The 71,163-nt window shown below is 52.8% G+C and overlaps 1 protein-coding gene across 1 annotated transcript; it reads left to right on the forward strand.

The window, feature by feature from the left end:
* The first annotated feature begins 25,490 nt into the window (after window positions 1-25,490).
* LOC146757653 (uncharacterized) lies at window positions 25,491-29,322 on the forward strand. Its single transcript, XM_085520708.1, has 8 exons — window positions 25,491-25,541; window positions 26,481-26,711; window positions 26,918-27,003; window positions 27,499-27,620; window positions 28,089-28,200; window positions 28,500-28,654; window positions 28,727-28,913; window positions 29,025-29,322. The coding sequence occupies exons 1-8, from the start codon at window positions 25,491-25,493 to the stop codon at window positions 29,098-29,100; spliced, it is 1,020 nt and encodes a 339-aa protein (XP_085376834.1). The 3' UTR covers window positions 29,101-29,322.
* The last annotated feature ends 41,841 nt before the right edge of the window (window positions 29,323-71,163 follow it).

Genomic DNA, 71,163 nt, shown 5'->3' on the forward strand with positions numbered 1-71,163 from the left:
CCACCTCCTGCCCAACAAGTGCCACCTCTCGTCCCACAAGGACCACCTCCTGTCCCACAAGTGCCACCTCCTGCCCCACAAGTGCCACCTCCTGCCCAACAAGTGCCACCACCCTCCCCAAAATGCCAACTCCCGCCCCACAAGAGCCACGTCCAGCCCCACAACTTCCACCTCCTGCCCCAAAAGTGTCAACTCCTGCCCCATAAGTTCCATATCCCGCCCCACAAGTGCCACTACCTGCCCCACTAGTGCCATCTCCATTTCCACAGGTGCCACCTCCCACCCCACAACTTCCACGTAACGCCCCATAAGTTCCACCTCCTGCCCAACAAGTGCCACCTCTCGTCCCACAAGGACCACCTCCTGCCCCACAAGTTCCACCTCTTGCCCCACAAGTGCCAAATACTTCCCCACAACTTCCACCTTCTGTCGCACTAGTGCCAACTCCAATTCCACAAGTGCCACCTCCCACACCACAAGTGCCACCACCTGACCCACAAGTGCCAACTCCTGCCCCACAAGTGCCATTTCTTGCCCCACAAGTGCCACCTCCTGCCCCACAAGTGCCATTTCCTGCCCTACAACTTCCACCTCCTGCCCCACAAGAGCCAGTTCCAGCCCCACAAAGGCCAATTCCTGCCCCACAACTTCAACAACCCGCCATACAAGTGCCACCTCCTGCCCAACGTGTGCCACATCCTGCCCCACAAGTTCCAAATCCTGCCCCACAAGTGCAACCTCCTGCCCCACAAGTGCAACCTCCCACCCCACAAGTGCCAAATCCTGCCACGCAACGTCCACCTCCTGCTCCACAACTGCCACCTCGAACGGCACAATTGCCACCTCCTTCCCCATATCAACCACCTCCCATCCAACAAGTGCCACCTCCTGCCGCACAAGTGCCATATCATAACATTATGTGCAGTGTGGATCATTAGAAGCTTCATACTCCAGTTCCATGGAATAACAACGTTCCAAATACTCATCTCTCAGAAGAAAACTACATATCCCAGAGGACTTCGCGGCCAAAGTTAGTCATGGGAGGAGGACATATGTATAATCTCCTCCCAGGCTGGAGCTCTCTTTTTTGGGCTGGGGACCCTACAGGGCAGCTGCCCCCTGTCATTCGCAAAGGTAAATCTAGGTAACCTGTGACAGATTTTGGTGGAGATGGCAGGCATAAGCTGCTGCTTTTTAGCTTTTAGAACAAATCTCTCTTTGCTCTCAGAGAGCTTCGTTAGGGATGTGATATCTTTTCATAGCTGCTCACTGAGAACGTGACCTTGAAAGTCCAGGCAAACTGTCAAAATTCAGGGGTAGCTGTAAACTCTGAGCATTGTTATCTTGCTTTTGTAAAGAAAACAAAGGGATTTCTTTCTCTCCCAGAGCACAGCTAGCTAGCTCTGACTTTTACAGTGCCTGCCAGCTACTGCCAGCTATGAGTCTGCTCTTTATTTTAGGAGCACTGCATAGGGGATTCAAAGCCATCATGTTCTTTGAAACTTACTGGCCCTTCTTAATTTATTGATTTCTTGTTATAGAATATATGCATTATACAACCAAGTAAGGGCCTGGTACTTCTACGCAATGTGGTATGATGTGAATTTTGACACTTGCATCCCAGATGAAATAGTTAATTTTAGAATGACTAATTTCACAATTGCTAATTTCACAGCAGCTAGTTTTACAAACACCACGATGTTCAATCCGGTTTCCAGGCTGCCTTATCAGATTGCCGCACAGTTTTTGAAAACCGAGTTAGTGTTCATCCTTGTGTTCATACTCATGTTCATGTTATCAGTATCAATATATATGAATGTACTCCTCTCCATTCGTTCTATGCGGAAGTCCCCTCCAAAACCAGAAAATGCTGACTGGCAGGGAATATGGAAAGGTTTAGGAAAAATCTTAGAAGCGTGGGGACCCGCAGTGTCATGGGATTTCACTCTTGAACACCTGAGGGACCCTGAGAAATTATTTGAGTCAGAGATCTAAGGAGGTAAACCACACTTGGGGTTTGGCTTATGCTTACCGTGCTCTATATACTACTACCCTGGAGAGGGAGAGTTTCCGATCTGAGGTTCAAGCCTCAAAGAAAAAATAAATCCCCAAGTCAACTCTGATCAGTCACAGGAGGCACCAGTAACAATATCAGTTGCCCCTGTGGAAGGAAGAAATGGAAACAGGTGTCCTTGTGTCTAGGATGAGAAGAAGGAGAAGCAGAGGAGGAGGCAGCAGAAGATCCAGGTAGGGGGTCTGGATTGGCACTGAGAAATGCAAAAAAAAAAAACAAAAAAAAAAACAAAAAAAAAAAACTAAGAGGCATGAAGAAGAGAGTGATGAGGAGGAAATCTCTATTACCATTCATCAATCTCTGAAGATGGATGAATTCCAAGGCTCAAGAAAGGAGTTTACATGGCATCAAAATGAAGGTCTCTTGCCTGATTGATTTGCTGCTGGGACAACGGGGCCAACAGCCTGTCTCTAGCTGGTAATGAATCTCACCAACTAGGAAGCATTGCCAGAGACCCAGCTATCGACAGAGAGATTAGCAGATGTTTGGATGGAGCTAGCACCCTCTGGACTGTTAACAGCCGTGAGGGAAATGTAACCCTTCAAGGATGCTTTGAAGCCTCAGACTATTAAGTGGGATACCATCGAAAAAGGTATCCAGTACCTGAGGGAAATGACCGTGGTGGAAATGTTGTATGACCCTGATCCACAAGACCGTGATCCTGAGAGAGTGAGGACCAAGCCTAGCATGTGGCAGAAACTCACAAGTACAGCACCAGAAAGATATGCACACACACTGGCAACGACATTTGGAAGATCTGAGGAACAAGAGAGAAGACCCCGAGTTTTTGAACTGATTATGACGCTTCAAAACTATGAAGAGCAGCTCCCCCCAGTACGCACCGCAGTTTCTGCCATCTCACGAGTAGAAGACTGATAGATGAAATGCACAAGAAACTATTTCCATCGACTAATTGTGATGGTCGAGTAGTAGTATCAGAAACGACTGATGAAGGTCAGTCTCCATACGGGTCACCAGGTCTAGTGAAGGACCTGATCAAAATATTCCAATCCTACTCTTCACCTGTATCATCAAAAGTTTCAGCTATTAGACACACGTGCTTTCCAGCTCAAGCAAGGAACAACAGTAAGATTGCACAGCGTGTTTCCATGTGGTGCTACCTACGGGACCACAGAGAAGACATGAGGAAGTGGCACGACCAGCCTACTCCTGTACTACGAGCACGGGTGAGAGAACTACAAAACAGACCAACCACCAGTGGAGTTGCTCCATTCATCACAGGTAACCCATAGAGGGGCCCTGCCCTCAGTCTTGGCGGGGAGAGGGATAATAAGAGTTTATTGGACTGTGTGGATTAAATGGTCTGGCCCAACAGAACCACAGAACCACTGCTGGATACCGGTGCAAAGTGCACTCTAATGCCCTCGAATCACAAAGGGACAGAATCAATCAAACAGAATCAATGGAGTGACTGGGGGCTCTCAAGAATTGACTGTGTTGGAGGCCGAAATAAGCCTCACTGGTAAAGACTGGCAAAAACATCCTATTGTGACTGGCCCAGTGGCTCCGTGTGTCCACAAGTGCCACCTCCTGCCCCACAATGACCACCTCCTGCCCCACATCATCCACCCCCTGCGCCACAAGTGCCAATTCCTGCCCTACAAGTGCCAGCTCATTCCCCTGAAGTGCCAGCTCCTGGCCCACAAGTGTCACTGACCGCCCAACTTCCTCCTCCTGACACATAAGTGCAACCTCCTGCCCCACAAGTGCCACCTCCCGCCCTACAACTTCCACCTCCCGCTCCACAACTTCCACCTCCTGCCCCACAAGTGCCACCTCCCGCCCTACAACTTCCATCTCCTGGCTCACAAGTTCCACCTCCTGGCTCAAAAGAGCCACCTCCCGCCCCACAACTTCCACGTAACGTCCCGTAAGTTCCACCTCCTGCCCAACAAGTGCCACCTCTCGTCCCACAAGGACCACCTCCTGCCCCACAAGTGCCACCTCCTGCCCAACAAGTGCCACCACCCTCCCCAAAATGCCAACTCCCGCCCCACAAGTGCCACGTCCAGCCCCACAACTTCCACCTCCTGCCCCAAAAGTGTCAACTCCTGCCCCATAAGTTCCATATCCCGCCCCACAAGTGCCACTACCTGCCCCACTAGTGCCATCTCCATTTCCACAGGTGCCACCTCCCGCCCCACAACTTCCACGTAACGCCCCATAAGTTCCACCTCCTGCCCAACAAGTGCCACCTCTCGTCCCACAAGGACCACCTCCTGCCCCACAAGTGCCACCTCTTGCCCAACAAGTGCCAAATACTTCCCCACAACTTCCACCTTCTGCCGCACTAGTGCCAACTCCAATTCCACAAGTGCCACCTCCCACACCACAAGTGCCACCACCTGACCCACAAGTGCCACCTCCTGCCCCACAAGTGCCATTTCCTGCCCTACAACTTCCACCTCCTGCCCCACAAGAGCCAGTTCCAGCCCCACAAATGCCACCTCCTGCCCCACAACTTCAACATCCCGCCACACAAGTGCCACCTCCTGCCCAACGTGTGCCACATCCTGCCCCACAAGTGCCAACTCCTGCCCCACATCGTCCACCTCCCACCCAACAAGTGCCACCTCCTGCCCCACAAGTGCCAAATCCTGCCCTACATGTGCCAGCTCATGCCCCACAAGTGCCAGCTCCTGTCCCACATCATCCACCTTCTGCCCCACAAGTGCCACCTCCTGCCCCACAACGACCACCTCCTGCCCCACAACGACCACCTCCTGCACCACAAGTGCCAATTCATGCCCTACACGTGCCAGCTCACTCCCCTGAAGTGCCAGCTCCTGCCACACAAGTGCCACCTCCTGTCCCACATGTGCTAACTCCTGCCCCACAAGTGCCATTTTCAGCCCCACAACTTCTACCTCACGGCCCACAAGAGCCAGTTCCAGCCCCACAAATGCCACCTCCCGCCCCACAACTTCAACATCCCGCCACACAAGTGCCACCTCCTGCCCCACAAGTGCCAAATCCTGTTCTGCAACTTCCAACTCCTGCTCCACAAGTGCCACCTCCTGCCCCACATCATCTACCTCCCACCCCACAAGTGCCACCTCCTGCCTCACAACTTCCAACTCCCACCACAACAATTTCCACCTCCTGTCTTACAAGTTCCACTTCCGCCCCACAAGTGCCACCTCCAGCCCCATAAGTGCCTAATCATGCCCCACAACATCCACCTGTGCCCTACAAATTTCCGGCTCCACATCATCCAACTCCAGCCCCACAAGCGCCACCTCCTGCACAAAAAGATCCACCTCAAGCCCCACAGGTGCCACCTCCCGCCCCACAACTTCCACCTCCCGCCCCACAACTTCCACCTCCCGCCCCACAATTGCCACCTCCTGCCCCATAAGTGCCACCTCCCGCCCAACAATTGTGGCCACATGACAAACAAGTTCCACTTCCGCCCCACAAGTGCCACCTCCTGCCCAACAAGTGCCATTTCTTACCCCACAGGTTCCAAATCCTACCCCACTGGTGCCATTTCCTGCCCCACAAGTGCCATTTCCCCCCCCACATGTGCCAACTCCTGCCTTACAAGTTTCACCTACCACCCCACAAATTCCACCTCCCACCCCACAAGTTCCACCTCCTGCCCCAAAAGTGCCAATTCCTGCTTCACAAGTGCCAGCTCATGCTTCACAAATGCCAGCTCATGCCCCACATCATCAACTTCCTGCCCCACAAGTGCCACCTCTAACCCCACAAAGACAGCGTCCTGCCCCACATCATCCACCTCCTGCCCCACAAGTGCCAATTCCTGCCCCACAAGTGCCAGCTCATGCCCCACAAGTGCCAGCTCATGCCCCACAAGTGCCACCTCCTGCCCCACAAGTGCCACCTCCTGCCCCACAAGTGACAATACCTGTTCCACAAGTGCCACCTCCCGCCCCACAACTTCAACATCCCGCCACACAAGTGCCAACTCCTGGCAACGTGTGCCACATCCTGCCCCACAAGTGCCAGCTCCTGCCCCACATGTTCCAGCTACCACCCCACAAATTCCACCTCATGCCCCACAAGTGCCAACTCCCAACCCACAAATGCCAAATCCTGCAATGCATCTTCCACCTCCTGCTCCACAAGTGCCACCTCCTGCCCCACATCGTCCACCTCCCACCCAACAAGTGCCACCACCTGCCCCACAAGTGCCAATTCCTGCCCCACATGTGCCAGCTCATGCTTCACAAGTGCCAGCTCCTGCACTACATCATCCACTTCCTGCTCACAAGTGCCACCTCCTGACCGACAAAGACATCCTCCTGCCCCATAAGTGCCAATTTCTGCCCCACAAGTGCCAGCTCATTCCCCTGAAGTGCCACATTTGTCCACACCACAGCCTCCTCCCCCCCAAATAATCCACCTCCTGCCCCACAAGTGTCACTGACTGACCAGCTTCCTCCTCCTGACCCACAAGTGCAACCTCCTGCCCCACAAGAGCCACTTCCTGCCCCACAAGTACCTCTTCCCTCCCAACAAGTTCCAATTTCCGCCCAACAAGTACCACCTCCTTCTGCACAAGTTCCACCTCCTGCCCTAAAAGCTCCATTTCCTGCCCCACAATTGCCACCTCCTGCCCTACAACTTCCACCTCCTGGCCCACAAGTGCCACCTCCCGCCCTACAACTGCCAAACCCTGCCCCAAAACTTCCACCTCCTGCCCAACAATTTCCAACTCGTGCCCCACAATTGCCACCTCCTGCCACACAAATGCCACCTTCTGCCTCAAAATGCCACCTCCTGCCCAACAACTCCAACCTCCCGCCCCACAAGTACCACCTCCTGCTCAACAAGTTCCACCTCCTGCCCCATAAGTTCCACCTTACGCCCCACAAGTGCCATCTCCTGCCCCAAAAGCTCAATTTCCTGCCCAATGTATTCCTATGGGTACCTATGGGTTTCAATGTGGTCCCTATGTGCCTCTATGGGGTCTCTTATGGGTCTCAGCGAGGTCCCTATGTGTCTCTATGGGTCTATCTGTCCCCCACTGAAATCCATGGGGTCACTCTGTGTCCCAATGTCCACACTATGGATTGCTATGTACCTCTATGGGGTCTCTATGTGGTCTCTTATGGGTATTTCTGGGCCCAAATGTCTTCCTATAGGTATCTATGGGTTTCAATGTGGTCCCTATGTGCCTCTATGGGTCTCACTGTCCCCCACCTTAATCCATGGGGTCTCTATGTGTCCCAATGTCCCCCTATGGGTCCCAGTGTCTCCCTATGGGTCACTTTGTGTCCCTATGTGTCCCAATGTCCCCCCTATGGGTTGCTATGTGCCTCTATGGGTTCTCTATGGGGCTCTATGGGGTGCCTATGGAGCTCTATGGGGTTCTATGGGGCGTTCTGAGGTTTCTATGGGGTGTCTATGGAACGCTATGGTGTGTCTATGTGGCAAAATGAGATTCTATGGGTGGCTATGGGAGATCTATGGGGCACAATGGGTTACCTATGGGGCTCTATGGCGCGGCTATATATCCTTATGTGGTGTCTATGTGGCACTATGTTGTGCTATGGGGTGCTGTGAGGCACTATGGGGTGCTATGGGGCTCTATGGAGCAGTATAGGGTGTCTATGGGTCCCTATGGGATGCAATGGGGCGTTGTGGGGCACAAGGGAGTGTCTATGAGGCTCCATGGGCTGCTATGGGGCACTGTGGAGTAGCTATGGGATGATTTGGGGTCTCTTTGTGCCCTTATGGGGCGCTATGGGTCACTATGTGGTGTCTATGGGGCTCTATGGGGTGGCTATGCGGTGCTGTAGGGTGGCTATGGGGTGCTTTGGGGTATCCTTGGGTTCCTATGGGGCGCTATGGGTGACTATGGGGTGCTATGGTTTGCTATGGGGCTCTATGCGGAAGAATGGGGTCTCTATGTGGCGCTATGAGGTCCCTATGGGGCTCTATGGGGAGTCTATGGGGTGTCTTTGGGGATCTATGGGTTGTCTGTGGGGCTCTATGGGGTCTGCATGGGGTCTGTATGGGGTTCAGTGGGTCTCTATGGGGCTCTATGGGGTGTCTACAGGCACTATGGGGCGATATGGGGTGTCTATGTGGTTCAATTGGGCTCTATGGTGTGGCTGTAGGGCCTTATGTGGTGTCTATGGGGCACTGTGGGCTGCTATGGGGAACTATGGGGTGTCTATGGGGCTCTATGGAGCAGTATGCTGTGTCTATGGGTCCCTATGGGGTGCAATGGGGTGCTTTGGGGCACAATGGAGTGTCTATGAGGCTCCATGGGCTGCTATGGGGCACTATGGAGTAGCTGTGGGGTGCTATGGGGTCTCTTTGGGCCCCTATGGGTCACTATGGGGTGTCTATGGGGCTCTATGGGGTATCTTTGTGTTCCTATGGGGCGCTATGGGTGACTATGGGGTCGCTATGGGTTTCTTTGAGGCACTATGGGTCTCAATGGGGTCTCTATGGGTCTCAATTTATCCTTATGGCTCCCAATGACTGTCTATGGGTCTCTATGTGTCCCTATGGGTCCCAGTGTCTCTCTATGGGTCCCAATGTCTTCCTCTGGATCTCTATGGGTCCCTATGGGTCCCAGTGTCTCTCTATGTCCCCCTGTCTAGGTGGTAACTATACAGATGGTAACAAAGATGGTAACAAATGTACAGAGGTTCTAAGCGAGAGAGAAACTCACCAGTGGTGATGCCTTCGCTGAGGAAGCTGGGGCGGTCTTCACTGCAGAGCGATGTCCAAGAGATGCTGCCTCACAGAATCACAGAATTCTCAAGGTTGGAAAAGGGCTGCCAGCTTTTGTAGGAGAATAGCATGGGAGACAGTTGTGAAGGCTTTGCTGAAGTCCAAGTAGAGCACATCAACAGCCTTTCTTTCTTTCCTTCATCCATCAGATGGGTCACAGGATCGTAGAAGGAGATCAGATTGGTCAAGCAGGAGCTGCCCTTCACGAACCCATGCTGGCTAGGTCTGATCTCCTGCTCATCCCACACCTGCCGCATCTGTCATCTCCCTCAAGACAATTCGTTCCCTTCCCTTCCCTGGCACCGAGGTCAGGCTAACAGGCCTGGAGTTGCCCGGATCCTCCTGACAACCTTGCTTGGAAATGGGAGTCACGTTGGCAAGCCTCCAGTCTTCTGGGACCTCACCCGGTAACAGGGAGCTCGGAAAGATAATGGAAAGCGGCTCGAGTGAGGGTCAGCCCTTAAATGAGGTCTCAGAGGAGGTGGAGTCGAGCTCCAGCCCTCCCGGGAGCACAGCTCCATTACTCTCACCTGTGCTCCCGCAGCTGACCCCACACTTGCCTCAGCTGATTAATCAGAGGTTCAGGCTGTGATTACCAATCTCCCATACAGCCCCTATGGGTCCCAATGTTTCCCTATGGGTCTCTAGCTGTCCCTATAGGTCTCTATGGGGTTATTATGCCTCTAAATGGGTCCCTATGTGTCTCTATGTTTCTCTATGGGGTCCCTATGTGTCCCAATGTCCCCCTATGGATCTCTATGTATAAATATGGGTCCCAGTGACTCCCTTTGGGTCACTAATGAGTCACTATGTGTCCCAACATCTCCCCTGTGGGTTGCTATGTGCCTCTGTGGGGTCTCTTATGGCTATCTCTGGACCCAAATGTATTCCTATGGGTACCTATGGGTTTCAATGTGGTCCCTATGTGCCTCTATGGGGTCTCATATGGGTCTCAGCAGTGTCCCTATGTGTTTCTATGGGTCTCACTGTCCCCCACTGTAATCCATGGGATCCCTATGTGTCCCAATGTTCCCCTATGGGTCACTATGTGTCCCTATGTGTCCCAATGTCCCCCCTATGGGTTGCTATGTGCCACTATGGGGTCTCTATGGGGTCTCATGGATATCTCTGGGCCCAAATGTCTTCCTATGTGTATCTATGGTTTCAATGCAGTCCCTATGTGACTCTATGGGGTCTCTTATGGGTCTCAGCGAGGTCCCTATGTGTCTCTATGGGTCTCACTGTCCCACACTGAAATCCATGGGGTCCCTATGTGTCCCAATGTCCCCCTATTGGTCCCAGTGTCAGCCTATGGGTCACAATGTGTCCCTATGTGTCCCAATGTCCCTCCTATGTGTTGCTAAGTGTCTCCATGGGGTCTCTTATGAGTATCTCTGGGCCAAAATATCTACCTATTGGTATCCATAGGTTACATTACGTCCCTATGTGCCTCTTTGGGGTCTCTTAAGGGTTATAGCGGAGTCCCTATGTGTCTCTATGGGTCTCACTGTCCCCCACTATGTTCCATGGGGTCCCTATGTGTCCCAATATACCCCTATGGGTCCCAGTGTCTCCCTATGGGTCACTATGTGTTCCTAAGTGCCGAATGTCCCCCCTATGTGTCCCAATGGCTTCCTTTGGGGTCTCTATGGGGACTCTTATTGGTATCTCTGGGCCCAAATGTCTTCCTATGGGTATCTATGGGTTTCAATGAGGTCCCTATGTGCCTCTATGGGGTCTCTTATGGGTATCAGTGGAGCCCCTATGTGTGTCTACGGGTCTCACTGTTCCCCACTGTAATCCATGGGGTCCCTCTGTGTCCCAAAGTCCACACTATGGGTTGCTATGTACCTCTATGGGGTCTCTATGTGGTCTCTTATGGGTATCTCTGGGCCCAAATGTCTTCCTATGGTTATCTATGGGTTTCAATGTGGTCCCTATGTGCCTCTATGGGTCTCACTGTCCCCCACTGTAATCCATGGGGTCTCTATGTGTCCCAATGTCCCCCTATGGATCCCAGTGTCTCCCTATGGGTCACTATGTGTCCCTATGTGTCCCAATATCCCCCCTATGGGTAGCTATGTGCCTCTATGGGGTCTCTTATTTGTACCTATGGGCTTAAATGTCCTCCTATGGGTATCTATGGGTTTCAATGTGGTCCCTATGTGCCTCTATGGGGTCTCTTATGGGTCTCAGCAGAGTCTCTATGTGTCTCTATGGGTATCACTGTCCCCCACTGTAATCCATGGTGTCCCTATGTGTCCCAGTGTCACCCTATGGGTCCCAGTGTCTCCCTATGGGTCACTATGTGTCCCTATGTGTCCCAATGTCCCCCCTATGGGTTGCTATGTGCCTCTATGGGTTCTCTATGGGGCTCTATGGGGTGCCTATGGAGCTCTATGGGGTTCTATGGGGCGTTCTGAGGTTTCTATGGGGTGTCTATGGAACGCTATGGTGTGTCTATGTGGCAAAATGAGATTCTATGGGTGGCTATGGGAGCTCTATGGGGCAAAATGGGTTGCCTACGGGGCTCTATGGGATGTCTATGGGGTTCTATGGCACGGCTATATGTCCTTATGTGGTGTCTATGTGGCACTATGTTGTGCTATGGGGTGCTGTGAGGCACTATGGGGTGCTATGGGGCTCTATGGAGCAGTATAGGGTGTCTATGGGTCCCTATGGGGTGCAATGGGGCGCTGTGGGGCACAAGGGAGTGTCTATGAGGCTCCAACGGCTGCTATGGGGCACTGTGGAGTAGCTATGGGATGATTTGGGGTCTCTTTGTGCCCCTATGGGGCGCTATGTGTCACTATGTGGTGTCTACGGGGCTCTATGGGGTGGCTATGCGGTGCTGTAGGGTGGCTATGGGGTGCTTTGGGGTATCCTTGGGTTCCTATGGGGCGCTATGGGTGACTATGGGGTGCTATGGTTTGCTATGGGGCTCTATGCGGAAGAATGGGGTCTCTATGTGGCGCTATGAGGTCCCTATGGGGCTCTATGGGGAGTCTCTGGGGTGTCTTTGGGGATCTATGGGTTGTCTGTGGGGCTCTATGGGGTCTGCATGGGGTCTGTATGGGGTTCAGTGGGTCTCTATGGGGCTCTATGGGGTGTCTACAGGCACTATGGGGCGATATGGGATGTCTATGTGGTTCAATTGGGCTCTATGTTGTGGCTGTAGGGCCTTATGTGGTGTCTATGGGGCACTGTGAACTGCTATGGGGTGCTGTGGGGAACTATGGGGTGTCTATGGGGCTCTATGGAGCAGCATGCTGTGTCTATGGGTCCCTATGGGGTGCAATGGGGTGCTGTGGGGCACAATGGAGTGTCTATGAGGCTCCATGGGCTGCTATGGGGCACTATGGAGTAGCTATGGGGTGCTATGGGGTCTGTTTGGGCACCTATGGGTCACTATGGGGTGTCTATGGGGCTCTATGGGGTATCTTTGTGTTCCTATGGGGCGCTATGGGTGACTATGGGGTCGCTATGGGTTTCTTTGAGGCACTATGGGTCTCAATGGGGTCTCTATGGGTCTCAATTTATCCTTATGGCTCCCAATGACTGTCTATGGGTCTCTATGTGTCCCTATGGGTCCCAGTGTCTCTCTATGTGTCCCTATGGGTCCCAGTGTCTCTCTATGGGTCCCAATGTCTTCCTCTGGATCTCTATGGGTTCCTATGGGTCCCAGTGTCTCTCTATGTCCCCCTGTCTAGGTGGTAACTATACAGATGGTAACAAAGATGGTAACAAATGTACAGAGGTTCTAAGCGAGAGAGAAACTCACCAGTGGTGATGCCTTCGCTGAGGAAGCTGGGGCGGTCTTCACTGCAGAGCGATGTCCAAGAGATGCTGCCTCACAGAATCACAGAATTCTCAAGGTTGGAAAAGGGCTGCCAGCTTTTGTAGGAGAATAGCATGGGAGACAGTTGTGAAGGCTTTGCTGAAGTCCAAGTAGAGCACATCAACAGCCTTTCTTTCTTTCCTTCATCCATCAGATGGGTCACAGGATCGTAGAAGGAGATCAGATTGGTCAAGCAGGAGCTGCCCTTCACGAACCCATGCTGGCTAGGTCTGATCTCCTGCTCATCCCACACCTGCCGCATCTGTCATCTCCCTCAAGACAATTCGTTCCATTCCCTTCCCTGGCACCGAGGTCAGGCTAACAGGCCTGGAGTTGCCCAGATCCTCCTGACAACCTTGCTTGGAAATGGGAGTCACGTTGGCAAGCCTCCAGTCTTCTGGGACCTCACCCGGTAACAGGGAGCTCGGAAAGATAATGGAAAGCGGCTCGAGTGAGGGTCAGCCCTTAAATGAGGTCTCAGAGGAGGTGGAGTCGAGCTCCAGCCCTCCCGGGAGCACAGCTCCATTACTCTCACCTGTGCTCCCGCAGCTGACCCCACACTTGCCTCAGCTGATTAATCAGAGGTTCAGGCTGTGATTACCAATCTCCCATACAGCCCCTATGGGTCCCAGTGTTTCCCTATGGGTCTCTAGCTGTCCCTATAGATCTCCATGGGGTTATTATGCCTCTAAATGAATCCCTATGTGTCTCTATGTCTCTCTATGGGGTCCCTATGTGTCCCAATGTCCCCCTATGGATCTCTATGTATCCATATGGGTCCCAGTGACTCCCTTTGGTTCACTAATGAGTCACTATGTGTCCCAACGTCTCCCCTGTGGGTTGCTATGTGCCTCTGTGGGGTCTCTTATGGCTATCTCTGGACCCAAATGTATTCCTATGGGTACCTATGGGTTTCAATGTGGTCCCTATGTGCCTCTATGGGGTCTCTATGGGTCTCAGCAGTGTCCCTATGTGTCTCTATGGGTCTCACTGTCCCCCACTGTAATCCATGGGATCCCTATGTGTCCCAATGTCCCCCTATGGGTCCCAGTGTCTCCCTATGGGTCACTATGTGTCCCTGTGTGTCCCAATATCCCCCCTATGGGTAGCTATGTACCTCTATGGGGTCTCTTATTTGTATCTATGGGCTTAAATGTCCTCCTATGAATATCTATGGGTTTCAATGTGGTCCTTATATGCCTCTATGGGGTCTCTTATGGGTCTCAGCAGTGTCCCCATGTGTCTCTACGGGTATCACTGTCCCCCACTGTAATCCATGGTGTCCCTATGTGTCCCAGTGTCACCCTATGGGTCCCAGTGTCTCCCTCTGGGTCACTATGTGTCCCTATGTGTCCCAATGTCCCCCCTATGGGTTGCTATGTGCCTCTATGGGTTCTCTATGGGGCTCTATGGGGTGCCTATGGAGCTCTATGGGGTTCTATGGGGCGTTCTGAGGTTTCTATGGGGTGTCTATGGAACGCTATGGTGTGTCTATGTGGCAAAATGAGTTTCTATGGGTGGCTATGTGAGCTCTATGGGGCACAATGGGTTGCCTACGGGGCTCTATGGCGCGGCTATATGTCCTTATGTGGTGTCTATGTGGCACTGTGTTGTGCTATGGGGTGCTGTGAGGCACTATGGGGTGCTATGGGGCTCTATGGAGCAGTATAGGGTGTCTATGGGGCCCTATGGGGTGCAATGGGGCGCTGTGGGGCACAAGGGAGTGTCTATGAGGCTCCATGGGCTGCTATGGGGCACTGTGGAGTAGCTATGGAATGATTTGGGGTCTCTTTGTGCCCATATGGGGCGCTATGGGTCACTTTGTGGTGTCTATGGGGCTCTATGGGGTGGCTATGCGGTGCTGTAGGGTGGCTATGGGGTGCTTTGGGGTATCCTTGGGTTCCTATGAGGCGCTATGGGTGACTATGGGGTGCTATGGTTTGCTATGGGGCTCGATGCGGAAGAATGGGGTCTCTATGGGGCGCTATGAGGTCCCTATGGGGCTCTATGTGGAGTCTCTGGGGTGTCTTTGGGGATCTATGGGTTGTCTGTGGGGCTCTATGGGGTCTGCATGGGGTCTGTATGGGGTTCAGTGGGTTTCTATGAGGCTCTATGGGGTGTCTACAGGCACTATGGGGCGATATGGGGTGTCAATTTGGTTCAATTGGGCTCTATGGTGTGGCTGTAGGGCCTTATGTGGTGTCTATGGGGCACTGTGGGCTGCTATGGGGTGCTGTGGGGAACTATGGGGTGTCTATGGGGCTCTATGGAGCAGTATGCTGTGTCTATGGGTCCCTATGGGGTGCAATGGGGTGCCGTGGGGCACAATGGAGTGTCTATGAGGCTCCATGGGCTGCTATGGGGCACTATGGTGTAGCTATGGGGTGCTATGGGGTCTCTTTGGGCCCCTATGGGTCACTATGGGGTGTCTATGGGGCTCTATGGGGTATCTTTGTGTTCCTATGGGGTGCTATGGGTGACTATGGGGTCGCTATGGGTTTCTTTGAGGCACTATGGGTCGCTATGGGGTCTCTATGTGTCTCAATTTATCCTTATGGCTCCTAATGACTGTCTATGGGTCTCTATGTGTCCCTATGGGTCCCAGTGTCTCTCTATGTGTCCCTATGGGTCCCAGTGTCTCTCTATGGGTCCCAATGTCTTCCTCTGGATCTCTATGGGTCCCTATGGGTCCCAGCGTCTCTCTATGTCCCCCTGTCTAGGTGGTAACTATACAGATGGTAACAAAGATGGTAACAAATGTACAGAGGTTCTAAGCGAGAGAGAAACTCACCAGTGGTGATGCCTTCGCTGAGGAAGCTGGGGCGGTCTTCACTGCAGAGCGATGTCCAAGAGATGCTGCCTCACAGAATCACAGAATTCTCAAGGTTGGAAAAGGGCTGCCAGCTTTTGTAGGAGAATAGCATGGGAGAGAGTTGTGAAGGCTTTGCTGAAGTCCAAGTAGAGCACATCAACAGCCTTTCTTTCCTTCATCCATCAGATGGGTCACAGGATCGTAGAAGGAGATCAGATTGGTCAAGCAGGAGCTGCCCTTCACGAACCCATGCTGGCTAGGTCTGATCTCCTGCTCATCCCATACCTGCCGCATCTGTCATCTCCCTCAAGACAATTCGTTCCATTCCCTTCCCTGGCACCGAGGTCAGGCTAACAGGCCTGGAGTTGCCCGGATCCTCCTGACAACCTTGCTTGGAAATGGGAGTCACGTTGGCAAGCCTCCAGTCTTCTGGGACCTCACCCGGTAACAGGGAGCTCGGAAAGATAATGGAAAGCGGCTCGAGTGAGGGTCAGCCCTTAAATGAGGTCTCAGAGGAGGTGGAGTCGAGCTCCAGCCCTCCCGGGAGCACAGCTCCATTACTCTCACCTGTGCTCCCGCAGCTGACCCCACACTTGCCTCAGCTGATTAATCAGAGGTTCAGGCTGTGATTACCAATCTCCCATACAGCCCCTATGGGTCCCAGTGTTTCCCTATGGGTCTCTAGCTGTCCCTATAGGTCTCTATGGGGTTATTATGCCTCTAAATGGGTCCCTATGTGTCTCTATGTCTCTCTATGGGGTCCCTATGTGTCCCAATGTCCCCCTATGGATCTCTATGTATCCATATGGGTCCCAGTGACTCCCTTTGGGTCACTAATGAGTCACTATGTGTCCCAACGTCTCCCCTATGGGTTGCTATGTGCCTCTGTGGGGTCTCTTATGGGTATCTCTGGACCCAAATGTATTCCTATGGGTACCTATGGGTTTCAATGTGGTCCCTATATGCCTCTATTGGGTCTCTTATGGGTCTCAGCAGTGTCCCTATGTGTCTCTATGGGTCTCACTGTCCCCCACTGTAATCCATGGGATCCCTATGTGTCCCAATGTCCCCCTATGGGTCACTATGTGTCCCTGTGTGTCCCAATGTCCCCCCTATGGGTTGCTATGTGCCACTATGGGGTCTCTATGGGGTCTCTATGTGGTCTCATGGATATCTCTGGGCCCAAATGTCTTCCTATGGGTATCTATGGGTTTCAATGCAGTCCCTATGTGCCTCTATGGGGTCTCTTATGGGTCTCAGCGAGGTCCCTATGTGTCTCTATGGGTCTCACTGTCCTCCACTGAAATCCATGGGGTCCCTATGTGTCCCAATGTCCCCCTATTGGTCCCAGTGTCAGTCTATGGGTCACAATGTGTCCCTATGTGTCCCAATGTCCCTCCTATGTGTTGCTAAGTGTCTCCATGGGGTCTCTTATGAGTATCTCTGGGCCAAAATATCTACCTATTGGTATCCATAGGTTACATTACGTCCCTATGTGCCTCTTTGGGGTCTCTTAAGGGTTACAGCGGAGTCCCTATGTGTCTCTATGGGTCTCACTGTCCCCCACTATGTTCCATGGGGTCCCTATGTGTCCCAATATACCCCTATAGGTCCCAGTGTCTCCCTATGGGTCACTATGTGTTCCTAAGTGCCGAATGTCCCCCCTATGTGTCCCAATGGCCCCCTTTGGGGTTTCTATGGGGATTCTTATTGGTATCTCTGGGCCCAAATGTCTTCCTATGGGTATCTATGGGTTTCAATGAGGTCCCTATGTGCCTCTATGGGGTCTCTTATGGGTATCAGTGGAGCCCCTATGTGTCTCTACGGGTCTCACTGTTCCCCACTGTAATCCATGGGGTCCCTCTGTGTCCCAATGTCCACACTATGGGTTGCTATGTACCTCTATGGGGTCTCTATATGGTCTCTTATGGGTATCTCTGGGCCCAAATGTCTTCCTATGGTTATCTATGGGTTTCAATGTGGTCCCTATGTGCCTCGATGGGTCTCACTGTCTCCCACCTTAATCCATGGGGTCTCTATGTGTCCCAATGTCCCTGTATGGGTCCCAGTGTCTCCCTATGTGTCCCTATGTGTCCCAATGTCCCCCCTATGGGTTGCTATGTGCCACTATGGGGTCTCTATGGGGTCTCATGGATATCTCTGGGCCCAAATGTCTTCCTATGTGTATCTATGGTTTCAATGCAGTCCCTATGTGACTCTATGGGGTCTCTTATGGGTCTCAGCGAGGTCCCTATGTGTCTCTATGGGTCTCACTGTCCCACACTGAAATCCATGGGGTCCCTATGTGTCCCAATGTCCCCCTATTGGTCCCAGTGTCAGCCTATGGGTCACAATGTGTCCCTATGTGTCCCAATGTCCCTCCTATGTGTTGCTAAGTGTCTCCATGGGGTCTCTTATGAGTATCTCTGGGCCAAAATATCTACCTATTGGTATCCATAGGTTACATTAGCTCCCTATGTGCCTCTATGGGGTCTCTTAAGGGTTACAGCGGAGTCCCTATGTGTCTCTATGGGTCTCACTGTCCCCCACTATGTTCCATGGGGTCCCTATGTGTCCCAATATACCCCTATGGGTCCCAGTGTCTCCCTATGGGTCACTATGTGTTCCTAAGTGCCGAATGTCCCCCCTATGTGTCCCAATGGCCCCCTTTGGGGTTTCTATGGGGACTCTTATTGGTATCTCTTTGCCCAAATGTCTTCCTATGGGTATCTATGGGTTTCAATGAGGTCCCTATGTGCCTCTATGGGGTCTCTTATGGGTATCAGTGGAGTACCTATGTGTCTCTACGGGTCTCACTGTTCCCCACTGTAATCCATGGGGTCCCTCTGTGTCCCAATGTCCACACTATGGGTTGCTATGTACCTCTATGGGGTCTCTATGTGGTCTCTTACGGGTATCTCTGGGCCCAAATGTCTTCCTATGGGTATCTATGGGTTTCAATGTGGTCCCTATGTCCCTCTATGGGTCTCACTGTCCCCCACCTTAATCCATGGGGTCTCTATGTGTCCCAATGTCCCCTATGGGTCCCAGTGTCTCCCTATGGGTCACTATGTGTCCCTATGTGTCCCAATATCCCCCCTATGGGTAGCTATGTGCCTCTATGGGGTCTCTTATTTTTATCTATGGGCTTAAATGTCCTCCTATAGGTATCTATGGGTTTCAATGTGGTCCCTATGTGCATCTATGGGGTCTCTTATGGGTCTCAGCAGAGTCCCTATGTGTCTCTACGGGTATCACTGTCCCCCACTGTAATCCATGGGGTCCCTATGTGTCCCATTGTCCCCCTATGGGTCCCAGTGTCTCCCTATGGGTCACTATGTGTCCCAATGTCCCCCTATGGGTCTCAGTGTATCCCTATGGGTCACTATGTGTCCGTATGTGTCCCAATGTCCCCCCTATGGGTTGCTATGTGCATTCAAGCGGTCTCTATGGCGTCTCTTTTGGGTATCAATGGGATCAATCGTCTTTCTATGGGTATCTATGGGTTTCAATGTGGACTCTTTGTGCCTCAATGGGTTCACGTATGGGTCTCAGCAGGTTCCCTATTTGTCTCTATGGGTCTCACTGTCCACCACTGTAATCCATCGGTTCCCTATGTGTCGCATTGTTCCCCTATGGGTCCCAGAGTATCCCTATAGGTCACTTTGTGTCCCTATGTGTCCCAATGTCCCCTCTTTGGGTACCTATGTGCGTCTATGGGGTCTCTATGGGGTCTCTTATGGGTATCTCTGGGCACAAATGTCTTCCTAAGGGTATCTATGTATTTCAATGCGGTCCCTATTTGACTCTATGGTGTCTCTTATGGGTCTCAGCGGGGTCCCTATGTGTCTCTATGGGTCTCACTGTCCCCCACTGTAATCCATGGGGTCCCTATGTGTCCCATTGTCCCCCTATGTGTCCCAGTGTCTCCCTATGGGTCACTATGTGTCATTATGAGTCCCAATGTCCCCCCTGCGGGTTGCTATGTGCCTCCATGGGGTCTCTATGGGGTCTCTTATGGGTATCTCTGGGCCCAAATATCTTCCTATGGGTATCTATCGGATTCAGTGTGGTCCCTATGTGTCTCTATGGGGTCACTTATGGGTCTCATCGGGGTCCCTATGTGTCTCTATGGGTCTCTCTGTCCCCCACTGTAAACCATGGGGTCCCTATGTGATCAATTGTCAGCCTATGGGTACCAGTGTCTCCCTATGGGTCAGTATGACTCCCCATGTGTCCCAATGTCCCCTGTAAGGATTGCTATGTGCATCTTTGGGGTCTCTATGGGGTCTCTTATGGGTATCTATATGCCCAAATGTCTTCTTATTGGAATTTATGGCTTTCAATGTGGTCCCTATGTGCCTCTATGGGGTCTCTTATGGATCTCAGCGGGGTCCCTATGTGTTTCTATGGGACTCACTGCCCCCACTGTAATCCATGGGGTCCCTATGTGTCCCAGTGTCTCCCCATGGGTCACTATGTGTTCCTATGTTTCCCAAAGTCCCCCCTATGGTTTGCTATGTGCCTCTATGGGGTCTTTATGGGGTCTCTTATGGGTATCTCTGGGCCCAAATGTCTTCCTATTGGTCTCTATGTGTTTCAAAGTGGTTCTATGTGTCCCTATGGGTCTTAATGACTCCTAATGTGTCCCTATGTGTCTATATGGGGTCTCTATAGATCCCAATGGGTCTCTACGTGTTCCTATGTGTCTATATAAAGTCTCTATGTGGTTTCTATGGGTCCCAATGTCTCTCTATGTGTCACTATGTTCCTCTATGCGGTCTCCATGGGTTTCTATGAGGTCTCTATGTCTCTCTATGGGTCCCTATTGGTCCCAATGGGTCCCTATGAGTCTCTATGATGTCTCCCTTTGTCCCCATATGGGTCCCAGTGTCTTTCTATGAGTCTCTATGGTACTCACTGTGTCCCTATGATGTTTCAATGGGTGTCTATGGAATTTCTATGGGTCCCAGTGTTCCCCTATGGGGTCTCTATTGGTCTCTATGTGGTCCATATGTCTGTCTATGGGTCTCTATGGGTCCCAGTGTCCCCCTCTGTGTCCCAATGTCTCCCTATGGGTGTCTATGTGCATCTATGGGGTCTCTATGGGGTGTCTATGGGGTGCTATGTGTCTTTATGGGTTCCTATGGGATGCTATGGGTGTCTATGGTGCTCTATGGGGTAGTATGGGGTGCTGTGGACTGGCTATGGGGCACTGTAGGGTGCCTATGGGGCTCTATGGAGCAGAATGGGGTGTCTATGGGGCTCTATGAGGTCTGTACGGGGTTCAGTGGGGCACTGTGTGTCGATGTCGGGCACTATGGGGCTCTATGTGATGTCTGTGGGGCACTATGGGGTGGCTATTGGGTGCCTATTGGGCTCTATGGTGTTCTCTGGGTGGCTATGGGTTCTCTATGGGTTCTCTATGGGGTGCCTATGGAGCTCTATGGGGTTCTATGAGGCGTTCTGAGGTTTCTATGGGGTGTCTATGGAACGCTATGGTGTGTCTATGTGGCAAAATGAGTTTCTATGGGTGGCTATGGGAGATCTATGGGGCACAATGGGTTGCCTATGGGGCTCTATGGGATGTCTACGGGGCTCTATAGCGTGGCTCTATGTCCTTATGTGGTGTCTATGTGGCACTATGTTGTGCTATGGGGTGCTGTGAGGCACTATGGGGTGCTATGGGGCTCTATGGAGCATTATAGGGTGTCTATGGGTTCCTATGGGGTGCAATGGGGGCGCTGTGGGGCACAAGGGAGTGTCTATGAGGCTCCAACGGCTGCTATGGGGCACTGTGGAGTAGCTATGGGATGATTTGGGGTCTCTTTGTGCCCCTATGGAGCGCTATGGGTCACTATGTGGTGTCTACGGGGCTCTATGGGGTGGCTATGCGGTGCTGTAGGGTGGCTATGGGGTGCTTTGGGGTATCCTTGGGTTCCTATGGGGCGCTATGGGTGACTATGGGGTGCTATGGTTTGCTATGGGGCTCTATGCGGAAGAATGGGGTTTCTATGGGACGCTATGAGGTCCCTATGGGGCTCTATGTGGAGTCTCTGGGGTGTCTTTGGGGATCTATGGGTTGTCTGTGGGGCTCTATGGGGTCTGCATGGGGTCTGTATGGGGTTCAGTGGGTCTCTATGGGGCTCTATGGGGTGTCTACAGGCACTATGGGGCGATATGGGGTGTCTATGTGGTTCAATTGGGCTCTATGGTGTGGCTGTAGGGCCTTATGTGGTGTCTATGGGGCACTGTGGGCTGCTATGGGGTGCTGTGGGGAAATATGGGGTGTCTATGGGGCTCTATGGAGCAGTATGCTGTGTCTATGGGTCCCTATGGGGTGCAATGGGGTGCTGTGGGGCACAATGGAATGTCTATGAGGCTCCATGGGCTGCTATGGGGCACTATGGAGTAGCTATGGGGTGCTATGGGTGACTATGGGGTGGCTATGGGTTTCTTTGAGGCACTATGGGTCTCAATGGGGTCTCTATTGGTCTCAATTTATCCTTATGGCTCCCAATGACTGTCTATGGGTCTCTATGTGTCCCTATGGGTCCCAGTGTCTCTCTATGTGTCCCTATGGGTCCCAGTGTCTCTCTATGGGTCCCAATGTCTTCCTCTGGATCTCTATGGGTCCCTAGGGGTCCCAGTGTCTCTCTATGTCCCCCTGTCTAGGTGGTAACTATACAGATGGTAACAAAGATGGTAACAAATGTACAGAGGTTCTAAGCGAGAGAGAAACTCACCAGTGGTGATGCCTTCGCTGAGGAAGCTGGGGCGGTCTTCACTGCAGAGCGATGTCCAAGAGATGCTGCCTCACAGAATCACAGAATTCTCAAGGTTGGAAAAGGGCTGCCAGCTTTTGTAGGAGAATAGCATGGGAGACAGTTGTGAAGGCTTTGCTGAAGTCCAAGTAGAGCACATCAACAGCCTTTCTTTCCTTCATCCATCAGATGGGTCACAGGATCGTAGAAGGAGATCAGATTGGTCAAGCAGGAGCTGCCCTTCACGAACCCATGCTGGCTAGGTCTGATCTCCTGCTCATCCCACACCTGCCGCATCTGTCATCTCCCTCAAGACAATTCATTCCATTCCCTTCCCTGGCACCGAGGTCAGGCTAACAGGCCTGGAGTTGCCCGGATCCTCCTGACAACCTTGCTTGGAAATGGGAGTCACGTTGGCAAGCCTCCAGTCTTCTGGGACCTCACCCGGTAACAGGGAGCTCGGAAAGATAATGGAAAGCGGCTCGAGTGAGGGTCAGCCCTTAAATGAGGTCTCAGAGGAGGTGGAGTCGAGCTCCAGCCCTCCCGGGAGCACAGCTCCATTACTCTCACCTGTGCTCCCGCAGCTGACCCCACACTTGCCTCAGCTGATTAATCAGAGGTTCAGGCTGTGATTACCAATCTCCCATACAGCCCCTATGGGTCCCAATGTTTCCCTATGGGTCTCTAGCTGTCCCTATAGGTCTCTATGGGGTTATTATGCCTCTAAATGGGTCCCTCTGTGTCCCAATGTCCCCCTATGGATCTCTATGTATCCATATGGGTCCCAGTGACTCCCTTTGGGTCACTAATGAGTCACTATGTGTCCCAACATCTCCCCTATGGGTTGCTATGTGCCTCTGTGGGGTCTCTTATGGATATCTCTGGACCCAAATGTATTCCTATGGGTACCTATGGGTTTCAATGTGGTCCCTATGTGCCTCTATGGGGTCTCTTATGGGTCTCAGCAGTGTCCCTATGTGTCTCTATGGGTCTCACTGTCCCCCACTGTAATCCATGGGATCCCTATGTATCCCTATGTCCCCCTATGGGTTGCTATGTGCCACTATGGGGTCTCTATGAGGTCTCTTATGGGTATCTCTGAAGCCAAATGTCTTCCAATGGGGATCTATGGGTTTCAGTGTGGTCCCTATGTGCCTCTATGGGGTCTCTTATGGGTCACAGCGGCGTCCCTATGTATCTCTATGGGTCTCACTGTCCCCCATTGAAATCCATGGGGTCCCTATGTGTCCCAATGTCCCCCTATGGGTCCCAGTGTCTCCCTATGAGTCACTATGTGTTCCTATGTGTCCCAATGTCCCCCCTATGGGTTGCTATGTGCCTCCATTGGGTCTCTATGAGGTCTCTTATGGGTATCTCTGGGCCCGAATATCTTCCTATTGGACTCTATGTGTTTTAAAGTGGTCCTATGTGTCCCTATAGGTCTTAATGGCTCCTAATGTGTCCCTATGTGTCTATATGTGGTCTCTATTGGTCCCAATGTGTCTCTATGTGTTCCTATGTGTCTATGTGGAGTCTCTATGTGGTTTCTATGAGGTCTCTATGATGTCTCCCTTTGTCCACATATGGGTCCCAGTGTTTTTCTATGGGTCTCTCTGGTACTCAGTGTGTCTCTATGAGGTTTCAGTGGGTCCCTATGAAATTTCTATGGGTCTCAGTGTTCCCCTATGGGGTCTCTATTGGTCTCTATGGGGTCCATATGTCTGTCTATGGGTCTCTATGGGTCCCAGTGTCTTTCTATGTGTCTCTATGGTACTCAGTGTGTCACTATGAGGTTTCAATGGGTCTGTATGGAATTACTATGGGTCCCAGTGTTCCCCTATGTGGTCTCTATTGGGTCCATTAATCAAGGAGGGGTGTCACTGGTCATCAGAGGGCTTCATTGGTCATCAGGAGATTAGAGGTGTCCGTGGGAGGGGTTATGCGAACTTTGCTTTGGATAATGAGGTTGGGGTATCGATGCAAGAGGCCTAAAGCAGACCCAAAGGAGGGCCAAGTGGCTGCAGTAAGAGAGCAGCTAAAAGGAGGGTGATGTGGTCACACTGTGTCCAAGCAGAGGTGGATCAAAGTGTAACAGGTTTGGGAGGAATTGTATGGAGGAGCAGAGAGAGAGCAGAGGGAGGGTACTGGGGCTGCTTGGCAGCGTGAGGAGCTCCATCCTTTAGGACTTTGGAGCAGGTGATGTGAGAGAGGGTGGGGAAGGCCACAGGGGTGCAGGACATGGTGTGCATGGCATGGAGCTGGGGAAGCCTCCCAGCACTTTGATGTGGCCACAGCCAGGCAGGGACAGATCCCAGCAGTCCCTGCTGAGCATGAGAACAAGGACACAGACACACAGCGTGTAGCTTTGCTGAGGGATTTATTGATCATCATGGGATGTCACTGATCATCAGGGTCTTCACTGGGCATCAGAGGATGTCAGAGGGCAGCACTGGCAAGGAGGAGCCTTGTCCCTGCAGGGTTTGTCCCCAGGGACTCAGGGCAGGAGAAGGACTGGCAGCAGCCAAGAGACCCGGGGCAGGACGTGGGTCCCCTGGGGACGGAAGCCACAGCCCCTGTCCCAGCTGCATGGTGACTCTGGGCCATCCATAGGGCACTCTGAGCCTGCCCCCTCCAGATCCGTTCCTCTGCACGACCCCATAGAGCGCAAGGGAAGGGCTGGAGGTGACAGTGCCCAGGTCCTGCTGGAACAGGCCACGGACAGTCCCCTCCATGCCATCAATTAATTCCCAGCCCCTGATGCCCGGTCCTCAGGGCTGCGGAGGCACCCAGGGTCCCCCAAGTGCCCTGTGGTGCAGGGACCCATTGTGAGCACTAGAACAACGTGGCCAAGTCACGGTCCTGTAACCTGCTCAGCCCCAACTGCCCCCCATTGCCTCCTTCCCCTGCCCATTGCTCGCCAATATCAGGAGGGTGCCCAACAGCAGCCTTAAGGCCCGAATGGTGCCCCAAGGACCAGGGAACTGAGAGAACAGCAACACATCCCAGCCCCATCCTCGCCCCAGGGTCACCCCTCAACTCACAGCTCCAGGAGAGGGAGAAAGCAGAGATGGGTCAGCACTGCCAGGTGGGGCAGGCAGCAGTGCCAGCATCATAATGGGCAGCTGGCCGTGATGTCACCGCGTTGCCGTGGTGCCGTTTGTGACACGGCCACCCGGGAGGGGGGTGAAGGCAGAGCACCGAGGAGGGTCCTGCATCCTGAAGGAGCATCTGGTACAGAGCAGACGCATCTGAAGGATGAGCTCCAGCATGGCCGGTGCCAAGAAGGAGCAACCCAGAATGAGCAAGAACGGCCCCAGGGTGGGCCATGCCTCTGGACAAACATGTAGTAATACTGAAGGTACACGGACCCACAGCCACCACGGGAGCGGTGCTGCAGCCAGTCTTGGGATGGAGATGACACTTTCCATCTGCCACCTCCCTCCTGCCCAGCAGTGGGAGAGGGGTGCCGGGAAGCGGCAGATGCAGAGTGTGACCTGCTTTTCCTTTCATCTGCAGAGCGAGTTGCCGTCTGGGATGCGGTGGCCGCCTTCGTACACAAGCAGCTCCTGGTGCACAAGGTGCGTTTCTTGGCTGCCAGGTTCCTCCTCGCCCTGTCCGGCTCAGCCTGGACTTCCTCTGCGTCTTCCCCTGCACACACGGCAGGAAGCTCACCCCACGTTTCCCCGCTGAGCTGCGTTTGAGAGGGAGGGAGAGGGGAAGGAGAGGGCTGTGCAGCCCCAAAGCCGTCCCCGCTGCCCTGGCTTGTGCCTCTGAACAGCAGGAGGGGGCTCCTGAGCTCTGCCCCCACACAGGACCACCTCCAGCTCTTCCTCCAGCCAGCCCATAATGCGTCCACCCTTTCTTCCTCCTCCACTCGCAGGGGGTCTGGATTCCCACCTTCGGCTCCTTTGACATCATCTCCAGGGAGATCAGGATGCAGGACAGGACCGTGACCCTGTGCTGGCCCGTGTTTCACCTGGCCAGCAACCTCATAGCTGTGCACCATCTCAAGTCCCGCAGGGGGTCCCTGCCAGGTAGGAGGGGGGATTAAACCCTTGCTGGCTTCATGGACAGGGCAAACAGGGCCACCACATCCCTTCTCAGAAGCACACCTCCCCCTTGCAGGAGCCCATCCAAACGCGGGGCCGTTATGGATGATGTCCCTTAGTTCTAGGGAAGCAGCTGTGGAACAGCAACCGTATCATCAACCCCGTCCCTGGTATTTTCTCAGTCGACAGGAAGGTGGAGCCCCTGCAGCACAGCCAGGTGGCTGCAGATGCCTCTGTGAGCTGGCAGACAGTGCAGAAGTGCATCCAAAGCACCGTATCGCTGCTCTCCAGCTGCCTGCAGAATGGGGAGAACGTGGCCGTGGTCCTGAAGGACGTCGGAGTGCTCCTCATTGACGGGCTGACCTTCCAAATGAAGTTCTATCATGACTTCCTCGAGAAGCTGTCAGGGAAAGCGAACTTCAGGAGAGCCGTTCGCATGGTGAGCCATAGGTTTCTCCGTGGTCCGGGCAGTCCTGTGAGCCTTGAGGAGCTCACACATGGCCCACTAGGACCTGGGCCTGAGCCGTGATCTGAGCCGTGCAGGTGCTGCGGTGCTGGCAGCTCTCCCTGCCTCGGGCTCCTCGTGTTCCCTGTGCCTCAGCTGTGACCAAGATGTCCCACAACCTCCCTGTTCCTCCCCTGCAGGCCCCTTCGCTGCTGGACATGGGGGTGTCCCGTGTGACACCGGTGGCTTCCCTGGTGTTCTCAAAATGCCTTGTGGTCTTACCCAAGTGAGTATTTTTCTGCTGCTTGATGCAGCTGCTCAGCTCTCATTCCGTAGCGCTTGTGCCTCGTGTCCATCAGTGTCCTGCCCAGGAGGATGTGCCAGAGAATCACAGAACAATTGGAGCAGGCAGGAACCCTAAAAGGGCACCCGGTCCCACTGCCCTGCGGGGAACAGGGACACCTACCTCCAAATGAGGTTGCTCTGAGCCTGGTCCAGCCAGGCCTTGAATGCCTGTCCGGGCACCCAGCACCTCTCTGGGCAAGACATCCCAGTGCCTCACCACCCTCCAGCTAAAACCTTCTTCCTCCCATCCAAAGCCAGTCTTCCCTCTTTCCGCCTGAAACTGTTTCCCCTCCTCCTATCCCAAGTGACCCTGCTAACGGCTTTAGAAAGCCTTCATGCAGCATGAAAACGTGCTTGCGAGCAGGCAAGCAGAGAGAGCAGCAAGGATTGCTGTTGCACTGCGTCACACCGCTCACTGCCTTCTCCTCGCTTACAGGTTCCAAATGGAGTTAGTCTCCAAACTGCCGCCCATGCGATGCCGCAAGTCCTCCGGGAGCTTGTTTGGGGCACAGAAGTCAACAGAAGAGACTTTGCCACCTCTTACTGGGAACAAGAAAGGTAAAGTGGCTTCCAGCTCCTTTCCACAGCATGAGCAACCAACTGGAGGTGGGCAGTCCCTTGCTGACCATCAGCCCAGGGCTCTCACTTGCAGCATACCATCCTGCCGGCACAGCACGGCCTCTTCCCCTTAGGTTATGGTTGGCCTATCCAAAAGGAAGGTGCTGGGTGTGACGTACCCCCATCCCTGGCTATGGCAGGAGGATGTGGGGATCTCAGGCCTTGCCCTCCCCCACTGCAGGGACAGGGACCTCAAAAGTCACCCTGCCGCCTTCTTGTCACCAGCCAGCTCCTCTTTCCCAAAGCCAGCGTCCCTCATGCAGCCCAAAACAGAGCTGAACTGCAGAGAGGAGGAGTGGGGACAGAGATGGTTTCAGGGCGGGTTCTGGGAAAGAGGTCTGAGTTGAGTGCTGCTTGTGAGCGAGCCAAAGGCTTGACGGCGAATCTCCTCTTCCTTCCCTACTGCAGTGAGATTTGATAACACTCCAACATACATCAGGCGCCTCAGCACTGCAAGTGTTGATAGAGAGCAGTTTCAAAAAGTAAAGAACACACTGCGGAGGGAGAGCATTGCCAACAGGTGAGGCTGGAGGCTGTGGTCTGGGATGTGCATGGGGGTGACCCAACAAGAGCCCATTCCCTAACTCCAAAGGGTCGCTGCTTGTTTGTGGCCTCCCGGGAGTGCCGGGATGGGGATGTCAGGAGCCCCCCAGTTCACAGGGCTGGCCCCTCTCCACATCACCAGAGAGCCCCGGGGCAACCGGTCAGCTGTCTGTGGGGAAGGCTGCATTACAGCCCAGGCTCCTGGCTCAGGCTTGAGGGATGTGGCTTCAAAGCCATCAGCCACTCAGGCGGACCCCTCCCGCTCTGTCCTTTCAGTGTTCTGCCACCCATCTGGGCAGTGCCCGTAGCCCCAGAGCAGCCGATGAGCTGCCAGCTGCAGGGCCTAGAGGGAACAGAGAGCCAAGAAAACCTGGCCCGAACAAGACGTGTCAAGTTCCTCGATGAAGAAGGAGGAGCAGAGGAAGCCCAGCGTGAGGCCTCATGCAGCCAAGAGCAACCATCTTGCTCAAGGGCCTCATCCAGCCTATCCTTAGAGTCCCCAGACAAACCAAACATGCTGGCGCTTCGGGCATGCGACTCAGTGAGACTTCTCAGGAAGAGGGTTAAGAAGATCAGGGAGGCACAGGAGCAACCAAAGGAAATGGCAGCAGCACCTTCTTGTGGTGAGACCAGCCGTCCCAAGCAGTCCACCCCCAACAGATCTGTATTGCTGCCACCCATAAGGGAAAAAAAGGGGTCTCCCACTGAAAAGATGGCAGCAGAAACATCTCGTGGCGAGCCCAGCCTGCCCGAGGAGCTGCCCGTTGTCAGATCTGAGTTCCTGCCAGCCATAAAGGAAGGAACGGGGTCTCCCAGGGGTCAGTCTCCAAAGACCAAAGACCCACCCCGCAGGAAGGGCACACACTACCCACGCTGATGCGGGCGTGGGGTGTCCAGGACAGTCAGAGCTCCACTGGAGGCTGCGAAACAGCTGCTGAGTTCCATCTGTGCCACTGAGACCCATTTGTGTCATTCCTGCATGCCACCTCCCTGAAGAAAAGCAAAGGAACAAGGAGAGAGAGCGAGGACTCTTCCAAGACCCCTTGCCTCTTTAGGAGCAAAACCCTATAGCTGGAAGTGTTTGAGGCAAGGGATAAAAAATGTCATGGCTTAGTAATATTGCTGAGTTCCATCTGTGCCACTGAGACCCATTTGTGTCATTCCTGCATGCCACCTCCCTGAAGAAAAGCAAAGGAACAAGGAGAGAGAGCGAGGACTCTTCCAAGACCCCTTGCCTCTTTAGGAGCAAAACCCTATAGCTGGAAGTGTTTGAGGCAAGGGATAAAAAATGTCATGGCTTAGTAATATTGCTATTCTATAGCAATATTATTGCTACATCTATATTATTATATATCTATATCTATTATATCTATCTATTAATATATATGTAATATATAACTATATCTACTATACATCTATATTCTATTATCTATAGAATATTGTATTCTCTTGCTATTCTACATCACAACATCATACTTAATATAAACATCTAAATACAAATAAACAATCATAAAAACACAATATGCACACTGGTCTGTATACATATATATACACAGAGTTACCGATTGCACTGCCCTAGCATCAAATTCCCTTGTGGTATACAATGAACATCCCCCCTAACCCCTCACCCTCATCCTAACCCTCACCCTCACCCTAACCCTCACCCTAACCCTAACCCTAACCCTATCCCTATCCCTATCCCTATCCCTAACCCTATCCCTATCCCTATCCCTATCCCTATCCCTAACCCTTACCCTACACTATTCCTAACCTCTCCCTTCTTCTAACTTTCCAAGCCCCTGGACTGGCCCATTGCCTTTTGGCCTGGCAGGGCACCTGGCAGGCTGGAATTTGGCCTTGGAGGCCTTCCTTTGCACTGTGTTATGGAAAAAGAAAGGGAAGGGAAGGGAAGGGAAGGGAAGGGAAGGGAAGGGAAGGGAAGGGAAGGGAAGGGAAGGGAAGGGAAGGGAAGGGAAGGGAAGGGAAGGGAAGGGAAGGGAAGGGAAGGGAAGGGAAGGGAAGGGAAGGGAAGGGAAGGGAAGGGAAGGGAAGGGAAGGGAAGGGAAGGGAAGGGAAGGGAAGGGAAGGGAAGGGAAGGGAAGGGAAGGGGGATCCAGTATGTTCAGTGGGGAGTCGGGATGATTGTGAGCCTGAAGTACTCAGCCAATGAGGAACCGGGGCAGAAGGAGATCAGCGTGGAGTAACACGGCCTAAAAGATGCAATGCTGCTTTCTGCATGCTCTCCTGCTTGCAGGGGACCTGCCATTGCAATTGCCAATCAAAGCTGCTTGATCACAGATAGCATCCTGGTCAGTGATCTGGGTGTTTCTTCACTGGGCACCAGAGGGCAGAACTAGTAATCAGAGCCCCATTATCTGACTCAGTTCTTTCTGGGGTGCCACGCAGCCACGGGACTTTTTTCTTGAGACCTAATATGGTGTTTAGAGGGCACTACTGCATGATGGGGTACTGCATATGTTTCAAGCTGCCCAGCGGTTGCCTCCACCATGGTAAGCACATAATGATCTGGACAGGCTGGATGGCTGGGTTGAACTCATTGGGATGAGGTTCAACAAGACCAAGAGCCGGGTCCAGCACTTTGGCCACAGCATCCCCAGGCAAAGCTTCAGGCGTGGGGCAGAGCGACTGGAAGGCTGTGTAGAGGAACTGGACCTGGGGGCATTGATCGATGCTCAGCTGAACTTGAGCCAGTGATGTGCCCAGCAAGCCAAGAAGCCCAACAGCATCCTGGCTTGTATCAGAAACAGCATTGGCAGCAGGAACGGGGCCGTGATTGTCCCCTTGTACTCAGATCTGGTGAGGCTGCACCTCCCAGATGTGTCCACTTTTGGACCCCTCACTGCAAGGAAGACATCACAACCCTGAAGTGTGTCCAGAGAAAATGACTGCGGTCATCTGAAGGCTTTGTTGGTTGTCGGAGGGCTCCACTGACTCCACTGGTTGTCAGAGATGTTCATTGAACATCACAAGGCTCCATTAATCAAGGAGGGGAGTCACTGGTCATCAGAGGGCTTCATTGGTCATCAGGAGATTAGAGGTGTCCGTGGGAGGGGTTATGCGAACTTTGCTTTGGATAATGGGGTTGGGGTATCGATGCAAGAGGCCTAAAGCAGACCCAAAGGAGGGCCAAGTGGCTGCAGTAAGAGAGCAGCTAAAAGGAGGGTGATGTGGTCACACTGTGTCCAAGCAGAGGTGGATCAAAGTGTAACAGGTTTGGGAGGAATTGTATGGAGGAGCAGAGAGAGAGCAGAGGGAGGGTACTGGGGCTGCTTGGCAGCGTGAGGAGCTCCATCCTTTAGGACTTTGGAGCAGGTGATGTGAGAGAGGGTGGGGAAGGCCACAGGGGTGCAGGACATGGTGTGCATGGCATGGAGCTGGGGAAGCCTCCCAGCACTTTGATGTGGCCACAGCCAGGCAGGGACAGATCCCAGCAGTCCCTGCTGAGCATGAGAACAAGGACACAGACACACAGCGTGTAGCTTTGCTGAGGGATTTATTGATCATCATGGGATGTCACTGATCATCAGGGTCTTCACTGGGCATCAGAGGATGTCAGAGGGCAGCACTGGCAAGGAGGAGCCTTGACCCTGCAGGGTTTGTCCCCAGGGACTCAGGGCAGGAGAAGGACTGGCAGCAGCCAAGAGACCCGGGGCAGGACGTGGGTCCCCTGGGGACGGAAGCCACAGCCCCTGTCCCAGCTGCATGGTGACTCTGGGCCATCCATAGGGCACTCTGAGCCTGCCCCCTCCAGATCCGTTCCTCTGCACGACCCCATAGAGCGCAAGGGAAGGGCTGGAGGTGACAGTGCCCAGGTCCTGCTGGAACAGGCCACGGACAGTCCCCTCCATGCCATCAATTAATTCCCAGCCCCTGATGCCCGGTCCTCAGGGCTGCGGAGGCACCCAGGGTCCCCCAAGTGCCCTGTGGTGCAGGGACCCATTGTGAGCACTAGAACAACGTGGCCAAGTCACGGTCCTGTAACCTGCTCAGCCCCAACTGCCCCCCATTGCCTCCTTCCCCTGCCCATTGCTCGCCAATATCAGGAGGGTGCCCAACAGCAGCCTTAAGGCCCGAATGGTGCCCCAAGGACCAGGGAACTGAGAGAACAGCAACACATCCCAGCCCCATCCTCGCCCCAGGGTCACCCCTCAACTCACAGCTCCAGGAGAGGGAGAAAGCAGAGATGGGTCAGCACTGCCAGGTGGGGCAGGCAGCAGTGCCAGCATCATAATGGGCAGCTGGCCGTGATGTCACCGCGTTGCCGTGGTGCCGTTTGTGACACGGCCACCCGGGAGGGGGGTGAAGGCAGAGCACCGAGGAGGGTCCTGCATCCTGAAGGAGCATCTGGTACAGAGCAGACGCATCTGAAGGATGAGCTCCAGCATGGCCGGTGCCAAGAAGGAGCAACCCAGAATGAGCAAGAACGGCCCCAGGGTGGGCCATGCCTCTGGACAAACATGTAGTAATACTGAAGGTACACGGACCCACAGCCACCACGGGAGCGGTGCTGCAGCCAGTCTTGGGATGGAGATGACACTTTCCATCTGCCACCTCCCTCCTGCCCAGCAGTGGGAGAGGGGTGCCGGGAAGCGGCAGATGCAGAGTGTGACCTGCTTTTCCTTTCATCTGCAGAGCGAGTTGCCGTCTGGGATGCGGTGGCCGCCTTCGTACACAAGCAGCTCCTGGTGCACAAGGTGCGTTTCTTGGCTGCCAGGTTCCTCCTCGCCCTGTCCGGCTCAGCCTGGACTTCCTCTGCGTCTTCCCCTGCACACACGGCAGGAAGCTCACCCCACGTTTCCCCGCTGAGCTGCGTTTGAGAGGGAGGGAGAGGGGAAGGAGAGGGCTGTGCAGCCCCAAAGCCGTCCCCGCTGCCCTGGCTTGTGCCTCTGAACAGCAGGAGGGGGCTCCTGAGCTCTGCCCCCACACAGGACCACCTCCAGCTCTTCCTCCAGCCAGCCCATAATGCGTCCACCCTTTCTTCCTCCTCCACTCGCAGGGGGTCTGGATTCCCACCTTCGGCTCCTTTGACATCATCTCCAGGGAGATCAGGATGCAGGACAGGACCGTGACCCTGTGCTGGCCCGTGTTTCACCTGGCCAGCAACCTCATAGCTGTGCACCATCTCAAGTCCCGCAGGGGGTCCCTGCCAGGTAGGAGGGGGGATTAAACCCTTGCTGGCTTCATGGACAGGGCAAACAGGGCCACCACATCCCTTCTCAGAAGCACACCTCCCCCTTGCAGGAGCCCATCCAAACGCGGGGCCGTTATGGATGATGTCCCTTAGTTCTAGGGAAGCAGCTGTGGAACAGCAACCGTATCATCAACCCCGTCCCTGGTATTTTCTCAGTCGACAGGAAGGTGGAGCCCCTGCAGCACAGCCAGGTGGCTGCAGATGCCTCTGTGAGCTGGCAGACAGTGCAGAAGTGCATCCAAAGCACCGTATCGCTGCTCTCCAGCTGCCTGCGGAATGGGGAGTACGTGGCCGTAGGCCTGAAGGACGTCGGAGTGCTCCTCATTGACGGGCTGACCTTCCAAATGAAGTTCTATCATGACTTCCTCGAGAAGCTGTCAGGGAAAGCGAACTTCAGGAGAGCCGTTCGCATGGTGAGCCATAGGTTTCTCCGTGGTCCGGGCAGTCCTGTGAGCCTTGAGGAGCTCACACATGGCCCACTAGGACCTGGGCCTGAGCCGTGATCTGAGCCGTGCAGGTGCTGCGGTGCTGGCAGCTCTCCCTGCCTCGGGCTCCTCGTGTTCCCTGTGCCTCAGCTGTGACCAAGATGTCCCACAACCTCCCTGTTCCTCCCCTGCAGGCCCCTTCGCTGCTGGACATGGGGGTGTCCCGTGTGACACCGGTGGCTTCCCTGGTGTTCTCAAAATGCCTTGTGGTCTTACCCAAGTGAGTATTTTTCTGCTGCTTGATGCAGCTGCTCAGCTCTCATTCCGTAGCGCTTGTGCCTCGTGTCCATCAGTGTCCTGCCCAGGAGGATGTGCCAGAGAATCACAGAACGATTGGAGCAGGCAGGAACCCTAAAAGGGCACCCGGTCCCACTGCCCTGCGGGGAACAGGGACACCTACCTCCAAATGAGGTTGCTCTGAGCCTGGTCCAGCCAGGCCTTGAATGCCTGTCCGGGCACCCAGCACCTCTCTGGGCAAGACATCCCAGTGCCTCACCACCCTCCAGCTAAAACCTTCTTCCTCCCATCCAAAGCCAGTCTTCCCTCTTTCCGCCTGAAACTGTTTCCCCTCCTCCTATCCCAAGTGACCCTGCTAACGGCTTTAGAAAGCCTTCATGCAGCATGAAAACGTGCTTGCGAGCAGGCAAGCAGAGAGAGCAGCAAGGATTGCTGTTGCACTGCGTCACACCGCTCACTGCCTTCTCCTCGCTTACAGGTTCCAAATGGAGTTAGTCTCCAAACTGCCGCCCATGCGATGCCGCAAGTCCTCCGGGAGCTTGTTTGGGGCACAGAAGTCAACAGAAGAGACTTTGCCACCTCTTACTGGGAACAAGAAAGGTAAAGTGGCTTCCAGCTCCTTTCCACAGCATGAGCAACCAACTGGAGGTGGGCAGTCCCTTGCTGACCATCAGCCCAGGGCTCTCACTTGCAGCATACCATCCTGCCGGCACAGCACGGCCTCTTCCCCTTAGGTTATGGTTGGCCTATCCAAAAGGAAGGTGCTGGGTGTGACGTACCCCCATCCCTGGCTATGGCAGGAGGATGTGGGGATCTCAGGCCTTGCCCTCCCCCACTGCAGGGACAGGGACCTCAAAAGTCACCCTGCCGCCTTCTTGTCACCAGCCAGCTCCTCTTTCCCAAAGCCAGCGTCCCTCATGCAGCCCAAAACAGAGCTGAACTGCAGAGAGGAGGAGTGGGGACAGAGATGGTTTCAGGGCGGGTTCTGGGAAAGAGGTCTGAGTTGAGTGCTGCTTGTGAGCGAGCCAAAGGCTTGACGGCGAATCTCCTCTTCCTTCCCTACTGCAGTGAGATTTGATAACACTCCAACATACATCAGGCGCCTCAGCACTGCAAGTGTTGATAGAGAGCAGTTTCAAAAAGTAAAGAACACACTGCGGAGGGAGAGCATTGCCAACAGGTGAGGCTGGAGGCTGTGGTCTGGGATGTGCATGGGGGTGACCCAACAAGAGCCCATTCCCTAACTCCAAAGGGTCGCTGCTTGTTTGTGGCCTCCCGGGAGTGCCGGGATGGGGATGTCAGGAGCCCCCCAGTTCACAGGGCTGGCCCCTCTCCACATCACCAGAGAGCCCCGGGGCAACCGGTCAGCTGTCTGTGGGGAAGGCTGCATTACAGCCCAGGCTCCTGGCTCAGGCTTGAGGGATGTGGCTTCAAAGCCATCAGCCACTCAGGCGGACCCCTCCCACTCTGTCCTTTCAGTGTTCTGCCACCCATCTGGGCAGTGCCCGTAGCCCCAGAGCAGCCGATGAGCTGCCAGCTGCAGGGCCTAGAGGGAACAGAGAGCCAAGAAAACCTGGCCCGAACAAGACGTGTCAAGTTCCTCGATGAAGAAGGAGGAGCAGAGGAAGCCCAGCGTGAGGCCTCATGCAGCCAAGAGCAACCATCTTGCTCAAGGGCCTCATCCAGCCTATCCTTAGAGTCCCCAGACAAACCAAACATGCTGGCGCTTCGGGCATGCGACTCAGTGAGACTTCTCAGGAAGAGGGTTAAGAAGATCAGGGAGGCACAGGAGCAACCAAAGGAAATGGCAGCAGCACCTTCTTGTGGTGAGACCAGCCGTCCCAAGCAGTCCACCCCCAACAGATCTGTATTGCTGCCACCCATAAGGGAAAAAAAGGGGTCTCCCACTGAAAAGATGGCAGCAGAAACATCTCGTGGCGAGCCCAGCCTGCCCGAGGAGCCGCCCGTTGTCAGATCTGAGTTCCTGCCAGCCATAAACGAAGGAACGGGGTCTCCCAGGGGTCAGTCTCCAAAGACCAAAGACCCACCCCGCAGGAAGGGCACACCCTAGCCACGCTGATGCGGGCGTGGGCTGTCCAGGACAGTCAGAGCTCCACTGGAGGCTGCGAAACAGCTGCTGAGTTCCATCTGTGCCACTGAGACCCATTTGTGTCATTCCTGCATGCCACCTCCCTGAAGAAAAGCAAAGGAACAAGGAGAGAGAGCGAGGACTCTTCCAAGACCCCTTGCCTCTTTAGGAGCAAAACCCTATAGCTGGAAGTGTTTGAGGCAAGGGATAAAAAATGTCATGGCTTAGTAATATTGCTATTCTATAGCAATATTATTGCTACATCTATATTATTATATATCTATATCTATTATATCTATCTATTAATATATATGTAATATATAACTATATCTACTATACATCTATATTCTATTATCTATAGAATATTGTATTCTCTTGCTATTCTACATCACAACATCATACTTAATATAAACATCTAAATACAAATAAACAATCATAAAAACACAATATGCACACTGGTCTGTATACATATATATACACAGAGTTACCGATTGCACTGCCCTAGCATCAAATTCCCTTGTGGTATACAATGAACATCCCCCCTAACCCCTCACCCTCATCCTAACCCTCACCCTCACCCTAACCCTCACCCTAAACCTAACCCTAACCCTATCCCTATCCCTATCCCTATCCCTATCCCTATCCCTAACCCTATCCCTATCCCTATCCCTATCCCTATCCCTATCCCTATCCCTAACCCTTACCCTACACTATTCCTAACCTCTCCCTTCTTCTAACTTTCCAAGCCCCTGGACTGGCCCATTGCCTTTTGGCCTGGCAGGGCACCTGGCAGGCTGGAATTTGGACTTGGAGGCCTTCCTTTGCACTGTGTTATGGAAAAAGAAAGGGAAGGGAAGGGAAGGGAAGGGAAGGGAAGGGAAGGGAAGGGAAGGGAAGGGAAGGGAAGGGAAGGGAAGGGAAGGGAAGGGAAGGGAAGGGAAGGGAAGGGAAGGGAAGGGAAGGGAAGGGAAGGGAAGGGAAGGGAAGGGAAGGGAAGGGAAGGGAAGGGAAGGGAAGGGAAGGGAAGGGAAGGGAAGGGAAGGGAAGGGGGATCCAGTATGTTCAGTGGGGAGTCGGGAAGATTGTGAGCCTGAAGTACTCAGCCAATGAGGAACCGGGGCAGAAGGAGATCAGCGTGGAGTAACACGGCCTAAAAGATGCAATGCTGCTTTCTGCATGCTCTCCTGCTTGCAGGGGACCTGCCATTGCAATTGCCAATCAAAGCTGCTTGATCACAGATAGCATCCTGGTCAGTGATCTGGGTGTTTCTTCACTGGGCACCAGAGGGCAGAACTAGTAATCAGAGCCCCATTATCTGACTCAGTTCTTTCTGGGGTGCCACGCAGCCACGGGACTTTTTTCTTGAGACCTAATATGGTGTTTAGAGGGCAGTACTGCATGATGGGGTACTGCATATGTTTCAAGCTGCCCAGCGGTTGCCTCCACCATGGTAAGCACATAATGATCTGGACAGGCTGGATGGCTGGGTTGAACTCATTGGGATGAGGTTCAACAAGACCAAGAGCCGGGTCCAGCACTTTGGCCACAGCATCCCCAGGCAAAGCTTCAGGCGTGGGGCAGAGCGGCTGGAAGGCTGTGTAGAGGAACTGGACCTGGGGGCATTGATCGATGCTCAGCTGAACTTGAGCCAGTGATGTGCCCAGCAAGCCAAGAAGCCCAACAGCATCCTGGCTTGTATCAGAAACAGCATTGGCAGCAGGAACGGGGCCGTGATTGTCCCCTTGTACTCAGATCTGGTGAGGCTGCACCTCCCAGATGTGTCCACTTTTGGACCCCTCACTGCAAGGAAGACATCACAACCCTGGAGTGTGTCCAGAGAAAATGACTGCGGTCATCTGAAGGCTTTGTTGGTTGTCGGAGGGCTCCACTGACTCCACTGGTTGTCAGAGATGTTCATTGAACATCACAAGGCTCCATTAATCAAGGAGGGGAGTCACTGGTCATCAGAGGGCTTCATTGGTCATCAGGAGATTAGAGGTGTCCGTGGGAGGGGTTATGCGAACTTTGCTTTGGATAATGGGGTTGGGGTATCGATGCAAGAGGCCTAAAGCAGACCCAAAGGAGGGCCAAGTGGCTGCAGTAAGAGAGCAGCTAAAAGGAGGGTGATGTGGTCACACTGTGTCCAAGCAGAGGTGGATCAAAGTGTAACAGGTTTGGGAGGAATTGTATGGAGGAGCAGAGAGAGAGCAGAGGGAGGGTACTGGGGCTGCTTGGCAGCGTGAGGAGCTCCATCCTTTAGGACTTTGGAGCAGGTGATGTGAGAGAGGGTGGGGAAGGCCACAGGGGTGCAGGACATGGTGTGCATGGCATGGAGCTGGGGAAGCCTCCCAGCACTTTGATGTGGCCACAGCCAGGCAGGGACAGATCCCAGCAGTCCCTGCTGAGCATGAGAACAAGGACACAGACACACAGCGTGTAGCTTTGCTGAGGGATTTATTGATCATCATGGGATGTCACTGATCATCAGGGTCTTCACTGGGCATCAGAGGATGTCAGAGGGCAGCACTGGCAAGGAGGAGCCTTGACCCTGCAGGGTTTGTCCCCAGGGACTCAGGGCAGGAGAAGGACTGGCAGCAGCCAAGAGACCCGGGGCAGGACGTGGGTCCCCTGGGGACGGAAGCCACAGCCCCTGTCCCAGCTGCATGGTGACTCTGGGCCATCCATAGGGCACTCTGAGCCTGCCCCCTCCAGATCCGTTCCTCTGCACGACCCCATAGAGCGCAAGGGAAGGGCTGGAGGTGACAGTGCCCAGGTCCTGCTGGAACAGGCCACGGACAGTCCCCTCCATGCCATCAATTAATTCCCAGCCCCTGATGCCCGGTCCTCAGGGCTGCGGAGGCACCCAGGGTCCCCCAAGTGCCCTGTGGTGCAGGGACCCATTGTGAGCACTAGAACAACGTGGCCAAGTCACGGTCCTGTAACCTGCTCAGCCCCAACTGCCCCCCATTGCCTCCTTCCCCTGCCCATTGCTCGCCAATATCAGGAGGGTGCCCAACAGCAGCCTTAAGGCCCGAATGGTGCCCCAAGGACCAGGGAACTGAGAGAACAGCAACACATCCCAGCCCCATCCTCGCCCCAGGGTCACCCCTCAACTCACAGCTCCAGGAGAGGGAGAAAGCAGAGATGGGTCAGCACTGCCAGGTGGGGCAGGCAGCAGTGCCAGCATCATAATGGGCAGCTGGCCGTGATGTCACCGCGTTGCCGTGGTGCCGTTTGTGACACGGCCACCCGGGAGGGGGGTGAAGGCAGAGCACCGAGGAGGGTCCTGCATCCTGAAGGAGCATCTGGTACAGAGCAGACGCATCTGAAGGATGAGCTCCAGCATGGCCGGTGCCAAGAGGGAGCAACCCAGAATGAGCAAGAACGGCCCCAGGGTGGGCCATGCCTCTGGACAAACATGTAGTAATACTGAAGGTACACGGACCCACAGCCACCACGGGAGCGGTGCTGCAGCCAGTCTTGGGATGGAGATGACACTTTCCATCTGCCACCTCCCTCCTGCCCAGCAGTGGGAGAGGGGTGCCGGGAAGCGGCAGATGCAGAGTGTGACCTGCTTTTCCTTTCATCTGCAGAGCGAGTTGCCGTCTGGGATGCGGTGGCCGCCTTCGTACACAAGCAGCTCCTGGTGCACAAGGTGCGTTTCTTGGCTGCCAGGTTCCTCCTCGCCCTGTCCGGCTCAGCCTGGACTTCCTCTGCGTCTTCCCCTGCACACACGGCAGGAAGCTCACCCCACGTTTCCCCGCTGAGCTGCGTTTGAGAGGGAGGGAGAGGGGAAGGAGAGGGCTGTGCAGCCCCAAAGCCGTCCCCGCTGCCCTGGCTTGTGCCTCTGAACAGCAGGAGGGGGCTCCTGAGCTCTGCCCCCGCACAGGACCACCTCCAGCTCTTCCTCCAGCCAGCCCATAATGCGTCCACCCTTTCTTCCTCCTCCACTCGCAGGGGGTCTGGATTCCCACCTTTGGCTCCTTTGACATCATCTCCAGGGAGATCAGGATGCAGGACAGGACCGTGACCCTGTGCTGGCCCGTGTTTCACCTGGCCAGCAACCTCATAGCTGTGCACCACCTCAAGTCCTGCAGGGGGTCCCTGCCAGGTAGGAGGGGGGATTAAACCCTTGCTGGCTTCATGGACAGGGCAAACAGGGCCACCACATCCCTTCTCAGAAGCACACCTCCCCCTTGCAGGAGCCCATCCAAACGCGGGGCCGTTATGGATGATGTCCCTTAGTTCTAGGGAAGCAGCTGTGGAACAGCAACCGTATCATCAACCCCGTCCCTGGTATTTTCTCAGTCGACAGGAAGGTGGAGCCCCTGCAGTGCAGCCAGGTGGCTGCAGATGCCTCTGTGAGCTGGCAGACAGTGCGGAAGTGCATCCAAAGCACCGTATCGCTGCTCTCCAGCTGCCTGCGGAATGGGGAGTACGTGGCCGTGGGCCTGAAGGACGTCGGAGTGCTCCTCATTGACGGGCTGACCTTCCAAATGAAGTTCTATCATGACTTCCTCGAGAAGCTGTCAGGGAAAGCGAACTTCAGGAGAGCCGTTCGCATGGTGAGCCATAGGTTTCTCCGTGGTCCGGGCAGTCCTGTGAGCCTTGATGAGCTCACACATGGCCCACTAGGACCTGGGCCTGAGCCGTGATCTGAGCCGTGCAGGTGCTGCGGTGCTGGCAGCTCTCCCTGCCTCGGGCTCCTCGTGTTCCCTGTGCCTCAGCTGTGACCAAGATGTCCCACAACCTCCCTGTTCCTCCCCTGCAGGCCCCTTCGCTGCTGGACATGGGGGTGTCCCGTGTGACACCGGTGGCTTCCCTGGTGTTCTCAAAATGCCTTGTGGTCTTACCCAAGTGAGTATTTTTCTGCTGCTTGATGCAGCTGCTCAGCTCTCATTCCGTAGCGCTTGTGCCTCGTGTCCATCAGTGTCCTGCCCAGGAGGATGTGCCAGAGAATCACAGAACAATTGGAGCAGGCAGGAACCCTAAAAGGGCACCCGGTCCCACTGCCCTGCGGGGAACAGGGACACCTACCTCCAAATGAGGTTGCTCTGAGCCTGGTCCAGCCAGGCCTTGAATGCCTGTCCGGGCACCCAGCACCTCTCTGGGCAAGACATCCCAGTGCCTCACCACCCTCCAGCTAAAACCTTCTTCCTCCCATCCAAAGCCAGTCTTCCCTCTTTCCGCCTGAAACTGTTTCCCCTCCTCCTATCCCAAGTGACCCTGCTAACGGCTTTAGAAAGCCTTCATGCAGCATGAAAACGTGCTTGCGAGCAGGCAAGCAGAGAGAGCAGCAAGGATTGCTGTTGCACTGCGTCACACCGCTCACTGCCTTCTCCTCGCTTACAGGTTCCAAATGGAGTTAGTCTCCAAACTGCCGCCCATGCGATGCCGCAAGTCCTCCGGGAGCTTGTTTGGGGCACAGAAGTCAACAGAAGAAGAGACTTTGCCACCTCTTACTGGGAACAAGAAAGGTAAAGTGGCTTCCAGCTCCTTTCCACAGCATGAGCAACCAACTGGAGGTGGGCAGTCCCTTGCTGACCATCAGCCCAGGGCTCTCACTTGCAGCATACCATCCTGCCGGCACAGCACGGCCTCTTCCCCTTAGGTTATGGTTGGCCTATCCAAAAGGAAGGTGCTGGGTGTGACGTACCCCCATCCCTGGCTATGGCAGGAGGATGTGGGGATCTCAGGCCTTGCCCTCCCCCACTGCAGGGACAGGGACCTCAAAAGTCACCCTGCCGCCTTCTTGTCACCAGCCAGCTCCTCTTTCCCAAAGCCAGCGTCCCTCATGCAGCCCAAAACAGAGCTGAACTGCAGAGAGGAGGAGTGGGGACAGAGATGGTTTCAGGGCGGGTTCTGGGAAAGAGGTCTGAGTTGAGTGCTGCTTGTGAGCGAGCCAAAGGCTTGACGGTGAATCTCCTCTTCCTTCCCTACTGCAGTGAGATTTGATAACACTCCAACATACATCAGGCGCCTCAGCACTGCAAGTGTTGATAGAGAGCAGTTTCAAAAAGTAAAGAACACACTGCGGAGGGAGAGCATTGCCAACAGGTGAGGCTGGAGGCTGTGGTCTGGGATGTGCATGGGGGTGACCCAACAAGAGCCCATTCCCTAACTCCAAAGGGTCGCTGCTTGTTTGTGGCCTCCCGGGAGTGCCGGGATGGGGATGTCAGGAGCCCCCCAGTTCACAGGGCTGGCCCCTCTCCACATCACCAGAGAGCCCCGGGGCAACCGGTCAGCTGTCTGTGGGGAAGGCTGCATTACAGCCCAGGCTCCTGGCTCAGGCTTGAGGGATGTGGCTTCAAAGCCATCAGCCACTCAGGCGGACCCCTCCCGCTCTGTCCTTTCAGTGTTCTGCCACCCGTCTGGGCAGTGCCCGTAGCCCCAGAGCAGCCGATGAGCTGCCAGCTGCAGGGCCTAGAGGGAACAGAGAGCCAAGAAAACCTGGCCCGAACAAGACGTGTCAAGTTCCTCGATGAAGAAGGAGGAGCAGAGGAAGCCCAGCGTGAGGCCTCATGCAGCCAAGAGCAACCATCTTGCTCAAGGGCCTCATCCAGCCTATCCTTAGAGTCCCCAGACAAACCAAACATGCTGGCGCTTCGGGCATGCGACTCAGTGAGACTTCTCAGGAAGAGGGTTAAGAAGATCAGGGAGGCACAGGAGCAACCAAAGGAAATGGCAGCAGCACCTTCTTGTGGTGAGACCAGCCGTCCCAAGGAGTCCACCCCCAACAGATCTGTATTGCTGCCACCCATAAGGGAAAAAAAGGGGTCTCCCACTGAAAAGATGGCAGCAGAAACATCTCGTGGCGAGCCCAGCCTGCCCGAGGAGCCGCCCGTTGTCAGATCTGAGTTCCTGCCAGCCATAAAGGAAGGAACGGGGTCTCCCAGGGGTCAGTCTCCAAAGACCAAAGACCCACCCCGCAGGAAGGGCACACACTACCCACGCTGATGCGGGCGTGGGCTGTCCAGGACAGTCAGAGCTCCACTGGAGGCTGCGAAACAGCTGCTGAGTTCCATCTGTGCCACTGAGACCCATTTGTGTCATTCCTGCATGCCACCTCCCTGAAGAAAAGCAAAGGAACAAGGAGAGAGAGCGAGGACTCTTCCAAGACCCCTTGCCTCTTTAGGAGCAAAACCCTATAGCTGGAAGTGTTTGAGGCAAGGGATAAAAAATGTCATGGCTTAGTAATATTGCTATTCTATAGCAATATTATTGCTACATCTATATTATTATATATCTATATCTATTATATCTATCTATTAATATATATGTAATATATAACTATATCTATTATACATCTATATTCTATTATCTACAGAATATTGTATTCTCTTGCTATTCTACATCACAACATCATACTTAATATAAACATCTAAATACAAATAAACAATCATAAAAACACAATATGCACACTGGTCTGTATACATATATATACACAGAGTTACCGATTGCACTGCCCTAGCATCAAATTCCCTTGTGGTATACACTGAACATCCCCCCTACCCCTCACCCTCACCCTAACCCTAACCCTCACCCTAACCCTCACCCTCACCCTAACCCTCACCCTAACCCTAACCCTATCCCTATACCTATCCCTATCCCTATACCTATCCCTATCCCTATCCCTATCCCTATCCCTATCCCTAACCCTTACCCTACACTATTCCTAACCTCTCCCTTGTTCTGCCTTTCCAAGCCCCTGGACTGGCCTATTGCCTTTTGGCCTGGCAGGGCACTTGGCAGGCTGGAATTTGGCCGTGGAGGGCTTCCTTTGCACTGTGTTATGGAAAAGGGACGGGAAGGGAAGGAATTGAGGGGAGAAAATGGGAGAGGAAGTGTTGGAAGTAACCACGAGAGAGAAGTCTCATGCTATTATGGTCAACAATCCTCGTTTATTAGGTGTTACAGCATCTCATTTATACAATCAGTAATAAGTTCATGCATATTGCAAAAGTTAAGCTCAGGATTGGTGAATTAGACATTACTTCATCTGACCTTTGTGGATAGCTTTATAGTTACTTTTCTTCACAGCTATGTCCATACATTGCTACACATCTTGCTTTTCCCTTAGGCCGTCCTTGCCTCTAGATACATATTCTGTCTTTAGCTACATATCCTGTCTTTCACATCCTGATTTCTCCTCAGCTGCTGCCTCCAGTCACGTACCTTCTCTTACAATTTAACTAGTGGTGTTTCATCATGTCCTTTCTCATGAAGCCATTCTGCATAAACACTCTCCACAAGGAAGGAAGGGAAGGGATGGTGTGGGAAGGTGTGGGAAGGTGTGGAAGGGAAGGGAAGGGAAGGGAAGGGAAGGGAAGGGAAGGGAAGGGAAGGGAAGGGAAGGGAAGGGAAGGGAAGGGAAGGGAAGGGAAGGGAAGGGAAGGGAAGGGAAGGGAAGGGAAGGGAAGGGAAGGGAAGGGAAGGGAAGGGAAGGGAAGGGAAGGGAAGGGAAGGGAAGGGAAGGGAAGGGAAGGGAAGGGAAGGGAAGGGAAGGGAAGGGAAGGGAAGGGAAGGGAAGGAAGGGGGATCCAGTATGTTCAGTGGGGAGTCGGGAAGATTGTGAGCCTGAAGTACTCAGCCAATGAGGAACTGGGGCAGAAGGAGATCAGCGTGGAGTAACACGGCCTAAAAGATGCAACGCTGCTTTCTGCATGCTCTCCTGCTTGCAGGGGACCTGCCATTGCAATTGCCAATCAAAGCTGCTTGATCACAGATAGCATCCTGGTCAGTGATCTGGGTGTTTCTTCACTGGGCACCAGAGGGCAGAACTAGTAATCAGAGCCCCATTATCTGACTCAGTTCTTTCTGGGGTGCCACGCAGCCACAGGACTTTTTTCTTGAGACCTAATATGGTGTTTAGAGGGCAGTACTGCATGATGGGGTACTGCATATGTTTCAAGCTGCCCAGCGGTTGCCTCCACCATGGTAAGCACATAATGATCTGGACAGGCTGGATGGCTGGGTTGAACTCATTGGGATGAGGTTCAACAAGACCAAGAGCCGGGTCCAGCACTTTGGCCACAGCATCCCCAGGCAAAGCTTCAGGCGTGGGGCAGAGCGGCTGGAAGGCTGTGTAGAGGAACTGGACCTGGGGGCATTGATCGATGCTCAGCTGAACTTGAGCCAGTGATGTGCCCAGCAAGCCAAGAAGCCCAACAGCATCCTGGCTTGTATCAGAAACAGCATTGGCAGCAGGAACGGGGCCGTGATTGTCCCCTTGTACTCAGATCTGGTGAGGCTGCACCTCCCAGATGTGTCCACTTTTGGACCCCTCACTGCAAGGAAGACATCACAACCCTGGAGTGTGTCCAGAGAAAATGACTGCGGTCATCTGAAGGCTTTGTTGGTTGTCGGAGGGCTCCACTGACTCCACTGGTTGTCAGAGATGTTCATTGAACATCACAAGGCTCCATTAATCAAGGAGGGGAGTCACTGGTCATCAGAGGGCTTCATTGGTCATCAGGAGATTAGAGGTGTCCGTGGGAGGGGTTATGCGAACTTTGCTTTGGATAATGGGGTTGGGGTATCGATGCAAGAGGCCTAAAGCAGACCCAAAGGAGGGCCAAGTGGCTGCAGTAAGAGAGCAGCTAAAAGGAGGGTGATGTGGTCACACTGTGTCCAAGCAGAGGTGGATCAAAGTGTAACAGGTTTGGGAGGAATTGTATGGAGGAGCAGAGAGAGAGCAGAGGGAGGGTACTGGGGCTGCTTGGCAGCGTGAGGAGCTCCATCCTTTAGGACTTTGGAGCAGGTGATGTGAGAGAGGGTGGGGAAGGCCACAGGGGTGCAGGACATGGTGTGCATGGCATGGAGCTGGGGAAGCCTCCCAGCACTTTGATGTGGCCACAGCCAGGCAGGGACAGATCCCAGCCGGACGGCTCCGGCCCGCAGCGGCTGCAGCGGCGCTGCCGTGAAGGGCGGCCCCGGCTGCGGCAGCGCCGCTGTCTGAGGTGAGAGCCGGGCGGCCTCGAGCCGGCTGTCAACGGCTGCTCCCGCCTGCTGCGGCTCAGCCAATCGGAGCCGGCGGCGCTGCCGTTGACCAATGAGAGGCCGGGCGAGGGGCGTCGCGTGGCCCCTGGTTGGAGGCGGGTGGGCAGGGGGCGGGGCGGAGCGGCGGTGGGGGTGGGGTTTAGGGGTGCGCGCTATTCTAGCAAGAAATGGGATGGGATGGGATGTGGGATTGGGATGAGGGATTGGGATTGGGATTGGCAGGTGAGAGGTGGGGTTGGGAATGAGATTTGGAACGTCGGGTTGGGATTGTTGGCTGTGGGATTGCGAAAATTGGGATTGGGGTGCGAGGATATGAAAAGGAGATCAGAAAATGGGACGTGTATGGGATGGACTCCAGAAATGGATATGGGATCGACATGGGAAGAATATGGGATGGATATGGGATGGGGTATGGATATGGGATGGGGTTGGGATTACAACTGGATAAATATATGGAATGGACGTGGGATGGACGTGGGAATACGGATTTGGAATGGATATAGATACGGGGTACAGGATGGGGATAGGATGTGGGGACACAGACACAGGATGGGTTTGAGATGGCTATGGGGCTGATATGATGGATATGGGATGGGCTATGGATACACAACAGGATATGGGATGGGATAAAGTCATGAGATGTGGACATAGGATGGCTGATCAGATGGGGCTGTAGTGGTTATGGGGCCATAGGGGCTACAGGATCAGGATGCTGCAGTGACCTCTGTCCCCAAATTTCCCTCCCGCTGTGACACATGGAGTCCCACAACTATTCCTCTTTCCTTTATTCACATATGGGGGCCGGGGGGGGGCATCCCCAATCTGCCGTTATCAAGAAAGAAATCTTAATAAGAAAAGTAAGGGTTGTCACCCCCACCCCATGGGAACAATGGTGGTCTGTGGGGGTGGACACAGATGAGGTGCCCTGAGGAGTGTCCCCAACTTTGGGCTGTGACACCACAGGGGTGACACAGGTATCCCCGACTTCATGGTGTGACACTGAGGGGGTGTCCTCAACCCTGGCGTGTGGTGTGGGTATGTCACCAACTCTGGCATGCGACACTCTGAGAGTAACATGGGGATGTCCCCAGCTATGGGGGTGAGGCACCGTGATGCCGTATCCCCATTTGCCCCGGGAAGTCCTCGAGCTGGTCATGGTGTTCCCAGCTTCAGTGCAGTGTCCCCAGGGGGGACCTTTTGTCCCCTCTGCATGATGGTGACACCCAACGCTGGCTGCCAAAAGTGACACCCAATGACGATGACACTGCATCACAGAACCTGCAGCAGCTCCAAGTTTGTGCTACATGTCCTACGGTCACTCCAAGCTCTGGGACAGGTCCTGCTGTCACTCCACCCCTCATAATGAGCTCTGCAGTCACTCCTGCTACAGGTCCTCTAGCTGTTCCAAGTACTGCAATAAGAAAATGAAACAAATGCCTATCAAGGGAGGTGCAATATGCCAGGATGTACAGCCCTGTGGTTGCTCCAACCCCTCCAATGAGCCAAGTGGCTGCTCCAACTTCAGTCACAGGTCCTGCGGTGATTCCAGCTCTAGCAATGAGTTCTGCAGTTGCTCCAACTCCTGCAACAGCCCAACAGCCACTCCAGTTCCTACAGTGAACCTTGAGGCTGTTAAAACCCCTGCCACATGTCCTGGACTTGCAAACAGATATGCATATGTATTAGCATCTTTGCATGTATTTTTACATCTGCATACGTTATATATATGTGAGAATATACCGTAAGTAAGCATGTGTTTATATATAGAGATATAGATCTATGTCATAATCATAAGCATAACCCTTTTCTTTTTCTCTGTCTTAGTAAATAGCTTTAACCCAACAAATTCTAAACCACAGCACTGCCGAGTCCCTTACAGATCTCCTTGGGACTCTTGAAAGGAATGAGGAATAGAAGATTAGGGAGCTCTTTCTTTCTTCTCATTTCCTAATCACATCACAGCCTCCTGGATATTTTCCTCTTTACTCCAGCTGCTCTTCGAGACCCCAGCACCAGCCTCTGTGCACTTCAGTTTGTCTCAGAGAAATCAGCCTGTTTACAGGACAAGTGAACTGTTAATGTCTGCAGAAAACAACTATAACTTAAGCTGACTGTATCCATTTCGGTAGGTGAGGCTGAAAGCACAACCTGTGTGACTGTTCACAAAACAAGCGACTTACTGAAGAAATATTTGGGAGTCTCAGAGCTGTGTTGAAAGTTGACCACCCCTTTTAGATTTCTGCCTCCAATCCTTATTCCTTCCCTAAGAACAGGAAATGGAAAATCCCTGCCTTGGCTCTCCTCTTGCAAAGCACCCTTACAACATTCAGTTGTGCAGTGGAGCTGTGATCCCCCTGCCCCAGGCAGCAGCTGTGGCAGCACAAGCCCTGCCGGGGGGCTCCTTCCCCCCACACGTCTCCCCGCAGCGCCCTGGGCAGCTTCCCGAGCAGGATGACTGCTGACCCTGGCAGGCGGCAGAGTAAGATGTATTTTTCACCAGTGGACAGACTGATTCCAGAAGCATGGCTTTGAGTTGCAGTATCAAACTCTATAACCCAGAATTAGGTTATAAAGCAGGAATACGTTTATTAGGCACTGAATGCAAAGGGGATCACACTTCTCTTGCACACCAGAAAACAGAAGTGTTACCCATTTGAAAGCCAAGCTGATACATATTCAACAGATTTCCTGGAATTCATCTACATATTCATTATTTTCCAGGAAATCACTTACATTCTGCCCCTCCCTCCAGCACATGGGCTGTTTGTAGCTGGGTTCTTCCTCCGGAGGTTGTGGGGATGAAGTCAGACGTCTTCCTTGCAAAGGCTCAAAGTCTTCCTCACTCCGTCCTTTTTACCCCATCATGTTTGATTGAACTAGTCTGTTTCTGGACGGCTTCTTGGGCTATGTTCCTTTTAGTATGCAGGATGTTCTTCCCTTATCATAACTGCACATCCTACTTGGTTATGGGCCCACATACCTGACTTTTAACTTTGAGATTTACTCTTTTACTCTATCAGTTTACTAACAGATCGTGGTTGCCTAGCAGAAGTGCAAATGCCTCATCTGGAAATCTCTCTGTGCGGAGCGCTGCGGGGCACTGGGAGGCAGAGCGAGTCCGGTCCCGATGGGTTGCGGCATTGCGGGCAGTGCCCGCATGCACCAGGGCGCGGACACAGGTGGGGCGTAGTGGTGGTTGGTGCCTGCGTGCACCAGGGTCGGTCACATATGCGAGACATATGGGTCATGGGTACTTGGTGTGTGCGTCTGTTCTGTGTACCTGGGCTGTGAATATCCAGAACGTAGGGGGTGGTCCCCTGTGGCACTAGTTTTGATGATGAAACTGTCCAGCATTACATCAAGGAGATCTGTGATCTGTTCAAGACTTCCCCATATTTTGGCCTGAATAGAAGGATACATCTGCATTTCATTTATTGTCGTCGTTATAGGCTTAGCAAGGATAGCAGTGACTCGCTGGCGCTGTGCATTGTCATTGTGTTTGCTGAATCAGACCAGACTGGACAGCCAGGGAGTCGTATACTCCAGACAAAGACGTTTCAATTCAAGACTAGATTTGTTAAATCCTGAAATACACTCTTTCAAGCACTCTAGGGTAAGACCTCTACAGTGCCTGTCCTTGCTTCTTTCACTTCTGCTCAACCATGTGGCATCTAATTTCTGGAAAGAGTTGGCCACTTTGACTTCCCACCAGGAGAATGGCGTGATATGCCTGGCCTTATCATCTGTAGGGGACTCTTTCTCACCCTGCTCGTTTGGGGTTCAGCTCCCTGGCTCCTTTTATCACAAGGTTATCCATTTAGCTGACCATGGGAAGCCAGTTGATGTTATCCTTGATGATTTCAGTAGAGCTTTTGAAACTGTTTCTGACTGCACCCTTCTGGGCAGAATGTCCTGCATACGGATAGACAGAAACAGAATGTGGTGGTTGAGCAGTTGGCCAATAGGTGAGGTCCAAATGATTAGAGTCAACAGGTTCCATTGGGCTGGTAGATGGTCACTGTCAGGGTTCCCCAGGGCTCCATTTTAGGGCTGCTTCTCTTTCATGTTTTTGCGGATGACTTGCATGCAGGACTAGAAGATGTTCTGAGCAAGTTTGCTGCTGATACCAGATGAGGAGGTGCTGTTGCTTCCACTGAGGGTGGAGAGGACTTGCAGAGATATGTGGACAAGTCAGAGAACTGGGTACCAGTTGGTACTAAGCACCAAGTGCAGAAAGTATAACAAGTGCCTGATTGTGCACCTGGGTAGGGGCAACCCTGGACATACACACTGACTGGATATGGGACACTGGAGAGCGGTCTGACTGAATAGGATTGGGGGTCCTGGTCAACATCAGATTGAACATGAGTCAACAGTGAGCCCAAGCAGCCAGGAAGGCCAATGGTCCCCTGGAGTGCATCAAGCAAGGTATTGCCAGCTTAGTGAGTGTCACGGGTTACCTAGATTTACCTTTGCCCGTGACAGGGGGCAGCCGCCCTGTAGGGCCCCCAGCCCAGAGAAGAAGGGAAAGGGGAATGGGAAAAAGAACAGCGGCAGCAATCTAAGGAGGAAAATTTATTTTACTAAATATGATATCGGAATACAAGATAACACAATATAATACAATATGATTGAGGCTAATAAATCAAACAAAACAGAGAGAGAGAGAGAGTCCCCAGAAAACCGAGAGGCCTACTGTGAACTCTAGGTGACACGACTGGAATGCTTCCCACTCCCCGAGAGTCCAAGAGAGAGAGAAAACTCCAGCCTGGGAGCGAGATTATATACGTCCTCCTCCCGTGACTTATCTCTGACCGCGACGTCAGATGTGCCACGGACATCCTACAAAAATGACCAAGGCGAGGAGGGATGCTGCCAGGCACAGTAGTTAGTGTAGGAATAGAATGTGTTTCCTGCTTTAGAGATGGAAAAGGAGGAATTAGCTATCAAAAAGGGAAGATCCACAAAGAGAAGCAGAGATTGATTCTCAGGGCCTGATTTCTACTCATGGGTGGAAGTGATGTTTATCATGGATAAGTTGTTTACTGGACAAGAAAGAGGCACCATTAGGTGGGCAGCTATGCAAGAGTAGGAATGGAACACAGAAGGAAGGTTGGGCCCTGGGGAGAGGTGGAGAGAGGAAGGATCCCGAGGATAAACTGTACTGGTTGCTGTCTCTGTCTTTGTGACTGTTAAATTTCACACTTGTGAAAGTGCTATCTAAGAAGCTGTTACGGTACAAGGGGTGTCTAAGAAATATCTAGAAGACCCCCTGGGCTGTGTTTTGGCTCACTGAAGAGTCTTTGCTGGCGAGCCAGGGGGAATACGGAGTAAGAAACCAGGATCATAAATGAAGTTCTGGGACCAGTTTTTATAATTAAGTATCCTAATTGTGAGACCAAGTGCTGGGTGTTAGTGGGAAGTGAAGAAAGGTATTGCTTGATTATTGATGGTACAATGGAAGTGTAATGGAGGTACCAAAAGTGAATAGTGGAATTGTGGAGGAAAAAAAAACCACACACACACACACACACACACACACACAAAAAAAAAAAAAAAAAAAAAAGGCAAAAGGGGTAAGGAAAAGCGGTGAGTCAGAAATATAATATCTTTCTAAGTCTGTGATCTGCTCTAGCCAAAGTAGATGCTGCGGGCATGAGAACACATCCTCTGCACTGTGCCCCCCGCCCCTCCCCCCAAACCTCAGAATCAGCACTCTCTAAGAGGGGGAGAGAGTAAGAGAGAGAGAGCGAGCTGTGGGCCAGAGACTCTTATAGAAAACAAAGTGTTACCTGCGAAGGAGAAAAGACAGGGACATTGGAAGCGAGAATAGTCTTTCCTCCTCGGTTACCTGAAAGAAAGAGAGAAGACAAATTCTGGTCCTGAAAGAATTAGAAGGGTTATAAAGGAGTGTGAAAAAGAGGGTAAGAATCCACTGAAGGCTGCACACGTTCAGCTCAACATAGCAACCTATGTTTGCTGACCAATAGCAATTAGCACATTAGTTTAAGAACCAATTTATTAGTTTAGCAAAAGGAATCCACAAGCTACAGTTGTAAAACTGTCCATTTCAGCTTTACTGGGTGAAGAGTCTTGTTTTTCCTCAATAATTTTACACTTGGTGATTTTGCCTCACAATAAGGACTGCATTCGCAACAGAATTCTTGTGTCTTTTGCCTCAAAACGGGACACGGGCATTTTCCTCACGTTCCACATGCATTGTTTTTAGAAAGTGGCACCCCCTGGCCTAACAAGCAATGGAAATCTTGCAAACCGGGGAAGAGCGGATGGAAGTGAGTCAGAGGTTTCAGTGATGAAGCTGATGGTGAACAAATGGGGAAGAAGTAGGTGGGCGCTCGACCACCCTGGATACCACTGAGCACACCCGGAGCTTTGCCCTCCCCCCTAAGCCCCCCCACACCTCACCAGGAGATCCCCGAGGGCTCTCCGTTCCCCCCCGGCTTCTTTGCCCCCCACCGCCCCCGAGGCCCACTCAGGCTTCAGGCCCTGCGTGTACAGGCCGCGTTGCCATGGCGACAGCGCGCCTTCCCCCCTCTCTGCGCGCACTCGAAACTGCCACCACGGCGACAGCGCATGCGTGACGACGTCGGCATAGCAACAGCGCGTCAGCGCGCCTGCGCCTGTGCTCGTTGCCCGAGCGGCGCCAGCCGTGCCGTCATCACCCCGCGCCCCGAGGAAGAGGCGGCCGTGCCGAAGTCGAGCTGCTCTCCGCACTGCTGCAGCGCCGCCGGGCAACCCCGGGGCTCCGAGCGCCGCCTCCGCTTCTGCAAGTGGCTGTTCTGGGGGAGGCCTGAAGGGGTCCCCTCCGCGGGCGCCGCGAGCCGCCCTGCGTTGGCCCCGCGGGGCCTCTGTGGCACTCAGGGCTTCTGTTGGACGGCGGGATGTTCCCTGTGCCTCCTCCCCTCCCAGGGGTACCTCGTTGCCCCACCCCACGCCCCCATTCTGACCCCTAGGCTCCCCTATCTGTGCCCCCCCCGCCCCCGTCCTCCCGTCCCCGTTTCTGACCCCTACAATACACTGTCGTCCCCCATGAGTCTTTGTTTTGTGACTTACTTAGAGAGAAAGAGGCGTCGTTATTTGAGAGAACGGGCCGTGGTGGAGATGTTACACGACCCCACGTTTATTCCTCAGAATTCTGATCCAAATTCCAGTCCAAACCAAGGCCATGATCCTGAGAGAGTCAGGCGTACACCAAGTATGTGGCATATGTGCACAAGGTCTGCACCAGGTGAGTATGGCGGTACATGAGCAGCAACGTCTGGCAGAGGGCAAAGAAGACCCCTTTGAATGAAATGATTACTAAGCTTCATGACTTTGAGCTACGTTTAACCCCTCTACGTGCTTATGTTTCAGCCCCTGTGAAAGTAACTGAAAGACTGGATAGAGTAGAGAGTAATCAGGAAGGTAGGATGGAGGAACTGTCTGCTGTGCTTCATCGTGATGAGCCCTGTGAACCCGTGGTGAGATGGGACACAGCTGATGAGGATCAGGATGATCAAAACAGCCTGCTGGAGGGGCTGATCAAACTGGTTTCCTCCCAGCCTGCATCATCCAGTGTCTCAGCTGTTAAGACGTCCTCCTGGCTTGCGGAATCAAACTCTATAATCCAGAGATGGGTTATAAAGCAGGTATGTTTATTCCAGCGTTGCGCAGTGCCAGGTGCAAGGGGGATAGCTCCTTCAAACTTGCACACCGACTTGTAAAATCGGGACACAGTTATAGGTACATTTAATACATAGTCAATGATTTCTCGGAATTCTGATACATAGTCAATGATTTCTTAGACTTCTAATACATAGTCAGTAGTTCTAGGAATTCTGGTACATATTCAATAGCTCTTTAGCATACAGACCCCCTCTTGTCTTTAGCATGCTGACCCCCTCTTGTTCTTATCAGGGGGAATGCAACTCCTCTTCTGGTCGTCCGTGAGGTCTCACTCCTTATCTGCATCCTCCCTGCTCTCTCAGGCCCCTTGTTTCTTTTACTTGTTACCTTTAAGTTTCTTTTACTTATTTCTATAAACTACCTTTAAGTTTCCTTTACTTGTTTCTATAAACTACCTTTAACTATCCCCCTTTTAGCCCCCCTTTATTCCGAATTCCAGCAGAGCTTCTGTTTCCTGCTTCACTGTTCATTCCCCCCTTTTCTTCAATCTAGCAGGATTTCTCTCCTGCTAGATCATTCCTTTTCCGGTGTGTGGCTAGCTGTTCTGCTATTCCCTTAATTGCACTTTTGTATATTTTATATGTAGTTAATCCAGTCTATGTTCTTGTTGATTGTCATCCACCAAAACAGTGACTCCAATCCTGCAGCAATTTGATTTCTTGCCTTAAATTTATCAGGGACACCTCTAGGTACCCCAACTAAATCTATATACATTTCTTTTCCAAATGCCAGGGTGAATGGTATAACTAATTGAACAAGTGCACAGGTGCCTCCCCAGTTAGATGGTTAAGCTGGACCATAAAAATCTTTCCCCCACAGTACCACCGGAGATTTGCCCTGGAGATTCCCAATCTTGAATAATTTCCTGCTGAATCCTCCATAACATCCAAGACCTCATCACTGCATAAGGAAAAGTTTCCTATAGGCCTGGTAGCCTTCACACCCTGCTGTGAGAGGCAAGCTGTATGGTTACCTACTGCTGTAGAGAGCGCAGGAGGGATCTTGACATCTGTATCAGGCATTGGAGGAAACAAGAGAGAGGTCTGCACTCTCTATTTCCCCAGGCAGTTTTCTCTTGATACAGGGCAATCATGCATCACATTCCCTTGGGGTCCTTGGTCCATCCCAGCAGAATGGGTACCACCTGAGCTATTGGCCGTCCCGATGCACAAGTGTAGCAATTGCTATGGTTGGGACTCTGGACAGTATACTTAGTCCATTCTACCCAGGCATTAACGTCCCCATATCTTGTTTCAGTTTCAAATGTTTGTCTAAGATCTTTTATCTCCTTAATTGTCATAACTGCAGGGTTTTCAGGAAGATTTTCTACCCCTTTTTAAGCTCTTCCCTATCCTGGACATTCTGGGTATTTTCAAGGAGTGTCTCTGTCCAGCCTCAATTGGCAGTTGTCCACCATACATCATTCCATACACCACAAGAGTCCCTTATTCATATCAAAACTATCAGTTGGTCCCTCCCCTGCATTATTGTCAAATTTCACCTTTTCCAGATAATTATCAGGATAGCAAATGGGTACAGCAGTAAAAACTTTTTTGTTACAAGGAAAACTTTTTGTGAGTATTGGTTCTATATAGGTTATAATACTCTCCCACTTACATATACAATTCATTTACCTATTCGAGGAGAAGTGAAAGGTTAGTTAAAATAATAAAAAATATATATGCATATAAAAAAACTTTTCATGATTTCCTTCTAATTCTTATCTTTTAAAGGTTTTTCTATGGCCACAGTTCCCACGCCTCAGGGCTAGTGGATACCTATACCAGTGTGTCATAAGTCCATCCTTTCTCGGCTGTCCTCACAGCTGTTTCAGTTGTTAGGAGTACTTGGAATGGTCCTTCCCAGTCAGGTGGCAGCTTTGTCTCCTTCCCAGTCTGTATCAGGATCCAGTCCCATTCACATGTAGCTGCAAATGCTGCTATGTCAACTCCAAGACCCACAATGGGTTAAATTCCTGTGTGCCACCTTCTTCAAATTAACACCATAGATGAGCTCTCCAGTCAGGCTCTGTCCAATTATGCTTTCCAATTAGGATGCTTACTTCTGTGTTTTTGCACTAATGAGAACACCAACACGTGATGACCTAGAAATCTTTGTAGAGTTGCAGGCCTGAGCTCTTGTTTGGACCACAGGGATGCAGTTTAATGGCTTCCACAATTGCACCGTAGCACAAGGGGGATACAGAGTCTTAGGGATGGATGGGCGAAGAGACAAGGAAGGGCGACTGCCCTCTGTGAGAGTGCACTGAGCTCTGCCTGGGGATGGCAGAGCAGCCAGGTCAGAGCTGATGAAAATGGAAAAGAGAGGAGACCAACAGTGTCTGTTCCAGGCTTCCTGATCAGGGAGAGCAAATGGAAGGTGCCCTCTGCAGACAGATGGGAGCCTGATGTTGTCCGGCCCTTGTCCCCTTTGGGGGCCTTTTTCACTCCAGTATCTGCTGCAGGGACAGCACAGCAGGGCATGTGCCATCCAGGAGATCCCTGGAGAGCACAGATGGCAGCTTCTCGAGCTTCATGGAGGAACCAAAGAGGAGAGGTGCTCTGCTAGATTTCATACCAGCAAGGAAGGTCTGGTGGGGAATGTGAAGGTAAAACGGGCACCAGGCCATGTGCGAGACACAAATGGATCTTTCTTTTTTCTTTTTTTCTTTTTTTTTTTTTCTTCTTTTCCTTTCCTTTTCCCTTTCCCTTCCCCTTTCTCTCTTCCTTTCCATTTCCCTTCCCTTCTTCTTCCCTTCCCTTTTTTTTCCCTTTATGGTTAGGCTGTGGTTGGACTTGATGTTCTTCAAGGTCTTTTCCAAACTGGGTAATTCTATGATTCCCTTTCCTTCCCTTTTCTTTCCTTTCCTTTCCTTTCTTTTCATTTTCATTTTCCTTTTCTTTCTTTTTCAATTTCTTTTTCTTCTCCTTTTTCTTTTCTTTTTCTTTCCCTTTTTCTTTTCCTTTTTCTTACTTTTTTTGTTTCTTTTTTTTCCCTTTTTCTTTTTCTTTTTTTTCCCTTCTTTTCCTTTTCCTTTTCCTTTTTCGTTTTCTTTTTTGTTTTCATTCCCTTTTTCTTTCCCTTTTTCTTTCTCTTTCTCTTTCTCTTTTTATTTTTTGAAGCAGGAAGTTTGAAAGATGTTCATTAATGTCGGTAAAAGTGAAAAAAACATTTGAAGACAAAGATAGAAATCAATGAAAATGTGTTAACCATTCCCAATGTGTGAAATACTCACAAGTCCTTTTCAATTTTAAGTTGATACCTCCCAACTATCTGGCTGTTTTCTGACATTCAGGGAGATTACTGGAATTTGCTCCATCTCTCCAGTGTCTGATGGACTCTGTTGTCAAATCCTTCACTGTGATTCTATCTATCCCTTCCTATCTGCGTCTCACTCATTTCTTCTACAAATATTCCCTGTGAAAGACAAACCTCAATAGAAGCAGCTTGGACATGGCAAGCAGTTGATCACTGTGTTTTACTGTTCAACTGTTTACATTGCACCACCTTTCCTTCTGTTTGTAGGCCAAAAAAAAGAGAGAAATCTTTCCTTTTCCGTGTGCAGCCGGTTCTCTGTGGAAAGCCAGTGGGAGTTGGTGCAAAGCAGGTTTAACACTGAGCGGATGAATGCAGAGGAGAAGAGTGATGTCAGGAAAAGAGATGCTAGTCCCAGGGGGCCAGTGTGAGTAGAAATGGGGTGGGGAGGTTGAGAAGGACGTTTGTCCACACAGTAACAGAATAGAACTCATTGGGAATATCCTGGATTGATATCAGTTGCACAGTGCTGCTTTAACAACTTGTTTAAACCCACCTATAAATAAATAGACAATAAATGTCTGCTGGATTCTTCCTCTTTAAGATCTCTCCAGATACCTCTCCACTTTGCTGAACAAGTTCTGAAAACCCAAAGAGGATGACAGGAAGGCACAAGGCACAGGAGGGCTCCTTAGGTGGTAAGAGGCCCCAGGGGGCATTTGCTGCTGAGTCCATCAGCCTCCAGTGCAGAGAGAAGTCTGCACAAAGTGCTCAACAAGACAAAGGCAGAAGTAACAGTTTCTTGGAGTATTAATGGGCCCAATGAGGGCCATTAGTAAGCAAGATTCCCAAGGGACCTGTTAGAGCAGATAATTGGAAGCCATGACTACAGGCAGGCAAAGGCACTGGCATGGTGGCTCTGATGCTAAGAAACCCCTCCTTTGTCTTAGGAAGCAGACAGGACATGACTTGATTCCCAGACCCCTGGCAGGGAGATCCTGTCCCTCATGTTGGCTCGGGGCCCTTCCTGGGGCAGGAGAAGGAGAATTGTATGGTGTTAAATGAAAGACACAGGGACAGAAGATCCCAGGCTCTGCATGGGGTGCAAGGACACTGTGAGGTTCATGCCTTAGGTGTGCCCTGTGTCTCATTGCAGGATGTGGGATGGGAGAAGGGCCCAATCTGAACACGTAGTCAATCCCAATGAAGCTCTGAACTTCAGATCTCTTGGTTCCAGTGCCATCCTTTGCACATCCTCCCATAGTTTGATGTCCTTTCTGCTCTACAGTGCTCCCAGTGCTCCAGGTGAGGCTGTAGCAATGCAGAGCAGACAGGGACAATCCTTTCCCTCACCCAGCTGTCAGTACTTTGCTTGATGCACTCCAGTGGACTGTCGGCCTTCCTGGCTGCCTGGGCACACTGCTGACTCATGTTCAGTTTGATGCTGACCAGGACCCCCAATCCTTTTCAGTCAGACCGCTCTCCAGTGTCCCATATCCAGTTAGTGTGTATGTCCAGGGTTGCCCCTACCCAGGTGCACAATCAGGCACATTTTGTTTTGGTTATGCTTTATGCACCAACTTGTACCCACTTCTCTGATTTGTCCACATCTCTCTGCAAGTCCTCTCCACCCTCCGTGGGGGCAACAGCACCTCCTAATCTGGTATCATCAGCAAACTTGCTCAGAACATCTTCTAGTCCTTGTCATGGTTTTGTCATCTTTGCTGTTCTTATGCCACATCATAACATCATGTGGAGCACAGAGAAGAAAAACTACATGTCCCAGAGGACCTCATGGTCAGAGAGGGAAACACGTCACGGAAGTGACGCTAGCTCTCTCTCTCTCAGTGCCTGGCAGCGAGTGTGAAACCTCTCTCTTTCTCTTTTATTTTACTTGATTTATTAGCCTCAATTTCAATTAGATTGTAATTAGTAAAATAAGTTTTCCTCCTTAGATCATTGCCGCTTCTCTGTTTGTTTCCCTGAGCCCAGCTCCCATCTCTTTCCCTTTCCCTTTTTCCCTTCCCACTTGTCAGGGGCTGGGGGAGCCTACGGGCCTACTGCCCCCCTGTCACGGACATAGACATCAGTGACACCATGCAATGTTCTCAAAGGTGATTCAGTGTCTCGAGAACTTTCCACTTGAGCATTTCCAAAGCAATTCAGATGCTGAGAGACCCAAATGCTGGTTTGGAAGTTCAAATACTGTGGTGGTCTGCTGAACTTCTCACGGGGCAGTGTGTAGGATACCCCACAGTAAGAACCATAAGGGGGGTAATCCCACAAACACACACATCTCTTGTCAACACTCAGACCATTTCCAACAGCCACCTTTTGGATGCAGCTCCTGGACAGATGTGACACAGAACAGCATCGGTGCAAAGGGCTCTAGGAAGGATTTCTTTTGTGAGCACATCTAACAGATATCAGGTGGGTCCCTTGGCTCATTTCCCAGTGTGTTAGGAATTTGGAAGCACCGTGGAGGAGTTCCATGCAAATCATCACCAGTTTGACCAAAAGGGGTGACAGAAGGGCTCAGAAGGGATGGTGCCACTGTGCAGGGAGCACCAGAAAGACAGGATGAGCTGAAAACACCCTGAGCCCAATTGTGGAGTTGAGCAGATCCAAGGGCTGATATCAGTCACAACCCACAACCACAACAAGCCAAGACTATTGCAACCAAAAGATGTAACACAGAGGTATTCAGTATTCCGGCACAGTCACATCTTCGGTTTTTCTCTCACAGAACACATATGGGTAAAGGCAGCTCTCAGCCATTCTGTGCTAAGTCGAGGTCACACGGGGATCCTCTGTAAAATAAAACAAGACCCCAACTTGCCTTTTGGGGGCTTTGTTAATATGGTTAAAATGAGGGAATCATTGAGCAAGTGTTAATTCTATATTCCTTTTCCCGGGCACCCTTAGCCTTCCAAGTGTATTTATTAAGAGGTTCCACTAAGGTTAGGGACACTGGCCTCAGGATAGCTGGGTGAGTCGACACAGGCTGGCCAGGGAGAGAAGTGTTTCCCTGGTTTATCAGCAACTGGATGGTGACTCACAGGGGCAAATGGCAAGGGTGGTGGGTGAGGCCTTGGGACAGAAGATGTTAAATCGAGGATCTTCTCCTTTTGTTGTAAGCTTTCTAATACATCCACCCTTCACTGCCCTCCCCCGCCTCCTGCCTACCTTGCGCTGGAGGGGGGCGAATGCATCAGCTTTTCTTGAGCTTTTTGAGCTTTTGTTCTGGCCACCAGTTAACTGATTTCTCTAACCTGACTGTGGGTAATCCACCCATCAAATCTCGGGGAACGCCCTCTTGACAGCCCAGTGTCCAGAGACAATTACATTTATGATCAATATTTTGCCTACCTGTACTTACTGGCAATGACTGCCAGTGAGACCCTTTCCAGCCCCATTGAGCTTTGGGCTGGGTGGCCCAGGGGCAAGGCTGACTGCTGCAAGCCTCACTCCCCTTGGCTCACACTTACTGGTGGAAGAAATCACCAGCCCGTATTTTCTGCCACAGTTAATTAACTCTTGGGCAACCTCCCCCCATGTCCATACTTTGTATCCTGACTGCAGATGGTTGGATGTTACAGTTCCTTCTAACGCTGCCCAGGTTCTTTCTCCCTGGGACACAGCCTGTATCTTCCATTGCAGTTGTATGCCTACGGGTTTCAGAGATTCTGGAAGCCCCCTGATTAAAAGAGTCGTCGTCTCAGGATACACAGGCATCATCACAGTTGATTGACGGTGTGGCTGCAGCTTTCTATCGTGCATCATTTGGAGACGGCCAGCCATTTGAATGCTTTGTACTACCTGAACAACAGCAACATCAGGCAGTATGGCTTTGTCTGCAGTTCATCACCTGCCTCATCTCTTCAACCACAGCAGAGTCTCACAGGAATGCCAGAAGCAGCCACACTCCTCTCGAGGTTCTCTGATCAAATCAGGAACAAACATTGCTACGATGAGCAAACTGCTGTCTACCAAGGTGATGTCAACATCTCCCTTTCCCACCCTTCCCTTCTATGCACAGAAAGCAGCAAGCTGCTGCCCATCAGAGGGCTTGTTTTGCCATCAGAAGGTGACTGCAGTCATCTGAAGGCTTTGTTGGTTGTCGGAGGGCTCCACTGACTCCACTGGTTGTCAGAGATGTTCATTGAACATCACAAGGCTCCATTAATCAAGGAGGTCATCAGAGGGCTTCATTGGTCATCAGGAGATTAGAGGTGTCCGTGGGAGGGGATATGCGAACTTTGCTTTGGATAATGGGGTTGGGGTATCGATGCAAGAGGCCTAAAGCAGACCCAAAGGAGGGCCAAGTGGCTGCAGTAAGAGAGCAGCTAAAAGGAGGGTGATGTGGTCACACTGTGTCCAAGCAGAGGTGGATCAAAGTGTAACAGGTTTGGGAGGAATTGTATGGAGGAGCAGAGAGAGAGCAGAGGGAGGGTACTGGGGCTGCTTGGCAGCGTGAGGAGCTCCATCCTTTAGGACTTTGGAGCAGGTGATGTGAGAGAGGGTGGGGAAGGCCACAGGGGTGCAGGACATGGTGTGCATGGCATGGAGCCGGGGAAGCCTCCCAGCACTTTGATGTGGCCACAGCCAGGCAGGGACAGATCCCAGCAGTCCCTGCTGAGCATGAGAACAAGGACACAGACACACAGCGTGTAGCTTTGCTGAGGGATTTATTGATCATCATGGGATGTCACTGATCATCAGGGTCTTCACTGGGCATCAGAGGATGTCAGAGGGCAGCACTGGCAAGGAGGAGCCTTGTCCCTGCAGGGTTTGTCCCCAGGGACTCAGGGCAGGAGAAGGACTGGCAGCAGCCAAGAGACCCGGGGCAGGACATGGGTCCCCTGGGGACGGAAGCCACAGCCCCTGTCCCAGCTGCATGGTGACTCTGGGCCATCCATAGGGCACTCTGAGCCTGCCCCCTCCAGATCCCATAGAGCGCAAGGGAAGGGCTGGAGGTGACAGTGCCCAGGTCCTGCTGGAACAGGCCACGGACAGTCCCCTCCTTGCCATCAATTAATTCCCAGCCCCTGATGCCCGGTCCTCAGGGCTGCGGAGGCACCCAGGGTCCCCCAAGTGCCCTGTGGTGCAGGGACCCATTGTGAGCACTAGAACAACGTGGCCAAGTCACGGTCCTGTAACCTGCTCAGCCCCAACTGCCCCCCATTGCCTCCTTCCCCTGCCCATTGCTCGCCAATATCAGGAGGGTGCCCAACAGCAGCCTTAAGGCCCGAATGGTGCCCCAAGGACCAGGGAACTGAGAGAACAGCAACACATCCCAGCCCCATCCTCGCCCCAGGGTCACCCCTCAACTCACAGCTCCAGGAGAGGGAGAAAGCAGAGATGGGTCAGCACTGCCAGGTGGGGCAGGCAGCAGTGCCAGCATCATAATGGGCAGCTGGCCGTGATGTCACCGCGTTGCCGTGGTGCCGTTTGTGACACGGCCACCCGGGAGGGGGGTGAAGGCAGAGCACCGAGGAGGGTCCTGCATCCTGAAGGAGCATCTGGTACAGAGCAGACGCATCTGAAGGATGAGCTCCAGCATGGCCGGTGCCAAGAAGGAGCAACCCAGAATGAGCAAGAATGGCCCCAGGGTGGGCCATGCCTCTGGACAAACATGTAGTAATACTGAAGGTACACGGACCCACAGCCACCACGGGAGCGGTGCTGCAGCCAGTCTTGGGATGGAGATGACACTTTCCATCTGCCACCTCCCTCCTGCCCAGCAGTGGGAGAGGGGTGCCGGGAAGCGGCAGATGCAGAGTGTGACCTGCTTTTCCTTTCATCTGCAGAGCGAGTTGCCGTCTGGGATGCGGTGGCCGCCTTCGTACACAAGCAGCTCCTGGTGCACAAGGTGCGTTTCTTGGCTGCCAGGTTCCTCCTCGCCCTGTCCGGCTCAGCCTGGACTTCCTCTGCGTCTTCCCCTGCACACACGGCAGGAAGCTCACCCCACGTTTCCCCGCTGAGCTGCGTTTGAGAGGGAGGGAGAGGGGAAGGAGAGGGCTGTGCAGCCCCAAAGCCGTCCCCGCTGCCCTGGCTTGTGCCTCTGAACAGCAGGAGGGGGCTCCTGAGCTCTGCCCCCGCACAGGACCACCTCCAGCTCTTCCTCCAGCCAGCCCATAATGCGTCCACCCTTTCTTCCTCCTCCACTCGCAGGGGGTCTGGATTCCCACCTTTGGCTCCTTTGACATCATCTCCAGGGAGATCAGGATGCAGGACAGGACCGTGACCCTGTGCTGGCCCGTGTTTCACCTGGCCAGCAACCTCATAGCTGTGCACCACCTCAAGTCCTGCAGGGGGTCCCTGCCAGGTAGGAGGGGGGATTAAACCCTTGCTGGCTTCATGGACAGGGCAAACAGGGCCACCACATCCCTTCTCAGAAGCACACCTCCCCCTTGCAGGAGCCCATCCAAACGCGGGGCCGTTATGGATGATGTCCCTTAGTTCTAGGGAAGCAGCTGTGGAACAGCAACCGTATCATCAACCCCGTCCCTGGTATTTTCTCAGTCGACAGGAAGGTGGAGCCCCTGCAGTGCAGCCAGGTGGCTGCAGATGCCTCTGTGAGCTGGCAGACAGTGCGGAAGTGCATCCAAAGCACCGTATCGCTGCTCTCCAGCTGCCTGCGGAATGGGGAGAACGTGGCCATGGTCCTGAAGGACGTCGGAGTGCTCCTCATTGACGGGCTGACCTTCCAAATGAAGTTCTATCATGACTTCCTCGAGAAGCTGTCAGGGAAAGCGAACTTCAGGAGAGCCGTTCGCATGGTGAGCCATAGGTTTCTCCGTGGTCCGGGCAGTCCTGTGAGCCTTGAGGAGCTCACACATGGCCCACTAGGACCTGGGCCTGAGCCGTGATCTGAGCCGTGCAGGTGCTGCGGTGCTGGCAGCTCTCCCTGCCTCGGGCTCCTCGTGTTCCCTGTGCCTCAGCTGTGACCAAGATGTCCCACAACCTCCCTGTTCCTCCCCTGCAGGCCCCTTCGCTGCTGGACATGGGGGTGTCCCGTGTGACACCGGTGGCTTCCCTGGTGTTCTCAAAATGCCTTGTGGTCTTACCCAAGTGAGTATTTTTCTGCTGCTTGATGCAGCTGCTCAGCTCTCATTCCGTAGCGCTTGTGCCTCGTGTCCATCAGTGTCCTGCCCAGGAGGATGTGCCAGAGAATCACAGAACGATTGGAGCAGGCAGGAACCCTAAAAGGGCACCCGGTCCCACTGCCCTGCGGGGAACAGGGACACCTACCTCCAAATGAGGTTGCTCTGAGCCTGGTCCAGCCAGGCCTTGAATGCCTGTCCGGGCACCCAGCACCTCTCTGGGCAAGACATCCCAGTGCCTCACCACCCTCCAGCTAAAACCTTCTTCCTCCCATCCAAAGCCAGTCTTCCCTCTTTCCGCCTGAAACTGTTTCCCCTCCTCCTATCCCAAGTGACCCTGCTAACGGCTTTAGAAAGCCTTCATGCAGCATGAAAACGTGCTTGCGAGCAGGCAAGCAGAGAGAGCAGCAAGGATTGCTGTTGCACTGCGTCACACCGCTCACTGCCTTCTCCTCGCTTACAGGTTCCAAATGGAGTTAGTCTCCAAACTGCCGCCCATGCGATGCCGCAAGTCCTCCAGGAGCTTGTTTGGGGCACAGAAGTCAACAGAAGAAGAGACTTTGCCACCTCTTACTGGGAACAAGAAAGGTAAAGTGGCTTCCAGCTCCTTTCCACAGCATGAGCAACCAACTGGAGGTGGGCAGTCCCTTGCTGACCATCAGCCCAGGGCTCTCACTTGCAGCATACCATCCTGCCGGCACAGCACGGCCTCTTCCCCTTAGGTTATGGTTGGCCTATCCAAAAGGAAGGTGCTGGGTGTGACGTACCCCCATCCCTGGCTATGGCAGGAGGATGTGGGGATCTCAGGCCTTGCCCTCCCCCACTGCAGGGACAGGGACCTCAAAAGTCACCCTGCCGCCTTCTTGTCACCAGCCAGCTCCTCTTTCCCAAAGCCAGCGTCCCTCATGCAGCCCAAAACAGAGCTGAACTGCAGAGAGGAGGAGTGGGGACAGAGATGGTTTCAGGGCGGGTTCTGGGAAAGAGGTCTGAGTTGAGTGCTGCTTGTGAGCGAGCCAAAGGCTTGACGGTGAATCTCCTCTTCCTTCCCTACTGCAGTGAGATTTGATAACACTCCAACATACATCAGGCGCCTCAGCACTGCAAGTGTTGATAGAGAGCAGTTTCAAAAAGTAAAGAACACACTGCGGAGGGAGAGCATTGCCAACAGGTGAGGCTGGAGGCTGTGGTCTGGGATGTGCATGGGGGTGACCCAACAAGAGCCCATTCCCTAACTCCAAAGGGTCGCTGCTTGTTTGTGGCCTCCTGGGAGTGCCGGGATGGGGATGTCAGGAGCCCCCCAGTTCACAGGGCTGGCCCCTCTCCACATCACCAGAGAGCCCCGGGGCAACCGGTCAGCTGTCTGTGGGGAAGGCTGCATTACAGCCCAGGCTCCTGGCTCAGGCTTGAGGGATGTGGCTTCAAAGCCATCAGCCACTCAGGCGGACCCCTCCCGCTCTGTCCTTTCAGTGTTCTGCCACCCATCTGGGCAGTGCCCGTAGCCCCAGAGCAGCCGATGAGCTGCCAGCTGCAGGGCCTAGAGGGAACAGAGAGCCAAGAAAACCTGGCCCGAACAAGACGTGTCAAGTTCCTCGATGAAGAAGGAGGAGCAGAGGAAGCCCAGCGTGAGGCCTCATGCAGCCAAGAGCAACCATCTTGCTCAAGGGCCTCATCCAGCCTATCCTTAGAGTCCCCAGACAAACCAAACATGCTGGCGCTTCGGGCATGCGACTCAGTGAGACTTCTCAGGAAGAGGGTTAAGAAGATCAGGGAGGCACAGGAGCAACCAAAGGAAATGGCAGCAGCACCTTCTTGTGGTGAGACCAGCCGTCCCAAGGAGTCCACCCCCAACAGATCTGTATTGCTGCCACCCATAAGGGAAAAAAAGGGGTCTCCCACTGAAAAGATGGCAGCAGAAACATCTCGTGGCGAGCCCAGCCTGCCCGAGGAGCCGCCCGTTGTCAGATCTGAGTTCCTGCCAGCCATAAAGGAAGGAACGGGGTCTCCCAGGGGTCAGTCTCCAAAGACCAAAGACCCACCCCGCAGGAAGGGCACACACTACCCACGCTGATGCGGGCGTGGGCTGTCCAGGACAGTCAGAGCTCCACTGGAGGCTGCGAAACAGCTGCTGAGTTCCATCTGTGCCACTGAGACCCATTTGTGTCATTCCTGCATGCCACCTCCCTGAAGAAAAGCAAAGGAACAAGGAGAGAGAGCGAGGACTCTTCCAAGACCCCTTGCCTCTTTAGGAGCAAAACCCTATAGCTGGAAGTGTTTGAGGCAAGGGATAAAAAATGTCATGGCTTAGTAATATTGCTATTCTATAGCAATATTATTGCTACATCTATATTATTATATATCTATATCTATTATATCTATCTATTAATATATATGTAATATATAACTATATCTATTATACATCTATATTCTATTATCTACAGAATATTGTATTCTCTTGCTATTCTACATCACAACATCATACTTAATATAAACATCTAAATACAAATAAACAATCATAAAAACACAATATGCACACTGGTCTGTATACATATATATACACAGAGTTACCGATTGCACTGCCCTAGCATCAAATTCCCTTGTGGTATACACTGAACATCCCCCCTACCCCTCACCCTCACCCTAACCCTAACCCTCACCCTAACCCTCACCCTCACCCTAACCCTCACCCTAACCCTAACCCTATCCCTATCCCTATCCCTATCCCTATCCCTATCCCTATCCCTATCCCTATCCCTATCCCTAACCCTTACCCTACACTATTCCTAACCTCTCCCTTGTTCTGCCTTTCCAAGCCCCTGGACTGGCCTATTGCCTTTTGGCCTGGCAGGGCACTTGGCAGGCTGGAATTTGGCCGTGGAGGGCTTCCTTTGCACTGTGTTATGGAAAAGGGACGGGAAGGGAAGGAATTGAGGGGAGAAAATGGGAGAGGAAGTGTTGGAAGTAACCACGAGAGAGAAGTCTCATGCTATTATGGTCAACAATCCTCGTTTATTAGGTGTTACAGCATCTCATTTATACAATCAGTAATAAGTTCATGCATATTGCAAAAGTTAAGCTCAGGATTGGTGAATTAGACATTACTTCATCTGACCTTTGTGGTTAGCTTTATAGTTACTTTTCTTCACAGCTATGTCCATACATTGCTACACATCTTGCTTTTCCCTTAGGCCGTCCTTGCCTCTAGATACATATTCTGTCTTTAGCTACATATCCTGTCTTTCACATCCTGATTTCTCCTCAGCTGCTGCCTCCAGTCACGTACCTTCTCTTACAATTTAACTAGTGGTGTTTCATCATGTCCTTTCTCATGAAGCCATTCTGCATAAACACTCTCCACAAGGAAGGAAGGGAAGGGATGGTGTGGGAAGGTGTGGGAAGGTGTGGAAGGGAAGGGAAGGGAAGGGAAGGGAAGGGAAGGGAAGGGAAGGGAAGGGAAGGGAAGGGAAGGGAAGGGAAGGGAAGGGAAGGGAAGGGAAGGGAAGGGAAGGGAAGGGAAGGGAAGGGAAGGGAAGGGAAGGGAAGGGAAGGGAAGGGAAGGGAAGGGAAGGGAAGGGAAGGGAAGGGAAGGGGGATCCAGTATGTTCAGTGGGGAGTCGGGAAGATTGTGAGCCTGAAGTACTCAGCCAATGAGGAACTGGGGCAGAAGGAGATCAGCGTGGAGTAACACGGCCTAAAAGATGCAACGCTGCTTTCTGCATGCTCTCCTGCTTGCAGGGGACCTGCCATTGCAATTGCCAATCAAAGCTGCTTGATCACAGATAGCATCCTGGTCAGTGATCTGGGTGTTTCTTCACTGGGCACCAGAGGGCAGAACTAGTAATCAGAGCCCCATTATCTGACTCAGTTCTTTCTGGGGTGCCACGCAGCCACAGGACTTTTTTCTTGAGACCTAATATGGTGTTTAGAGGGCAGTACTGCATGATGGGGTACTGCATATGTTTCAAGCTGCCCAGCGGTTGCCTCCACCATGGTAAGCACATAATGATCTGGACAGGCTGGATGGCTGGGTTGAACTCATTGGGATGAGGTTCAACAAGACCAAGAGCCGGGTCCAGCACTTTGGCCACAGCATCCCCAGGCAAAGCTTCAGGCGTGGGGCAGAGCGGCTGGAAGGCTGTGTAGAGGAACTGGACCTGGGGGCATTGATCGATGCTCAGCTGAACTTGAGCCAGTGATGTGCCCAGCAAGCCAAGAAGCCCAACAGCATCCTGGCTTGTATCAGAAACAGCATTGGCAGCAGGAACGGGGCCGTGATTGTCCCCTTGTACTCAGATCTGGTGAGGCTGCACCTCCCAGATGTGTCCACTTTTGGACCCCTCACTGCAAGGAAGACATCACAACCCTGGAGTGTGTCCAGAGAAAATGACTGCGGTCATCTGAAGGCTTTGTTGGTTGTCGGAGGGCTCCACTGACTCCACTGGTTGTCAGAGATGTTCATTGAACATCACAAGGCTCCATTAATCAAGGAGGGGAGTCACTGGTCATCAGAGGGCTTCACTGGTCATCAGGAGATTAGAGGTGTCCGTGGGAGGGGTTATGCGAACTTTGCTTTGGATAATGGGGTTGGGGTATCGATGCAAGAGGCCTAAAGCAGACCCAAAGGAGGGCCAAGTGGCTGCAGTAAGAGAGCAGCTAAAAGGAGGGTGATGTGGTCACACTGTGTCCAAGCAGAGGTGGATCAAAGTGTAACAGGTTTGGGAGGAATTGTATGGAGGAGCAGAGAGAGAGCAGAGGGAGGGTACTGGGGCTGCTTGGCAGCGTGAGGAGCTCCATCCTTTAGGACTTTGGAGCAGGTGATGTGAGAGAGGGTGGGGAAGGCCACAGGGGTGCAGGACATGGTGTGCATGGCATGGAGCTGGGGAAGCCTCCCAGCACTTTGATGTGGCCACAGCCAGGCAGGGACAGATCCCAGCCGGACGGCTCCGGCCCGCAGCGGCTGCAGCGGCGCTGCCGTGAAGGGCGGCCCCGGCTGCGGCAGCGCCGCTGTCTGAGGTGAGAGCCGGGCGGCCTCGAGCCGGCTGTCAACGGCTGCTCCCGCCTGCTGCGGCTCAGCCAATCGGAGCCGGCGGCGCTGCCGTTGACCAATGAGAGGCCGGGCGAGGGGCGTCGCGTGGCCCCTGGTTGGAGGCGGGTGGGCAGGGGGCGGGGCGGAGCGGCGGTGGGGGAGGGGTTTAGGGGTGCGCGCTATTCTAGCAAGAAATGGGATGGGATGGGATGTGGGATTGGGATGAGGGATTGGGATTGGGATTGGCAGGTGAGAGGTGGGGTTGGGAATGAGATTTGGAACGTCGGGTTGGGATTGTTGGCTGTGGGATTGCGAAAATTGGGATTGGGGTGCGAGGATATGAAAAGGAGATCAGAAAATGGGACGTGTATGGGATGGACTCCAGAAATGGATATGGGATCGACATGGGAAGAATATGGGATGGATATGGGATGGGGTATGGATATGGGATGGGGTTGGGATTACAACTGGATAAATATATGGAATGGACGTGGGATGGACGTGGGAATACGGATTTGGAATGGATATAGATACGGGGTACAGGATGGGGATAGGATGTGGGGACACAGACACAGGATGCGTTTGAGATGGCTATGGGGCTGATATGATGGATATGGGATGGGCTATGGATACACAACAGGATATGGGATGGGATAAAGTCATGAGATGTGGACATAGGATGGCTGATCAGATGGGGCTGTAGTGGTTATGGGGCCATAGGGGCTACAGGATCAGGATGCTGCAGTGACCTCTGTCCCCAAATTTCCCTCCCGCTGTGACACATGGAGTCCCACAACTATTCCTCTTTCCTTTATTCACATATGGGGGCCGGGGGGGGGCATCCCCAATCTGCCGTTATCAAGAAAGAAAACTTAATAAGAAAAGTAAGGGTTGTCACCCCCACCCCATGGGAACAATGGTGGTCTGTGGGGGTGGACACAGATGAGGTGCCCTGAGGAGTGTCCCCAACTTTGGGCTGTGACACCACAGGGGTGACACAGGTATCCCCGACTTCATGGTGTGACACTGAGGGGGTGTCCTCAACCCTGGCGTGTGGTGTGGGTATGTCACCAACTCTGGCATGCGACACTCTGAGAGTAACATGGGGATGTCCCCAGCTATGGGGGTGAGGCACCGTGATGCCGTATCCCCATTTGCCCCGGGAAGTCCTCGAGCTGGTCATGGTGTTCCCAGCTTCAGTGCAGTGTCCCCAGGGGGGACCTTTTGTCCCCTCTGCATGATGGTGACACCCAACGCTGGCTGCCAAAAGTGACACCCAATGACGATGACACTGCATCACAGAACCTGCAGCAGCTCCAAGTTTGTGCTACATGTCCTACGGTCACTCCAAGCTCTGGGACAGGTCCTGCTGTCACTCCACCCCTCATAATGAGCTCTGCAGTCACTCCTGCTACAGGTCCTCTAGCTGTTCCAAGTACTGCAATAAGAAAATGAAACAAATGCCTATCAAGGGAGGTGCAATATGCCAGGATGTACAGCCCTGTGGTTGCTCCAACCCCTCCAATGAGCCAAGTGGCTGCTCCAACTTCAGTCACAGGTCCTGCGGTGATTCCAGCTCTAGCAATGAGTTCTGCAGTTGCTCCAACTCCTGCAACAGCCCAACAGCCACTCCAGTTCCTACAGTGAACCTTGAGGCTGTTAAAACCCCTGCCACATGTCCTGGACTTGCAAACAGATATGCATATGTATTAGCATCTTTGCATGTATTTTTACATCTGCATACGTTATATATATGTGAGAATATACCGTAAGTAAGCATGTGTTTATATATAGAGATATAGATCTATGTCATAATCATAAGCATAACCCTTTTCTTTTTCTCTGTCT

Source organism: Coturnix japonica, chromosome 20, assembly GCF_054131305.1.
Source record: "Coturnix japonica strain WE chromosome 20, WE-NBRP24, whole genome shotgun sequence".
NCBI lineage: Eukaryota > Metazoa > Chordata > Aves > Galliformes > Phasianidae > Coturnix > Coturnix japonica.

Excerpts from the sequence above, each read along its gene's own strand:
- LOC146757653 (XM_085520708.1), top strand. The coding sequence starts at position 25,491 with ATGGCCGGTGCCAAGAAGGAGCAACCCAGAATGAGCAAGAACGGCCCC. Across the intron at positions 28,201-28,499 it reads AGGGAGAGCATTGCCAACAG|TGTTCTGCCACCCATCTGGG; the intron begins GTGAGGCTGGAG and ends CTGTCCTTTCAG. Across the intron at positions 28,914-29,024 it reads CTGCCACCCATAAGGGAAAA|AACGGGGTCTCCCAGGGGTC; the intron begins AAAGGGGTCTCC and ends CATAAAGGAAGG.